This window comes from Fundulus heteroclitus, chromosome 22 (genome assembly GCF_011125445.2).
Source record: "Fundulus heteroclitus isolate FHET01 chromosome 22, MU-UCD_Fhet_4.1, whole genome shotgun sequence".
In the NCBI taxonomy this organism is placed as follows: domain Eukaryota; kingdom Metazoa; phylum Chordata; class Actinopteri; order Cyprinodontiformes; family Fundulidae; genus Fundulus; species Fundulus heteroclitus.
In genome coordinates, this window is record NC_046382.1 from 8,945,928 (window position 1) to 9,017,836 (window position 71,909).

At 40.4% G+C, this 71,909-nt stretch overlaps 3 protein-coding genes across 6 annotated transcripts in view; 2 read left to right on the forward strand and 1 right to left on the reverse strand.

Moving 5' to 3' along the window:
* Window positions 1-6,559: 6,559 nt before the first annotated feature.
* opn3 (opsin 3) lies at window positions 6,560-24,189 on the forward strand. Its single transcript, XM_012862357.3, has 4 exons — window positions 6,560-7,050; window positions 10,419-10,738; window positions 19,941-20,192; window positions 23,222-24,189. Exons 1-4 carry the CDS (start codon window positions 6,627-6,629, stop codon window positions 23,504-23,506), a joined length of 1,281 nt encoding a protein of 426 aa, XP_012717811.2. The 5' UTR covers window positions 6,560-6,626; the 3' UTR covers window positions 23,507-24,189.
* A 4,919-nt stretch (window positions 24,190-29,108) lies between these two features.
* Window positions 29,109-55,842, reverse strand: LOC105926182 (kynurenine 3-monooxygenase). Of its 2 annotated transcripts, none has more exons than XM_021316319.2 (15): window positions 55,620-55,842; window positions 55,265-55,362; window positions 55,067-55,164; window positions 50,829-50,918; window positions 48,110-48,158; window positions 45,353-45,440; window positions 38,624-38,789; window positions 38,376-38,447; window positions 36,941-37,062; window positions 36,321-36,468; window positions 36,174-36,231; window positions 35,997-36,079; window positions 32,902-33,003; window positions 31,712-31,771; window positions 29,109-29,676 (listed from the first exon to the last, which is right to left on the reverse strand). In XM_021316319.2, exons 2-15 carry the CDS (start codon window positions 55,359-55,361, stop codon window positions 29,503-29,505), a joined length of 1,407 nt encoding a protein of 468 aa, XP_021171994.2. In that variant the 5' UTR covers window position 55,362; window positions 55,620-55,842; the 3' UTR covers window positions 29,109-29,502. The 2 variants fall into 2 exon arrangements, with proteins under 2 accessions (XP_021171994.2, XP_012717858.2); XM_012862404.3 differs by having other exon boundaries at window positions 55,265-55,334; window positions 55,620-55,682.
* A 3,632-nt stretch (window positions 55,843-59,474) lies between these two features.
* Window positions 59,475-71,909, forward strand: part of ide (insulin-degrading enzyme) — a 52,891-nt gene continuing 40,456 nt past the window's right edge. For 2 of the 3 annotated variants that reach the window (XM_012862401.3, XM_021316317.2), the window contains exons 1-5: window positions 59,475-59,607; window positions 64,781-64,965; window positions 66,394-66,601; window positions 68,812-68,981; window positions 71,449-71,571. In XM_012862401.3, the coding sequence (XP_012717855.2) occupies window positions 59,522-59,607; window positions 64,781-64,965; window positions 66,394-66,601; window positions 68,812-68,981; window positions 71,449-71,571 (772 nt within the window). In that variant the 5' untranslated portion in view covers window positions 59,475-59,521. Of the gene's footprint in view, window positions 59,608-62,197; window positions 62,229-64,780; window positions 64,966-66,393; window positions 66,602-68,811; window positions 68,982-71,448; window positions 71,572-71,909 lie in introns of all 3 variants that reach the window. The other variant, XM_012862403.3, reaches the window with a different exon arrangement.

Genomic DNA, 71,909 nt, shown 5'->3' on the forward strand with positions numbered 1-71,909 from the left:
ATTGTGATCCAAGCTCTCAGGTAAAAGATAGACCTGTTTTGATAAAACAAAATAAAATAACCATATAACTGATTCAAATTTAAAAAGGTGATAATATATAATCTGAAAACAAAAGCAATTTTCATAGGAAAAGTTCTCCATAATCCATAACATAGGTGTTCAAAGTTAACGGGACAAAATGAGAAATGCTTTTTTCCAAGTTCTGATACTGATGGAGCTCTGAGGGACATAATGACCTGAGAACATGTCTGTGGCTGGACTGTCCAAGTGACACGTAGGAGGATAAATAAGGCAGGAAGAGTCCAAGGATAGCTTTATAGATGAAAATCTCCCAATGCACAAATCTACAGACTGATCATGACGGCCAGCTGACCCGAGAATATAACAACACAGTAATGAGTGATTTATGTCCTGCTATGAAGGGTAATAGACGGCATCTAACATACACAGACAGGTGGCAGATGCATTTATAGAAACATCACAGTAATCTAACAGAGGCAGGAAGGTTATTAAGACAATCTGCTTCCTTGCACTGAAAGAAAAGCAGGATGTATTTCTGAAGAAAAACTGGTTTATTCTTCAACTTTTTTTTACATGTTTATTTGTGATGTAAATAAAAGCTCTCAGACGAAGCAAGTCTGACTGAATAAAGTCAAAATGAGACTTCATACACCCTAGAACAGCAGTTACTGTTTTTGCAGGGCAGTAAACCACTCTGTCATCAGCATAAAAATGTGTACACCATTTTCCCAACACTTTTTACATAAATTAAAAACAGAGTTGGACCTAAAATGGAACCCTGTGGCATAAACGTTTGAGATGTTTAAGTATTCTAGCAACAGACCAATATGTTGTACACGTTGTCTATGAGTCTACAGGTAGTTAGAAAACCAAGATACAGTGTTATCTAATAAAATAACAGACAGCTTTTGACAAAGGATGGTGTAAACTAGCCAGACTGACTTACCCCGTAAACACGACATATCAGTCTCAAAAGCAGCCAGTAGAGCCCGATTTCAAAGGCGGGACTAACAGAGTAGAACCAATCAGAGAACCATGGATGTGATGTGAACAACACACTCTGTTTTAGCTCTCAGAGCAGCTAGTTGTTGAGTTTTTAAAGATATATCCAGCTCATTCAGGGTGTAATAAAGACAATCATTAAAACATTGTTACGGCCTCCATTTTGACTGTTATGATTACAGAAAACCGCTGCTGCATTATGGGTAAAGAGTGACGAATCGTAACCTTCTGCCTCCCTGCGCTATGATTGGTCCAGTAAGTTTTAGACCGGAGAGTCTGAGCCAGTCCAGACCGACAAGCCGTGCATTGAACATACATAGTGTAAGTCAGTCAGTCTGGCCGAGCTGAGACCAGTCTGAGCTTGGATCAGTTAACCAAGCCGAGACGACCGTTTACACACCACACTATCCCGGTTCCTTGGTTGCTCCTCGCCTCCTAGTGACGACCTGCGGTACTACCGCCCTCTTGGATTGAAGGCGGGACCGAGCAAATCAAAAAGGCGGTGCCCGTAACATTCAGGATATTATGGTTAGACAGAGTCGGCTTTTGGGACGAGGAAAAGACAAACAAACGTCTAATAAGGATTTACAGATGCAGGAAACAACAACAGACACCGAGGTTCATCACACTGCTAAGCAGAATCATCTCTGGAAATCCTGTGGCACGGTAAGGAAGCTAGTATTATTATGAATGTCTGAAATTTGTCTGAATGGAGTGTGAATCAGGACGTGCAGCCAGACACGCTGGAAAAAACGCAGGCAGTCAGCTGACTGTAAGGGGATGATGCGGTCTGCTCATGCGCTCTTTGTTATCAGATAACCAGGACAGAAAAAAAAACAGGCCGAGACCTACTCAGGAACTGGTCTGCAGTTAGCGCGGTCCGGTTATGTTTAGCGTGGTCCGGTTCAGTCTGCTGACCGTTTAAACACAAGAGTTATCTCGGTTACTGAGCTCGGACTGGTCTCGGCTCGGTTAAAAAAGTGTAGTGTAAACGGGCCTATAGTGTAAGTCAGTCTGGCTGGCCAGGCTAGGTGTGATCAGCAGTATCAAACGTCTTGGACAAGTCAATAAAAATGGCAGCATAGGAGTTATTGGCATGCAAAGCTTTAACGATGCGACTTTTAAGGTGGCTGTTTCTGGACTGTGCTGTTTCCTGAAACCAGACTGGTAACATGACAAGATGTTGGCTGCAGACAAATATTCCTTAAGTTGATTATTAGCTAGTTTTTAAAATACCTTGGCTTAAATACAAAGTTTTGAAATAGGACGATAATTTCTTTAACACACCGGGATTCGCACATTTATGGTAGGAATGGAACAAAAGCAACCTTCCATGTGTCTGGATAGACGTTAGTTTGCGAGGAGAGACCGGTTCAGCTATAATATTAGCTGCTAAACGTAAAAAGTAAGAATGGATGGACGGACGGCTATGAAAACCGTCATTAGCTATCTGATCCTGCTGTGTTGCTGGTCTAAGCAACTTCACTGTAGATCTGCCGCAGTGCAACCAAAGGTAGGTCAATGTTATTGGAAGAAAGCAATGTGATGCGCGATAATGCATTCCAGGGACAGATACCATCGTCCTGCCGTAGGTAACAGTTCTTGTTCACAATGTCCTTGGTGTAAAAAGGAGTGCGTCAGCTAAAGCTTAAATCCCTGCCAGCTGATTATGCTACGGGAAGCATAACACTTCCTCTATACCTTGAATGAAAAGCCTTTTAACTGTGAAGAGCGGCACACGCGTGAGTCAGTGGGTGAACTGCAGCATAATTAAAACCTCTCTGGAGTCTGTGTCCCACGCTCAATCCCAACGCACCCTCCCTTATGTTTTGCGTGTATGCGTGTAAGAAGATCTGCTATTTCGAACCGACCTGTAGGCACAGAGAGAAACGGGGTCACACGCCAACGAAGTCGCAGTACAAATCAAGCATTTCAACTTGAAGTGACGGAGGCGCTGTGAAGTGTCAGGTAAGGAAGACACAGACAGCAGAAAAAGATGCTGCCATCGCACTGCATCACAGACCAGGTGACACCTCTTATAGCTCTGCAAGGCTTTCCCACAGAGACTCGCAGTCTCCCATCATCCTTCCAGCTTTCCATTAAAAAAGGTTAATTACAGTAATTAAACACCAGAGGAAACACTCTTCCACGTCACAGCCCTAAGCACATGATGAAGCACAGATGACAGGCGTTAAACACACACTTCACACCTGGACTGGATGAAGGAAACGAGTCAAAACATCTGTAACGTGCATTATGATGAAGGAAATTTTAATTGGACCCGGAGTGCCCCTGCCGTTCCTGCAGTTAAACTCGTACATGTGATTAAATGCTTTAAGCCCATCATGGGGTCTGTAATTACTTACTAATGAGAACAAAAGTGGACAAGATTGAGTTATAACCCCGTAATATCTGCCAGCTGCATGAAGATGATTCTGCTGTCTGTTATGATCTGTCATCGTTTCACCGTTAGTCACGTTGAAAAAAAAACAGGAGATTGCCACGACGGCACGGTTTTCAAAATAAAAGTTAGAGATGCTGAGGTACATTCAGCAGTTTGTGTAAACTGATGATGCATGATGTTGTTTGCTTCGCTCTCTGTTTGTCATTATTAACCAATGAATCAGACACATCTGCATGGCAGTCATACACAACGGTGGATGCTCATAATTGCATGAGCTGGATGAGAAAAATGGCCTTTTTAATGGAAGACAATCTTTTTCTTCATTCAGCATTTAAACATTGAAGTTACCCTCTCCGCCATCGGTTCCCTCTGAAATTGTTTTTGGCGTTTGACCGAGCACCAGGCCCAAACGCTTGCCTGTCAGTACAAAGAGCACCCATGCAAACCCGACACATCGTGCACTCCTGAAATCTGTGACTTCAAAGCCTTGTCCAGCTGTTTACTGACGTTTATCAATGGACGGTGCGCCTGTGACGTAGCTACTTAAACAATCCTGCTCCCTTCGCCTCCCTAAAGAGCCTCCCTTCTTTTGTAAATACTTCCATTTTATGGAGAATATTGTATGCTTGATTTTGATTAAAAAAAAATTCAGGGCTGGGGTTTGATAAGTTTTACGTTCAAATACTTTCGGTAACTAGTCAACATACTGTTCAGTCTGTTTTTGCCTGTTATTCATTATTTATTCAATTTGATCATTTAAGCTATCCTCTTTGATTATCTGTGCACAAAATGTAACACAAAAGTTAAATATAACCTACTGCTTTCTTTTCTTTTGCATTTTATTAATAAATTTGTTAAAAAAAATTTATGTGCGTCCCTGCTTGCATGTGTTGTGTCTCAGGCAAGTCCCTCCCCTCCCCAAACATACAAACACAGAAGGCCATTCTGAAAAAAAATTGCTTGATTATGTGATTTTACAGAAACAATAAGAGTTTAACATTTATCTGTTCCATATGATCATAAAAGGAATACATATTCCATTTAAAAGTAACCACAAGAGGGTAGTTTTCTTATTTGTTTGCGTTTTTTTAGTCACACATAAATCTTCAGATAAAGAAAAACTTTACTAACAAACAAAATTACATGAGTAAACGTAAAATACAGATTTTAAAACACTGATATCATTTAATAGGGTAAAAAAAAACACGATCCCAGCCAACTTGGCACTATAAGAAAATATAGTTTCCTCCCTTTTGAAAAATCATGAATTAACTGTGATTATACAATTTGGTCCAACTTCCCTAGCCACATCCAGGTTGGAATGTTACCTGCAGAATCAAGACATAACTTCAATAGAACCTAATAATCAGTTAAAAAACCTCTTTAGAAATTCAAACCACTATTTAACGAAATGAACACAAAACATCTTGACGATCCAAGACTTTTGGGAAAATATTTTGTGAACACGGAGGTTTTGGTGTCAGGATGTGGGTCTGGGGCTGCTTTGTAGATTTACGACCTGGACGACTTGACGAATTATTCGAACCATGAAATCTGCTTTCTCATAGAAAACCCTGGGATGTTAAGCATAACTGTGCTTAAGGGATTTAGTAGGACAATGATCCAATGAAGCAAGCAAAATAAGGGTGTTGGAGTGGCCCAATCAGTGTGTGGACTCAAATCCAATTGAGATGCTAAGGTTTGACCTTAATTGTCCAAAAGAGATTGGGTTGTAATTACTTGAAAGCAAAATTTAAAAAATAGTTGGATGCTCTTTGTATTAGTATTAGATTGTGCTGTATGTTCCTAACAGAGCACTTCGCTCTCAGACTGCAGGTCTGCTGGTGGTTCCTAGAGTCTCTAAAAGTAGAATGGGAGGCAGATCCTTTAGCTATCAGGCTCCTCTCCTGTGGAACCAACTCCCAGTTTTGGTTTGTGAGGCAGACACCGCGTCTACTTTTAGGACTAATCTTAAAACTTTCCTTTTTGACAAAACTTATAGTTAGAGTGGCTCATGTTACCCTGAGCTACCTCTATAGTTTTACTGCTATAGGCTTAGGCTACTGGAGGACATCAGGGTTATTTCTCTCACTCTGCTGAATTCTCCTACTACTCTCCAATTTTGGACTTTTTTGTTATTATTTGAACTTTTAACTTTATTTCTCTCTGTTTTTTCTCTTCATATAATCTACATCTGGCCTTTCTTTCTGTTTAGCTGTGACACCATCCTGGGGGGCAGATTGGCTGAGCTACTGCTATCAACAACTTCGTCTTATATGATCCTGCTGACCCTGTCTCTCTGAGTCTAACCCTGTTTCTCTCCTAGACATAGTTGTTGACTGAGCTTTTACTTCAACTAACTGCTCTGTTTAATTAACTGTTTCTCTCCTAGACATAGGCGCTAGTCTGCCATTACCCTCTCTAACGTAGAAAGTATTCTTGGATAAGTGCTTCTGTGTTCTTTGTGTGTCTCTGCGCTGTGTTCTCAAATCCCCAGTCGGTCGTTGCAGATAGCTGGTCACACTGAGCCTGGTTCTGGTTCTGCTGCAGGTTCCTTCCTGTTAAAGGGGAGTTTTCCTCTCAACTGTCACTACAGCCATGCTCTGCATGAGGAATTGCTGCAAACAAGCCCCTGTCCACCACGGCTACATGATCTTGCAGGAGGAGTGAATGCTGCTAGTCAATGACTTGATGCAATCGGCTGGGTTTCCGTGGATAGAAAACCTTTTGACCAACCTGTCTGTATAATTTGATAGAATGGACTTTGTAAAGTGCATTGAGATGACAGGTGTTGTAAATTGGTGCTATGTAAATAACATTGAATTGAATAGAAGTCGGTACAACAATTGCGCAACCAGTTATTAGGGGCAATTAGCCTACTTTTCACAAAGGATAGCTTTTTGTCTTAATAAATGGCTTCATGAACATAATGGTTTTGGTATTTACTTGGGTTATCTTTGTCCCTTCATAGGATTATTTAACATGTTTAAGTTTACCAATGAGACAAAATCAGTAAAATCTATAAAAAATGAGGCAAATAGTTTGTTTTTTCCTGCCACTGAATGCGTCACGCAGCATGTGGGTCGAACTCCGTTTTAACGTGAAAGGAAACGCGGAGAGGAAGCGCTCACGTCGTGTCTGCCTTGACTTTGGTACATTGACCCAGTTTCAGCGAACAGCGCTCGCGCTGCCGGTTTGAATGAGCGGCGCGCGGGGCTGCTGTCCATCACATCGCCCGCGAGAGGAAGGAGCGCTCCGTCTGTCTCCGCGCGCGCCTCACAATGCTGGAAACCAAGTTTGCGTCCGCGCGATGAATCCGGCCAACGAAACCGACGGAGGCGCGGATAAATACCTCTTCGCAGCCGGGACCTACAAACTTCTGGCGTTCACCATCGGGGCCATCGGGGTGTTCGGGTTCTGTAACAACGTCGTTGTCATTTTGCTCTACTGCAAGTACAAGAGGCTCCGCACCCCCACGAACCTGCTGCTGGTCAACATAAGTTTGAGTGATCTTCTGGTGTCCGTCGTCGGCATAAACTTTACGTTTGCCTCGTGCGTCAAAGGCAGGTGGACGTGGAGCCAGGACACATGCGTCTGGGACGGCTTCAGCAACAGCCTGTTTGGTGAGAGAAATATGACCTTTGTAACTCGTTAAGAAGGCTTATTCAGGGTGTTCCCCCCCCCCCCTCTTTGACTACTGGTATTTTATTAAAATTATCTACAGGCAATTCATCATTTTTAAACCTGACTACACCTGAAAATATGTTAATTTTGCGTGTATGCGCAAAATATTGATAATACAGTAGCTGACGTTCACAACAATGTAATCTGATTTAATATAACAAAATGCGAAGAATGCAGTTTTTTAATTATTATTATTATTATTATTATTATTATTATTATTGATATAAACTGAGCACATAACACCCTGAAGGTCTTCGCGTTCACTTTCACCATAATTATCAGACAAACCAGACTTGTTCTCGTTTTTTATTCTAAGGGTCACATCTCTTTGCTCCACTGGGATGACACAAATGTGCATTTATTATCATAAGCATGCCCGTATTTAATAATGAACTGTGAACAACAAGCTCTAGGGGTAGGGTGGGTTGAGGGAAAGGGGGGGGGGGGGGGGGGGGGTCATTTATTGGCTCCCACATCTGTCCAACCTACAGCTCCAGAGGATAGGTTGGGTGATAATGAGCTCATTAGAACAAGCCTTCTAGCTTTTTTTGGCTGCTTTCTCATCAGAATGAATGCAAAGAAGTGCTGGACAGCTGCCCTCCACTTCTGTCATCCTGCCGTCCTTTAACTGACATTGCTTTATGAGCCTGAAGGAGCCGAGGAGCACGTCTGCCTGCCTCTGTCAGCTGCCAGTACTGCAGCGATGCTTTCTGTGTTTTTGTTTTTTTATGTCTTTCCCTTGTTCGTCACTGGAGAATTACACATCAAACGAATGCAAAGTTGGGGGTTTACGGGGGATGCTTGCTCTGTGCTTTATTGTTTGTTGAAGACGTCTTATTTTTGGCTTACACGTTCAGATGATAGAGCAAACCTGGGAGATAACGAAAGTTTATGCTGCATTCAGTCCGTCTGTGTCTCACGTTATGTGTTCATTCACAAATGAGCACCACAGCTAAAAATGCAGTTTTCTTTTTCCTATTACAGCCCAAGGTCACACAGATGTCCCCATGGCTTCAGCGTGTTAAACTGCTGTTTGTAGCATTTAACACAATAGCAGCAAAGCTCTATTACGTCTGTTTTGATTTTTCCTGACCTTTTTGTACTTTTTTTGAACTCCATCTCTTACAATCCAGCCATCATTCTCTACTAAAAAAAGGGCCGTGAATTATATTGTGTTATAAGAAAATGAAAATCATATTCTTTACAGGTTATTACAGAGTGTTAAATTTCTAAAATCATTACTACCTAGGGAAACGTCAAAATGGACCTGACTCCAGCTGCAGCCCACACCCTGTGACTCTCCCCCTGAACTCCTTGGCTTCACAATCTTCTCAAGCCTGCAGCTATCCCTATTTTATTTGTATTTTATTTGTAGAGTTTCCTACCTAACTTTTCCTTCCACTCAGCTTCCAATAAATTTTCTTGAAGACAGCACTTTAAACAGCGAATTACTCTTCTTGCGGAGGGTGTCAGTGATTGCTGGACAAAGATTAAGCTCATCAGTCTTCACCATGATTGTGTTATACATGTTTAGTTTAGTCATTTATTTCATTGAAAAGTTACTTTAAAAGTCATGCCCCTCCACCCCCCAAATCAATGCATCTTGAAGTGAATGAGCAGAGAAAGGAGCAATTGTATGATATCTGCCCCTTAATTCAAAATGCATGCATCAAAAATACATTTTTCATTGGTCCAATGTAATGTAATTATTTAAGAAACCTAATCAGTCACTGTAAGAATCTGAAATTAATCCCCATAGAAAAATTAGACAAACCTCCAGAATGCAACATGTCTAAAATTTCGAAACTACTCCAATACAATAAAATAAACAATAAATTGACAAAAATATGCTAAAAAAATAAACATCAGTCGCAATGTTGGTGGCGTCCAGTTTGATTCTAAACACAGAAATATTTAGAGTATAAAGTTGATTCTCAATAATTTAGAGTATATTCTGATTTATTGAGAATCAACTTTGCACATTAAAGAAATTGCACAGTATTCTTTGTCTTCATAGTGTTAGTCAGTAGTGCGGAAATCACTGAAGTAAACATAATTTTTCCAGTTGCACGTAGAATCATACATAAATAGACGGCCTATAGTTCTTCCTGTTTCATTCACTACGGCCCGCCTCACCCAGTTCGGAAATTTGGCAGCAAAGGAAGAAAACAACTATCAGAGACAAAACACTTGAAATATCCATATATTTGTTACAATAGCAACCCCAAGGGGAGACACACAGGGTCCCAGGTTTTTTTTATACATTTCGCCAGATGTTTTAAGGACTTAATCGAGATAAACAATAAGAACAATAAAAAAGCTTTCAAACCATAAACCATCTTGAAAGGGCAGCCCATAAAACATCATGTGACTCTTAGTTGCCTGGTATCCCAAAAGACAGTTGAATGAAGTTATTGCCTGTTAGAGACCCTGGAGACTGAATTCAATTCAATTCAATTTTATTTATATAGCTCCAATTCATGAAACATGTCATCTCGAGGCACTTTACAAAGTCAGAATCAATCATATTATACAGATTGGTCAAAAATGTCCTATATAAGGAAACCAGTTGATTGCATCAAAGTCTCTCCAAGCAGCATTCACTCCTGGAGAAGCGTAGAGCCACAGTCACAGTCGTCTGCATTGTCCATGGCTTTGCAGCAATCCCTCATACTGAGCAAGCATGAAGCGACAGCGGGAAGAAAAACCACCCAGGCTGCACACTTTAACCATATTATTTAGAACTTGGGTAACTCTAACTGCTTTAAAAAAGACCAATTATATATTTCCATAACATCTCCCTTCGACCAGTTTAAAGGATTGTCCATTCAGGGGTATCCGCATGTTGAGTTTCAAATAACACACCACCATCTAGTGGCAATGCACGGAAATTAAATCGTTGTTGGGCGTTTCTAATAGATTTGTGTGCACGCAGATCTCAATTTAAAAAGAGCAGAGGCGTAGACAGAAGTGTGACAGCAATCCAGTTTTTAAAAGCAACATTGTCATGTGCGCAGGGACTTTATCAGCTTCCGATGTTTTCCACCTTGACGGGCTTTTAGAAGTTGGGACAAACTGGTTCACACCAGGACGACGAAAAGCTGCTGCGCTGACAGAAGCAAACCCAGACAGCAGACGCAGGTCTTAGAGGCCTCAAAGTGTCGTTGGGTATCCAGTTTACACAGCGTGTGACGAAGCTCAGACCAAAAGAGACGCTGAGTAACCGCTGACCCAGATCTGCTGTGTTACTAAGCAAGCTCCTCTCTCTGATTCTCCCCCCCCCTCCTCCCTCCTCCTCCTCCTCCAGGCATCGTCTCCATCATGACTCTGGCGGCTCTGGCTTATGAGCGCTACATCCGGGTGGTCCATGCCCAGGTGGTGGACTTTCCCTGGGCATGGCGGGCCATCGCCCACATCTGGCTCTACTCGCTGGCCTGGACGGGGGCTCCTCTGCTCGGCTGGAACCGCTACACTTTAGAGATCCACCAGCTGGGCTGCTCCCTGGACTGGGCCTCCAAAGACCCCAACGATGCCTCCTTCATCCTCTTCTTCCTCCTCGCCTGCTTCTTCGTGCCTGTTGGTATCATGATCTACTGCTACGGCAACATCCTCTATACAGTGAGAATGGTAAGGCTGCAGATGTTTTTTTTTTTTTTACGGAGAAGGTGGGGTATTAAAAAGAGGCCAGACTTTTACAAACGCACACACACACCTTCTGCTCTGGAGAAATTTCTTCAAACAAATTCTCACTCCAGGTGACATTTAAACTATATTAAATTTCTAATTTGGAAATGGCAGTCCCACCGTTGGAGATCTAAGGCTGACATTTCAAAGCTTCTCTAGTTTTGTGTCCTAATCCCAACAAATCAACAACAGACTCTGGCTCCTACCTCCCTATAGCTTGTGCTGAAACATGTCGACATCTTGCTGCACTTAAACCACACTGGTAAAATAAGATAAGATAAGATAAGATAGTCTTTATTGATTTCACATTGGAGAAATTCACTTGTCACATCGGCTCAATAGTCGGTCAATAGTCAGGATTAGGAAAGGGTTTTCATCAGTTATATACAGTGTATCTTCCTAAATACCATGGATCAAAAGGAAAATGAGAAAAAAATAAGAATAAAAAAATTCAAAAGATGCTAAAATTGAAACAATAAAATTCTGCAGAAATTTGCATAGATGTTGTTCTGGGTAGATTTTAATCCCTAATTCTGACTAGCAAAGACCCTTAATTGAATTAATAATGACTTTTTTATATAAGTACTTTGTTAAATTGAATGAATAATTAACTTTTTTTAATTGATTAAATTAGTTTTTAACTATTCTGTTTTATAATAAACTTCAGAAACAACAGGGAATATTTAGCAATTTAGGTATTTTTAGTCAAATGGACGAGTAATTGGAGAATGCTTGTTCAAAAGTCAAAAGAGTAGAAATCACACTGTTGCTGCTTCAGGACTGGGTGTCAAATTTTTGCCATGATTTCAATATCACCTTTTTTTTAGATGTAAGGTCCACTGACCTTCTGGGGGAAACATTTCGTTGATCTATTAGAGCCTCCAAGAGGTCTGAAAGGTTCAAGCTGAATTAATATTTCCAGATATTGGCTTTCACTGTGGTTGACCGGAGCCTGAAACCTTGGGAACTACTTTAACTACTTCTAAACTGATCAATTTTTTAATAAACTTGTCTTGTCTAAACATCTCTTCCAGAATTTTTATAGCTGAGACCAGATGTGTTGCTTTTCTGATCGTTTAGCCTACTTCCTGTTGGCAGACAGGTCCTGGTAAAGTTTCCTCTGACTATAATCAGGCCTGTGTGTAGTGGCTAGTGAAATTTAACTAAAAATGTGGCTTATCACAGGTTTTAACAACGTGGGCAAACATATTTTACATATGGGCAGGTTGGTTTAGATAGCTTCTTTCCCCCCAGAGTAAATGACATCATCATTTCAAAGCAGCTTTTTGTATTTATTCGGGTGTCTTTACATCTGTAAGTTACAGTTTGATTGGTAATATTTAATGCCTTTCCAAAATTCTGAATTTCTTTGCATTGTTTCGTTGTAGTTAGACACATTTTGCCACCAGAATGATTCTAAATACCAGTTTTTACACGTTAAAAATGCAGCCATCCTAAAATGATGAGAAGTGGCTGGAACAACTGTGTATTTTCATTCATTACTGAGCTGCAGTTTTTTTTTTAGGTTAAAAGCTGCGATAAGTGTCTCATCATCATAACAATGTGGAAGCAGCTTTGCATTAGTGAGCAGGCATCCTTCTGCCAGGGTTACAGTGTTATCTAATAGTAGGCGACCGAACTGGCAGAGCAGGCAGGAGAGATCCGAACTGAAATAGAAATTATAATCTCAGTGAAGAGACGCAGAAAAAAGCATCCAAACAAACAAAAAATAAAATAAAAAATACAAAACCCAATTGGCTTTTTACCTATTTGGTTACATTCCAACCTTTAATTTCAACTTCAATTTAATTTTAGTGTTTCTTTTAGAACACTTATGCGGACAAAAGGGACAAAATAACAAGTTTTCTGTTATATTGTTCCATTCGTCGTTTGCATGTTACAAGTTGTTTAACCAGCTGTAAATGAGGTGGCGCAATCTCATTTACAGCTGGTTGAATACTTTGGCAAAGCACTCTATATGCAAACATAAACAGCAGGCAGGCTCTACCGTGAATGGCTGGAAAGCAGAGGAGACGTGCCAGAAAGTGTAAAAATAATGTTGAGAAAGGAATAAGTAAAGCTGTGACCGAGCAAAGAATGCCAAGAGACGTCCAACAAGTGTAGTTACATGCAAAGAAATAAACCCAAGAATGCTGTTTAACAATAAACTGCTAATATCAACCACTACAATCCGCATGGTTCTGCTCTCATTCATCTCTGCCAGAAAAAAAAAAGTACCCTTATATGACAAAGCCTGCAACCAACCACAACCAAACAAGGACATGTAAATGCAGCATCAGGGAGCAAATATAGTCTAAAACAATTGTATGGAGTCTTTTTTTAAATCGCCCAGAGTAACAAAGACCATTCTGCCAAAAATAGCTTTTGATTATATAGGCTAGGAGAAACAAACTTTAAGCTGTCGCCGGGACACAGGTGTCCTCATGGAACATGTTTCTCACTTCTGAGCGTCGTAGTTTGTGCTGAAGGATTTGGTTTTAAAGGGTTAAAGAACAGCATCTAATTGACTTTGGGTATTTGCTTCTTTTTTTTTTTTAGGAGTTTTTGGCATTTTTGGGGTGACAGTGAACTAAAAACATAAATTTATATTAAGATAAAGATCAAGCGTCTGTATTTGATTGGTTTATTGTTTAGTGTTTTGAGTTTAGATTAAAAGTTCCTAAATAGGGCTGTCTGACATGGACCAAAAATAATATATTGACATTTTTAGGCTGATTTACAATATTTATCTGGATGTTTTTGTGGATTGAAGCTTTATGCCAAATGTGTCACAGGCACATCTGTCGATAAATATGAGAAGCGGCTGAAAAATAGCCACAGAACACCTCAATATAAACGTATAAAGTCTCATTTTATTTTAAATTTTTTTTTTAACTCGCAATATTTTTAAAATCTCGAGATATTGCTTAAGTTTACAAAATCTCAGTTCAGTATAGATTAATCCACACAAGGTCTGACCTAAATATCGAAACAATTAATAATAAAATAAATAAATATCCTAAATATCTATATTTTGATCTAGAAATAATTAGGGACAGCATAGCCTCTTTGAAAAATACGGAAAATAGCTTTTTAATTAAGTCTGTACGGCAATATTTAATTGTTGTGGTAACACTGGGCATACCACAGGAGGGCACCAACTCTTCTTTGACTAGACATGGAAATAAGCAGTAGAGAGAATAAGATTTAACTGAAATGTGGTTTATTTTTATTTTTACTCCCTTACGGCGCCCTTCATGTTGTTCCCCCCTGGGCAGAGAGCCGTTCTGACCATGGAAAATGATTCCCACTCGCTGTCCGCACTGCAAAAACTGAACTAAAAAATAAGTAAATTTTTTTTGAAATTAGTGTATTTATACTTTATTTGAGCAGGTAAATAAAATAATCTGCCAATGGAATAAGATTTTTGCACTTAAAATAGGAAGAATTCATCTCCATCACCTTATTTCAAGTGCATTATATCTAATTATAAAATACTCATTCCATTGGCAAATAATCTTATTTACCTGCTCAAATCAAGGACAAATGCACTAATTTCGAGAAAATGTTACTTATTTTTAGTTCTGTTTTTGCAGTTTGACAATTTATGTTTATGTCCATTTCCCTTCCAGGTCGGTTTGTCGCACACAGAAAGATAATGTGACCAAAAAATGTGTTGTGCTCATGAGCTGTGGTCAGTTTTTAGGCATCTGAAATACAAATAGCACATCGCATCATTTCATATCTCTCTGATTTGTTTAACGACTTTAAAATTTCAAGTCTTCTAGGTCAGTTCCTCTCATTCAACTCGCTCAAATGGCATTTCCACTCCATTGATTTTATTTCACCACTTCTGCTTTAGGTTCTCCAAACAGTGAACTTAAGTTGACTTTGAGTGAAACAGAGAGTGTTACCCGATAAAACCCCTGTTTAAGCTTTTTCAGTGTCAAGATAATTCATAATTCTTTGATAACGTAGACCTGAGTAAATTATTTTCTAATTTAAATTATGACTTTTTATGCAGAGAAAGTCCTTGACTTTAACTTATCGACTCTTCCGGTATACATTCTTCCAGTTTGGACAATTTTCTGGAGGAGATTTCTTTTGTTACATTAAATATGCATAAAAATGTGTAAGAAAATCCGTAAGTATAAAAAAAAAAACAGCAACTTCATTCAATTCAAGTGACCCACATGTTTTTGTGAATCACAGTTTCCCACTCTTAAATATTCACCACTCTGCTGTAAGTGTGAGCAGCTCCCTCCTCAGAGCCCCTGCGCTCGAGCTGCAGAAAATTCCCAGAACGGCGCCGATGGCTGAGGGGAGTCTCAGCGCACATCACAGCTTTCCGGGAAAATCTTCAAAGGAAAGCGCTCCGAATGCAGCAGAGGTTTTTGCACAAGAGCACTTGGCCTGCTTTGCCAGAAACCGAAACTCTCATCCGACATCTGAAGACCTGCAGAGCGCAGCAGACCATTAATATGGAAATGGATCAGGGCTTCATAAAGAATAGAGGATATTTATTTAAAAAAAAAACAGGTTAAGGAAAACAGTAAGTAATATTTGGGAGCAATGTGACCTCTCGTCACTTTAGCCGAACATATACCTACTCGAGTGTCACCCAGTTTATTGTTGAGTTGTTTCCAGGAGACGTCCATTATAACATCCTGACTCGATAATTTTATTAAATGATAATAAAAGGTCAAACGAAGTTTTGAATCCACTGTTAAAACTTTTGTCTTAGTCATACTAGGGCTGAACGATAATTTAATAACGATATATATTGATCGATAGGCGTTTATCAATGATGGGGAAAAAAAGGTCAATAAAATGTTCAATTCACTAGAATAACAGTTTTCCTTCTTTATGCATTCTAGCCATCTAGGTTAATATTACAGTCATTACATCCTCCCAACCAATCAGAACGCAGACCCAGGAACGCCCTGTCACCAAGCTCCGCCCCCTTCAGAGAAGTCAGAGAGCACATGTTCTTTATTCTTTTTTAAAAACTTGCAGTTTTGGTAAAAAGTTGGTTGAATAAAGGGTTGAGTTTGAAACCAGTGTTTGTGTTCTTTATCTAAAAATAGGTAATTACAACAGCATAAAATGGCCAGGGCTGCACTTAAAATATATGTTTTGAATTTGTTGATGATTATCGATATCAATCAATATGATTTATATTTTATAAATCTCTATTTTTATCTATATTGTCCAGCCCTAAGTTCAGCAGTCCAGCCCTTTTTAATCTTTTATAAAAATATTTAGACTGACCATCTTGCTTTCTGATAATTCTTCACTACTGCTGGTAGATGGCTCAACAACGTTTATGTCTGCTGATCAAAGAAGACGTTAACAGAAGTGAAGCTCTATTCAAGCTCAAAAAAGACTAGGTAAACATTATCAGGACACACGTTTGGTGTATATTGTTTTATCTGAAGACGAATATATTTTTTTGTGTGTTTTCTTTGTATGGTCAAAACGCTTCTTACCATAGCATATCAGCTTTATTCATAGAGTAATTTCAACACCCACAGGACCAAAGTGCTGGAGACAGAGTAATTGAACAGCAGTTATATGATAGCATTAAACCAATAATAAAAATCAATAAGACCTGAATTAATAAAACAGCCCTATACTAAAAAAAATTATTAATCATAGAATCACTAAAACGAAGTAAAATGCAAAGAATTAGTCTATAAGATTGGCAGTAAAACAAATTAAACATTTTTAAAAGTGAACACCTCAGATGGGATCAAAGGCCAAGGAGAAGAGATTGGTTTTAAGTATTTATTGTGACAATGAGAGCGCTTTCACACCGCTGGACCAAATGCAAGTCAAAGATGTCCATTAGGGTGCATAGTTATTTTAATTTGACCTGAAAGCTGAAGTAGAAGTTAATTTAATTGTGGCCATTTAGCAGGTAACATTGTATTTTAATTATATAACCCTACGCTCATAAAAAGCAATGTGGAGGATTATAGAAGTAACAGCTTTCTGGTGTCTCCGACTTTTACCTGAGCTGTTTCTATTTACAGTTCAGAGCAGAGTTATGTAACTTTCAACAAGGAACTCGTACTATCTCTGCAGACACATTGAAAAAAGGGAAAAAAATGCAAGAAAGTATAAATTTTTTTAGCTTCTGTTGAAAAAGATGTCATGGTTTAACAAAGTGAGAAGGCAAGAGAAGAAAGGTGTTGCCACAATTGATGTGCTGCTGTTGTCGAGCTGTTTAACACTGTCTAACACCAACCCTACCCTTGCAATGATGGAAAAAGGGACTGCTTTTGTTCTTGAGAGACGCTCACATCGTTGGTCCAAATCAAGAAAGGGAACCCAGTAATGAGAGGATGGAAACTACTAAAATTGATGTAATAATTTTGCATCGATAAAACTCAGAAGGATGGAGGTCATGAAGCCAGAAATGCATTGATTGTCTTTACCTCCTCACCCTTTCAGGGTTGGCTGGTTGCCGGTCCATCACAGGGCGACACTGAAGCAAACAGGACAACTCAGAAAGCCAATGGACCCAACATGGGTGTGTTCTGTACTGTGGGATAAAGCCCAAGTACTAAGAGAGAACCCACATATCCAGGGACGACTGGTATACGTGGGCTAGTAGGGCTAAGTCCTCCCTGGTGTTTACAATAAAAGTTTTAAAATACCTAATGAACACAAATTAAAAATATAGACTATTACATTTTATCAAATTTACAACAAAACCGGTGTCAAACAGTCTTGGGAAAATCCCAGGGTCTTTCCATAGGGCTAATTTTTCACAGCCCCGCTCATGTAATGTCTTTCTTGGTTCAGAATGATTGACAGACGTCTCGCCCCCATCAGTTTGTGGCTCATTGGGGCTAATTTTGTTCAGCCCAGGTTCACATTTTAGCCAATGAAGGCAGACGTATAATAGCATGCGTCGAGTGGGAGTCTATGTGGGTTTGGTTTGGTGTAGACCGAGCAAGATGAACATAAAACGAGGTGGATTAGGCGCATAGACCAAAGGATATTCAAATCTAGCAAAAGGAAAAGCGGCAAAATCAGAATTTTTTGCTAATGGAAAAATCTTTTCTGCGAATGGAGTGGTTAACGGCAAATGTCGCTAAGAAATCTCTTTTCTGCTTTCCGTGTTTGTTGTTTGGAGGAGACACAGCTTGGACTCGACAAGGAATTATAGATCTAAAACATTTATCGTTGAAACCCCTAATGCAGGCGAATCGGGTTGGACAACTGACAGAAGCTCTGTGTAAGCTTTTTGGGATGTTTTGGTGACTTTTTAGCGGTTGTCTTTGAGCTAAAAAAAAAAAAAGGATATGTCCACTTATAGCAGGTTTTCTTTATTTCAAGTTGCATGCTTCTGTTGTCTGTTTATTACGCATAAATAATTATCTGTTATCCCACCCTACAATTATCACCACTAGTGTCAACTGCACATATCCATGAAGTGAACATGCAAACTCCATGCGGAAAAGGTCCAGACAGGGATTCAAACCGATGACCTTCTTGCTCCCAGGCAACAGTGCTAACAATTATATCACTGTACAGCCCTAAAGCATAAAATCTAACCATTGGTAGAGATCCTTAAAACACTGAAGGACACTTAAGTCTATAAAGTATTAGAGACTAAATAGAAAACGTCCACCTAAATTAAATTAATGAAGATTTTCTGCCGCTGTAGGACTGGGTTTTGGTACCCATAAACTTCTACTCATCACACTTCATGCTGACTCCAAGTTGTTAAATTCAGGAGACGTTGGGGTTATGAAAGAGTGACCAAGGAAGTGTGAAACATCGGTGGCACACTAATGCAACTCCAGATGCAAGTGAATTTACCAAGTGTGTCAAAACCTAAATAAAATATTGGTTTAAGACATTGCAACACTGAGTGTGACCGCACGACTAAACCAGCAAGCTCAAGTAAAAGCAGGAGGGAGAACCCACCTCTCTGCCTTCTGCAGGTGTGTATTAAAACAGCATCGAGGTGCAAATGCATCAGCAATTTTTTTTAAAGAAGCAACTTCTCCAGACCACCAAACAAGGAGAGGTTATAAAGATTTGGCATTATTTACAGAAAATACTGAAGATCGCTCCTAAATTTCCAAGGAGATTCCCAGCAAATTCACCCCAATGTCAGGCTATACATGCTCAGAGAAACTGAGTTGAATGAAAATAAATAAGTAAAGCTTCATGACCACACAATTAGAGAAATACTGGACTAAAACAGAGTCTGTCCATCGACAGGATGGCCTTTCCAAAACTTCGCTACCAATCTGTGGAACAGTAGCTGAAAACGGACAGAGCGACACGGGCAAAAATGAAATGCTGACCGTAAGAGAGCTGTGTGAGAGCTGAAGCGATGATTTGAGAAAAAAAAAGGGCAGACCAAAGTTCCTCCATGAAGAATATGCCGGTGAAAATTCTCAGTCATCCAGGTCATGGTCATTCCAAACAAAGTAAAAAACAAAGCAACTGGACTTGTTTTCCGTAGTTGAAGACGTTTCGCTTCCTCTCCAGGAAGCTTTCTCAATTCAAAAAGTCTGGAGTAATGATGAAATTGGTTGCCATTACAAAGCCTTTGTTTGGGCAGTAGTATAAAGCTTTGTTACTCCACATTACTCCACACTTTTTGAATTGAGAAAGCTTCCTGGAGAGGAAGCGAAACGTCTTCAACTACGGAAAACAAGTCCAGTTGCTTTGTTTTTTACCATTTTTTGGAACTCCATGAAGAAGTCAGCCCGAGCTTGGTTGCTTGGTGCGATCTTAAAGCTTATGCTCTGAAGAGGCCCGGGTTAGCAAAAGTATCACATCTCACATACAAATTGCGAATAGCGTAGCAACAAGCCGAGTTAATACCCCGGTTGCACGTCTCGTCCCTTAAATCTGAGCGTCTTGGCAGATCTATTCCCTCGTGTTTATCCAACGTCGGAAATGTTCCGGTGAAACATCAGCAGATTGCTGTTATCTTTGCAAAATCGAACAGATAAGGACAAGAATGAAGCAGATTCCCTAAACTGGAATTAAAGTCAAGGAAAGCCCAACCTGTACCGGCTGAGTGTCGAGGCTAATCCCTGCAGTGAGATGCAGTGAGATGTTCTGATTAAATAATGAAGGTTTCATTTCCTCTCTCTTACACCCCCCTCTGCAGCTGCGTTCTCTCCAAGAGCTCCAGACGGTTCAGATTATCAAGATCCTGCGCTACGAGAAGAAGGTGGCAGCCATGTTTCTGCTGATGATATCCTGTTTCCTGGTGTGCTGGACGCCCTACGCCGTTGTGTCCATGATGGAGGCCTTCGGCAAGAAGAGCATGGTCTCTCCCACGGTGGCCATCATCCCCTCGTTCTTCGCCAAGTCCAGCACGGCGTACAACCCCCTGATCTACGCCTTCATGAGTAGAAAGGTTCGTAATCACATTCTTCTCCCCGGCGTCAGGAATGGTAACAAAAGTCAGATCTTAATGTGAACGACCAGGATGAACCAGAGCTGATACTTGGCTCATCATTTGTTCGGCTTTAGTTTGAAGTTTAGCCGTTGATCTGTTTGGATGTTTTCCCTGGTTTCATACGCCTTTATTTTTAGGATCTGCTTACAGTGACGGTCCAAGTTTTACAATCATCGTGTTAATTTATGGCATTTACAAACTCTTATCCTTTTCATTCTTGTTTCATGTTGGAACATGAGTGGAAAAAACCTTAATGCTGTGTTTAAATCAGAAATGAAGGGGGCAAGTTCCCATTTGTACCGACTTTTCTAATTTCCATATGTGGATACATGTTTTACACACAGTGACGTTCAAGAGGCTAAAATAAAATGGAAAAGTTCATTTATTTAAGTCAAAACACAGAATGATGTTTTTAAGCCTTTATTTCTGTCACGGTGGTTTTCTGCTACAGCTGACCAAAACAAGACATTTAATATTGGAATATGACGTCGGACCAATAAACAAAAAAACATTTTGTAATACAGAACAAATGTGGGCTTAGTGAAACCTACGTATGTTTAACATCTGGCTTTAAGTCACTGATTGAAAAGCTCAGTTTAAAACATCTACAATACAAATTTTTCATGTTTCTTTTTAATTTAACATGGAAAATACAAATACTTGCTTATCATGAAGCCCTAAAATTCATCATAGGATGTAAAACCCACCATTTAACTTTAAACTCTTGAACTCTTACATTGCCTTTTCTGTAGACAGATAAACTGACATATTTTCATTTATAAATCAGCGAATGGCTTACTACCAGTGCACACTTACTGTCTTTTTAGTTAATTAGTTATATGAACTGTAACGGCCATAGTATGTTTTAACGTCTTGTAGTTTTATATGAATATTTAAAACAGAGTATAACCTGTATCATGTAAGGGGGAAATAAAAAAAATACAAAAGGCTGTTATTTTCAAATGGTAGGCTACTTTTAATCCAACAAAACAAAACAAACAAAAAAAACTAACGGGAACGTAGTTTAAAATTTATTTAACATGTTTGTTTTTCTATTCGCCAAAACTTGATTAAATCTTTCACCAAGTTGCTCAAACACCAGCGTCGCAGAGCTGGTTTTTCATATATACATACATACATACATACATACATACATACATACATACATGATTATGTGTAATTTAAAGAAAATCCACAATTAATAAGAACTTGTTCACAAATTTTTTTGTTCCTAAAAAGGCCTTGCCGTTGTTTACTCATCCCATGATAATGGCATGAGGACGTTTCACTAAGTATCTGTTCTGTCTTAGCCGGGCTTTAAAGGTATACTATGCAACCGGGGTTGATTTTCCAGCGAGGCTCCCCCCAGAGGGCGAAAGTAAAAGTGCACTGTCGTAAAGATGCTCAGCTGTTCTGGTTTCTCCGTCAAGCCAGGCGAGGTTGGTTTGAGCTTAGCAGACAGGCGAACGCAACGAAAAGTGGAAAAAACGGCAGTACAAACAATGACTAACAGTGAAAGTATGAGGCGGCTGCCTCGCCAAACTCACGCTACCGCCTCGCCAACATAAAAAAAAAAAAACATAATAATAATAATAATAATAAAAAAACTCGATATGCTTTGTTGTTGCTTTCGCGCGTGCATATAGTGAATAGCAGGGCAAAAACACATGGAGTTCTCGCCGTAAAGCAAGACTGACTCTCGCGGTCTTGCACGAGACTTCTGAGCCTGTGTGTGCGCGCCGAGGGCTCTTGCAATGCGGTACCGCGCACGTGACGTCACCGTCTCAAGAGCAACGCCCCTTTTGCCGCTTAGGTAGGGCATACAGGAGAGAACGCATACAGGAGAGAACGCACGGATAACAGATATGACCGACTTTACAGCCGTTAAACTTTCCCAAGACGATGTCCCAGGCACACGGTTTACTGGTCGCACTGTCGAAGAACACACCAACCTTCAGCTCAAACGATGGCTTGAGGTTCGAGGGCTTAAAAAGACCGGAAAACTGGCCGAGTTGATGAACGGTAAACTTTGTTTTTTTTTTCCTGCGCGGTGATCATGGCAGCGTCGGCCATTTTTTTTTTTTTTGTTGTTGTTTGCAATCACCGTCCAGGAATGGGTATATGTTTAATGTTTGTCTCATTTGAAATGTTTTTGAGTAAGCTATCCTGGTAGCAGGCTATCATGTTAGCGCCTGCTACCATGATAGCCTATATGCTGTCATGGTAGCAGGCGCTACTTTATTAACATGTCGGCCACCAAAATACTCTTACCTTGACTTGATGTCGCTGGAATTGGGTCAGGATGTTCTTCGGTTGTGCCCTTTCCTCCGACAAAATGCTTGCTACATATGTACTTGAATTTGGTAACTTTTTCCGGGTTGAACTGTTGTGTAGGCCGACCGCCCCGGTGTTCCAAGCGTACACATTTCTCCTTGGCAGTCTTGAAGAAAACATCCTTCATATACGGCCGATCAGCGTAACTCGAGTCGCTGTTGCACGTTCCATAGCAACAATGTTTAAAAACCATGGTCTTAGATTTGGAAAAAGCAGTCGTTTACCGAGTAAAACCTAGGCTAACGCACGTCTCTTACAGCGAAACAACGGCGGCTTTTCCGGAGTTTGCCCCACTGCGTACCACGTGATGTGACGTCATCGTGACGTTGTGTTTCTAAAAATAGCTCGCGCGCGGTACCGCATTGCAAGTACGGTATTTCCCCCACAGACCACCAGGGCGGCAGAGAAAACCTTTGTTCGACCTGAAATGACTAATTTAATCATCAAAAACGGTATGGAACACATTAATTAACTGAAAAATGTTGCATAGTATGCCTTTAATAAGTGCAGAGTGGTAATTATTGTATGTGTAGGAGTGGAACTGTCCCTCTGGTCTTAACCGGCTGCTTAGGTGGGTGATATCTGCTGTGATTGACGGCTAAACGCTGTATCATCATCGCCTCTTATCTGTGTTTCTCCCCCCCCCTCTCCAGTTCCGGCGCTACTTCCTGCAGCTCTTCTGCTCGCGGCTCTTCCACAGGATCTCCTGGCTGCAGCAAAACCTCAAAGAGCGGCCGCTGGCGCCCACCGAGCGCCCCATCCGACCCATCGTCGTGTCCAGCACGTGCGAGAGCAGGGAACGACCCAAGAAGAGGGTCACCTTCAACTCCTCCTCCATCGTCTTCATCATCACCAGCGACAACTTCCAGCAGTTCGACGTCACCTCCAGGGCCGGGGATTCCTCGCGGGTTAACGTCATCCAAGTGAGGCCGTTGTGATCCGCCAGAAGCCGACCTCTCACTCCCGCCTCTCAGTATGCCTTATGACCAAACATGCAGTTCCAAGCCAAACTAACCCCGTCTGACCTCCCTGACTGCTTCTGTCAGACTTTTTACAACCGACTGAACCCAACAATCTACCTACGGCCTCAACAACACCTAAAAGAGTCATAAAAACTGTGACCTCCTCATTAAACATCAGCTGTGGTGGTATTAAGTAGGTAAACGCATAGTGAATTAACTAGTTTTATGTCATACAGCGTATGTGACGCTATCTTGAGTACTTAGAGGACTGGTATGGAGCTAATTTTGGGTCATGTGACATATGGGTGGATTCTGGTTGGTACCCAACTGCGAGTGTGTAAAGATTGTAGAAAATAAAGCTTTAGTTTCTTAATCATAAAGACATTACATGGATTCAAGAGAGAGAGAGACCCTATTTTAAGCTACCGAGTTTGTGTACCTCATCTCATTATTCCATGTGACGAGAGCCGACACTGTGAAATGACATTTGGTGGAAGTCGGTGTCTGAGGATTACAGGAGTGTAATTAGGCAAAAGGAGATGAGATCAGGGTGCGCCGTGTTCTCAAGTGGGACACTGCGCTCATAGCCTCCCATGTGTCAGCTATGAATAGACATAATTAATGGATTTCCATGTCTAATAAAATCCCTTTTCACTGTGGATCTGGAAGAGCGAGTGGCCTCTTTGTTTTTTAATGTTTTGGTAAAAAAAAAAAAAAAAGCTGAACATGTTGGCAAAATGGCACAAAGTAAGACAAAGAAAATTGAGAAAAATATCTTTCTCATCCAAAGTTAAAGGGAATATTTTAGATGTTTATCTACTCAGATGCCGGTCTGAAACCTTTTATCACGTTACACCTGCAAACTTTTATTTCTAGTTTATCTAATAGAAATGTAAACTGTGTCATACACTTGCATTGAACCCCTTTACTGAGGAGGAGGAGGCAACTCCTTGTGACTTAGTTTCATTTGTGAACATAATGGGACAGAATGTGAAAAAGAAGTCAGACTATTTCTGCAAGGCTAAGTCTGTCTTAACGAAAAGAAAGCACAAGGCACCTGAAATTTGCAGAAGAGCGAAGACAACACAGGAGTCCATGCAGAACTGATAAGGATCTCAGTGTTCATTTGCACAACAGACTGGAAACACAGCAGCAATGCTGTCTACAAGAAGGGTAAGAGCAGATTTGTTCTCCAGGAAGCTCAGGACTTTCAGTGTTTGCAGGAAAACGTCTGTGATTTTTAACTCAGTCTGGTCTGCTGTGGCATAAAACAGCTGAACAGGCAGATAAAGAAGGCTGAAAGTGTTCTGGGACCGGTCGTCACATGAACAGCAGCTGGTTCAACCCTGAGCATCCCGGGTGACAACGCGGTAATCAATGGCACAGACATGAGAGTGTCTTCAGTCAGATCTGCGGCAACACAGATCCTTTCTAGCTGCAGCTATTAATTACCGCTTGTAATGAAGCTTTGAAGAAATTTAAATCACCATGAGATCGCCTAAAACATCTAATTTCCCCTTAGCAAACAATAAAATGTTGTAAATTTGAACTTTACAGAAGAAAGCTAACTGAGGCCGATTTGGATTCTAATACATAAACGACATTCAGGTCTTTGGGTTTTAGTTTTCCTTTGTCTTTATGTTTGCAGTTGTATGTTCATTTTAATTTTGCCGTATTTATGCTTTTATATTTATTTTCGTGGTTTAATCCTGTGTTCTGCTCCCGTGCATTCTAGTTTAGTCTCAGAGTAGGGCTAGATCAGAGGTCAGCAACCTTTTCTAAAACCTGCAGAGCCATTTTTGCCCTTGGTCCAGCTCAACAAATTTTGTTTAGAGCCAAAAAAGTTACACATCTCTTTGAAACAAGAGCTTGTTTTTATAGTATACTATAGGAAATTTGTTTACATTTTTACAAGATCAACAGTTATTATTTAACCAACAATATTTTTATGTTTAGGTTAATGCATTTTCTTCAATCTGACATTTGATTTTTATAGCAAATGCCATCAAAATGATGAAAAAGCAAGTCGTTTGCAACCTATTTACAAAACGATACTTCATTTATCCATAGTCAAAAATTCCACACACCATTAGTTTCTTTCTATCTGGAAATGTTATACATATATTGCAGAACTAAATGCACCCTAAAGCTGGCAATTTTAAATTACCTTTACATTAAGAAACATTGACCAACTTTTTCCCTCCGCATTTTTGGTCTAAGCTTTTAAGAGCCAAAACTAAAGGTGTAAAGAGCCACAGGTTGCAGACCCCTGGGCTTAGGAGATATGGCATACAAATGAAATCCCTGATGTTATTATGCCAAATCAAATTAATCGATTTTTTTTTTATTTCAAAAAAAGAAGTTAAAGAAATGATTTTAAAAAAACTTTCTTTTATGTCAAGCATGACGCCTGGGAGTTGACCTGAATTCAAAGTGCAAGTGCAAGCCATTGAAACATGCTTGTAAAACAAGATGGCCGCCCTGATGTCATATATATATATATATATATAATGAAAATGTAAGAAAATGTTTGCTGCTTGTGGTTTTACACAATGAGGTAACTTGTGTAACTTCAAACCACTTTTAAAAAAAAGTAAACGAGTAAATTAAAGTGCCTCATCTTATGATAAAAAGGTATTTCCTCATAAGATAAAATACCTTTAAAGTATAAACATATTTTCCTGAACACATATTCAGCATTGCTGCTGTTCCCTTGATGGAAGCCCAAAGAGTCCATTAGCAAAATAAAATCCCGATTTAAAAAAATTTTGTCTTAAAAGATTGTAATCCTTTCCATTATTCCTTTCGTTTCCCCGCCCATAACCATGGACGGGTGTTCCTGAGTTTTCCACCTGTTCCTCTGTCCATGCTCCACACCCTGGCCTCCTTGTGCAGTAAGTTTTTCTTTTTGATTTAATTAAATCTTTCAATTCACCGCGATCTTCTCCCAAGAGCCACGTCTGCGCCTTAGTCCTGTGTTCAGACCTCATCCTCTGACAGAACATCTGTCTGTAACATGGAGGTATAACATTCAAACTGCTGTTTCTCTATCAGTAATCCAGGCGGATGTTTTTAATGCATTGCTGCAGAGCATAAACGATTAGGACAATTTCCTTTTCCTTTTTTTAGTAATAAAACCACAGAATAGAAATTAAACACTTCCTTTCTTATTGTGAATACCTTGTTTTTTTTTTGTTTCAACAGGACTTAATGGGTGTATCTGTGCATCAGCAGCGGTGAGCCAGCAGGCCCTTTAAGATGGCCAGAGTGGACCCAAAGAAAATAAAAAAATAAAAATAAATAAAGACTGTTTTCTAAAATAAATTAATCCAATCAGAGAGCTGCTTCTCTATTGTGGTTAAAAGTGCTGTGAATTTCTATGATTTTTTTATAGAAAAGGAAAGAAATTTGCCATTTAAAATCTTTTCATCTGGTCTCACTTTCATATTTCTGCATCGTTGTCTGATAACCTCCAGTGCTTTGGTAGAAAGCATCTGGACTTCTTCTCTTGCTTCTTTAAGAATCTTCAAGAACGAAGAGGAGTGCTGTCATCTTCTACCTAAGCATTTAGTGTTGTAATCTTCTGGATGACCTGATACCTTCAGCCCTAAAATTAAAAACTGCGTAGATTCTGATAGACGTTTAGATTGGCAATCGGTGGTCTGCTGGCTCTCATAACAGACCTGAAGGCTTGAAAATACCAATCAGAGGGATACCAAATCCGTTCTGATTGTTATTTTTTCCACTTTTCAAAATCGCCATGGCATGCAAAGATATGTGCTGATTAAAAACATGCATTATACATGAAAGTCTCTAGATCGTGGATTAATTGGCTGTTTTTAGGTTAGCAACAGTATGAACTCTGCTCACAGTTTCAGGTCTACTGCTGAAAGGACAGAGACAGCTGTGTGGTCCCAGAAAGCCTTTGACATTCAACGCTTTTTATTCAATCATTTAGATAAATAAATGAAATAAAACCCAAGTGGTCGGTTTAATGCTGTCAGTTCTTTGGTTCTTTTTATGTTCCTGGGGATTGTGCAGTTCTCTTTGGGTTTGCACCTTTTAGTTTTGTTTACCGTCTGTACATTCCTGCTTCTGTCATTAGTTAGTTTTCTGCTTATCAGGACATTTCTGTTTTATTCCTATTTTCCTTAGCTTAGTTAGGCTATTCTTCCATATCTGCTCAGTCGTGCGTTCCTGTTAGATTCTGCTCTCACCTTGTCTATGTCAGATCGTTGCCTTCTTCCTCGGCATAATCACCTTTACTCTTCTCACCCGTGTTAATTGCTCCACCTGTTATGCCATCCTCTGTTCAGGTTGATCTCCTTGCCGTGCTCCTGATTCCTGTTTGTCTGCCTGTAAGTCCTGTTTTATTCACAATAAATTGTCATCACCCAGTTCAACATGTGGCTCCCAAGCTCTAGCCTGCATTTCGGTTCATCTTCAAACATACACTGCTCTTTACCAAACCTATTTTGCTACAGAGGTGTCTTTTTCTTTGACATGCACTGAGCTGATTATCGGATGCTTATCTTCAGTTTGTCCCTTGTGTTGATTCTTCAGTTTAAATCTATTGACTTGTGTGATGTGGTCAAAAATCTATGATAGTACTTGTATAAATCAAATCAAATCCTGGCGGTCAGCTGGGGGATAATTGTGCTGTGGTTAACATGATTAAAATATCAGCAGCCAGGCTGTGGTTGTGCCGTCAGTATAACACAAATCTGCAGCAAACCAGGTGGTTAAAGGAACTATACCTGATCCTGCACAATTTTAAACCAAGCATGAGGAGGCAAGTTTAGTTTTGAACTGTAAGCCCCGCCCCCTACCCTCCTTCTCTACTTCCTGGTCTCCTCCCAGTTGAAATGCATGACTAAACACGCGCCTCAAACTTGTGCACGATCCAGGAAACAAGGCTTCATCGAGGGACTTTTCTTTGACATAAATGGCTACGTCTCAGGTAAATATATAATCTAAATGGTCAAGACCTACATGTATGCCTTGCTGTTCTAATCTCTTTACATACCCTGTGGTGCTGATTAGCACCTGTGCCGCCCCTCGTTGTGCCATTTGCAGCGAAAACTCGTCCCGGGTTGTCTCCAGTTTCCTGCTTATTCCTACTAAAAAAAAAAAAAAGCCTGGACTTGCTTGATCACACAATCAACTAGTCAATTGTTATTATCAAATTACGTCTTTCATCGCATAATACGTTGTATAAAAAGCATGTTTCTTAACCAGACCAAAATAAATTCAGGTATAGTACCTTTAACTCAAAGGTAAAGATTTTTGCTTAATGTTACAGTCTAAGCTAGGTGGGTTTTATGAGTGTTTGGGTAGAGAAGGCTTGACGGTGAGATGCACAGCAACTTTAAGTGCAATCTGCGCTAGAATCCGGTGCACAAATCAAACGAACACAAAGTGCAAAATGACTAAAAACTAGATGATACTGCAGTGCTTTGTGAATTCTGCCCACTATTTGCTCAGAAGCACCAGTGCAGGAGCAAATCTTCCTCTTGGAGAACTACGCTAAGCTTGGGTTTGCAGCACAGCTGATTGTTTGTAAGACATACAAATCCACCACAACGTACAGCAACTTTATTGTGTAAAATAAAAGCAAATGGTGAGTGATGGCGCTATAAAACCATGAGGTGCAGCGACAATGAGGCGAGCAAACATTCGATTTAATGTGTGAAAACACTACAGACGTACATGCGTGAAATCTCTGCACATCTTTTAACTCAAACTTCTTAATTAATCAGATCTTAAGTCCACCGCCATGCTGCTCCTGTCAAACAACAGCTGCCAGATCGCTGATATAACATAATTTACCCCGGTTCGCATTGAGTCAGCCATTCTGACAGAACACGAACTTCGCTGGCTCAGAACCGGGCGGTTTGATGAACATCTAATTAAATTTGGACGCCCCTCAGTTCATGCCCGTGTTCTGGCGCTCCAGTTGTAGCACCTGTCTGTCAGATCTGAGAGGGGGTGCCAACACTCAGGGGGGTACTGAGAGCTGCAAGCTTGTTCCAGATTTTCTCTGCGGCGACGGCAAGCTTGTTGATATTTGGGGGATTTTTAACGAGCAGATAGGAACCTCCGAAAACAGCTCCCACGGCTCCAGCAAGCAGGCCACGGTTTATCACCTGCGTAGAAAGGAGGACGTTAATTGAGTCTAACTGGCTTGGATTCAGCTCGTTATTTGAGCGTGTATATGCAAACAAATTATGTTTCCAAACAGAGACGTGTCTGGTTTTCAACTGGACATCTGTGGCATTAGCTTTGTGGGGAACGTTTCAGCATTAACTGGGTGCACCACCTGTTCAGTGCATACACATATCAATAATCATATGTGTAGGACATCAGCGTGGTGCCTAGCTACCACACACCAAATTATTGGATGTTGCTTTCTTCTTTGGCTTCAGTTGGAAATGTTAAAGCAAAGACATGCGACTGGTTTCATGGGAAAAATTTGTTACTCCTGACAAAAGAAAAGAGCAACACGACGTTCCCAAGAGCGAAAACGCATCTTTTTTTGTTTTGGCTGATGGGAAACTAATGGCTTTCCCCCTAAATTTAGGCAAAAATTACTTTTTAAAATATTCGTATAGTATTCTAATGCTTATGTCATATGTTAAAGGAAATATAAGCTTAGAGAAATAAGATTTCCTTGATGCGACACTGGGCTGCAACTTATACCTATTTGGGAAATTTGTTAGAAATTCTCCAGAAAATCCTTTCAGGCAACAATTATTTTAACACTTTTCTTTGTTACATAAGTTCATCTAATTTACCAATAACAGAAAGCTGTTGCCACATGATCCATAAAGGGAATGGTGTATTTAGGGTAATCGCCAAAAATAAGAAGTTTTAGTTTGGTTCCCATCTGACCGGAGCACCTTCTTCCACCTTTTCGCTGTCTTGTCTGTTGCTTGCAGTAAACTTTAAGACTTTTCTTCAGTCCTGGGTCTCTTCTAGCAAATCAAATCTGTTTATTTATATAGCACCTATTTACAACACGTGTCATTTTAAGGCATTTTACAAAGTCAATCCCAATCAAATCCTCCAGATTGGTCAGAAAGTTTCCTCTCTAAGGAAACCCAGCAGGTTGCATCAAGTCTCTCCAAGCAGCATTCACTCCTCCTGAAAGAGCGTAGAGCCACAGTGGACAGTCGTCTGCATTGTTGATGGCTTTGCAGCAATCCCTCATACTGAGCATGCATGAAGCGACAGTAGAGAGGAAAACTCCCCTTTAACAGGAAGAAACAAAACAACCCACAATTCTTCCATATAGACCAGATTGGTGGTCCAGTTGACAGATTCTCCCACCTGAGCTATGGATCTCTGCAGCTCTTCCAAAGTTACCAGTCAGAGTCACCGTTCTGATCAATGCTCTCCTTCGCCAGCCTGTCAGTTCTCGGTTGGTGCATCCTCTCTACGTTTTCAGATGACTGATCACAAATTCACATGCTTGTCTAACTTTGACTGCTTTTATGTCAAATAACAAATGTTGAAAACCACGAATCACATTTTCCTCCTCCTACACTAAAATTTCAATGAAACCCCTGTGGTTTGTGGTTTTAGTATGATAAAACGGGGGAAAGGTTCAAGCAGCACAAATCTCTTTGCAAAGCACTCTAAGTGAATTGGTTTTCACTTAGTAACCGTGACTCCCTGGGGCTAACATTACTGTGAACTGACTTTTACCGCCCTAATGTTAAACACATTGACTTTCAATTACTTTCACTTGTGCTCTTTGTCCTTCTTGTTGGATTAGCATCTTCCTAATGCTTAACAAAGACACACAGAGAAGCCCCCCTTGATCTCCAGCTTCCATCACGGTCATGCACCTTCATAGGGCCATCTTGTCTCCCCCTCCATCGCTTTCATTTTTGCCCTGTGCCAACACACTGCTTTGGGTGCGAGAGATCTACCAGGGAGGCTGGGAAATCCCTGATGTCTCTCTGACTATCAGTGCAGAAGCCATTAGCACAAACCAAGGACCTGGTGACTTATCCACAGCCAAGAAAACTGAGAACTTGCTGCTCCACGCAGCAGCGAGGACAAAATCTAACCGTTTTATCAGTGTTTGCTCGGTATTGGTAATGCTGCAGACCAACGTTCAAAGGGAGGACAACAAAAAAATGTATTAAAGGAGAAATGAATAAGGAGGAAACTTACTTTGTCCTGCCAATGCCAGCGCTCCACAGCTACATGGTATCTGGTCCTTGTGAAAGTGACCTGAAAGCAGCGAAAACAGAGGAAAAAAACTCAAATTAGCGGTGGAAAAACGCAAAACTCCTAAAATAAATGTATTTATTTATTGCAGTAGCATAATCTCACTCTGAAAATTGTGGAAATAAATGTATTCAGTGGGTGGAAAAAAGTCTCAGATATACGTTTCTTCCAAAATTACCACTTATTGGTACTTATTGGCATGTCTCTGCTCTATTTATTGTTTTAATATCTTTTTGATGTCTTACTATTATCTCTTTGATTCATCTTATTGTTGGGCAACGTTGCTGTTTCTTGAATGTGCTGCTTTACAGATGTGGCTCATTTCTCTTGGGCACTATTCAAAATGGGAAAGACAACAGAGCACACTACTCAGGTGAGGCTGACGTGTGTCGATCATAAGCCAGAAACGGCTATCGGCCAAAACATACCCATATCTACATTCAGAGCAGTAATCAAAAGATTTAAAACGCTGAAATTGTGATAAAATGGGATGAATGAGGACCAAGGTTTGTCTTGCCACTACATGAAGTTAAGAGGATGGATGGTGATTTAGCAAAGAAAGGCCTCCTGGGATCATACAGTCAATTGACAATTAGACACTAGCTACGTGCTAACTGGTTGTTTGTGGGCTATGACAAGAAAAAAACCCTTTTTTTGTCCTACCATCACAAATGTGAACATGTCAGGTTTGTTAAACTCTACTTTCCCTCTAACTGGAACTTCAGGTTTTGTTCAGATTAGTTAGTGAATGTGTGGAAATGCATCTCCTGCCCATAATTATGTATGGTGGAGCATCTATGATGCTGTGGGCCCATTTCTAGCCCTCTTTCAATCTTTTTCCATGCCCCTTGCAGTCCCCAGATGCAAATCCACTAAAAATAAATTAGGGATGAGCTGAAGAGAGCGTGAGAGACGACCCAGGACTCTGGACAATCTCTAGAGATTGTGCAAAGAGGAATGGACTAAGATCTCTCCAACCCATTTTCCCCCCTACTAAATAACTGCACTTAAACATAAAGGTTAAATACTTTTCTGTGTGAGATTGTGCTTTTACTTTTTACCAGCAGTGCCAATAATTCCTGAGGGTGTTTTTAGTTGTGACAGCTTTGATCGTCCACCGAGGACGTACTCACCATGGTGTAAAGGGGAATTATGGTCTTTGGCATGAGGAGGTGAAGAAGATTATCCACATGTTTCCTGAAAATGAACCATTTGGAGTTGACATGCGCTCGCATCTGGGAAGTAAAACAACAGATGTGCTTGTGAGCAGAATCAGAGGCGCTAAAGCTGCAGTTATACGTCAAAGTCGTCAGAGCTGAAGTTCGGACGGGGGGGCCCAATTAGTGGTCAAAACATCCAGTTAAATTAGATTTCAGTTTAAGCCATCACTGAATCATGAGCCTGTTTCTGCCTCAGTTAATGTAACGCACGCATGCATCATCTGCTGACTGACAACACTGTGCACTTAGTTTGTACCGGGAACTGTGGTTGAGTACACCCGTCTTAAGGTCCCTCTGCTGGATGCCTTTTAGAAACGCCACCTCCTGATTTTTAAAGCAACTTGTATTTTTTTTTTTGCTGAGGAACAATCTGTCTTTCATGCTTCCAGCAGATGAATCACCAACACGTCTAGGCTCCTTTGGCCAGCCTCGGTCAGCTGCTCCAGTGTGCAGGACCGAAAAACCTTTAGTGAGGAGCTTTTAGCATTCGTGTTGCAAGTGTCCCCGAGGAGCTGAGAGCAGCAGTAAGCGTGGAAATCTTTAAACAAAAACCTCTCGAGCTTGGTTTTTTGATTAGGATTGGTTCAGAGGCTTTACTTACATCTTAATCTTTCTTTCATGACATGCTCACCAGCAGTAAAGTACCAAGTAGGACACCTGAAAGCATTAATGCTCTGATTTGGATGTTATTATGGTGCCCACGCAGTCCAGTGATGGGTATGCAAATGATGTAATTTTGTAAGCAGCTGGCAGACCTACAACTAGAGGGCATACGTAAGTGGTGGCAAAAGAAATGGAGCAAATTATGTAAAGAGAAAAAAAAAAAAAGGTCACCAGACACAGAAGATGGCTTGTAAATGACATTAGAAAGCATTAGGGTCAGCTTTTGATGAGGCTTGGAGGGTTTTGCATGAGATGCAAATCCCCCATGAGGACACACTTGTCATTTCTCTTTAATCTAAACACCTGTCACACAAAAAAGATGTGCGCAAAATGCTTTTTCACACTGTTTATGAGCAAATTATAACAGCTAACCAAAAACCTAGCTATGCAAACTCATTCCGCACACAAAAATGTTGTCGGGAAGCCACTCCAGTGTTGCCAGTTATTGTAGGAGAAACAAGCAACCAGCTCAATTACCTCTACATTGTAAACAGTATAGATGAACAAGCCTAAAGTCGCTGATAATAAGCAGACGTGGCAACACTGCTGGAAGCCTGGAACGCAGTGCTGAGCGTTTCTGGAGTTCCTGTTTCCCCTATTATATCATCAATTGTTAAACTTCAAATAAATAATGACTTCCAGGGTTAGTCATTGACGCTACATCTATTATATTATATATTTAATGTGTCGTATTTTAGACTACAAAAGCACAGATAAAGATTGGTTCCATCGTTGCTGTGTAGGAAAAAAACATGTTTTCCTATTTTACACATGATAAATGTCCCTGGAGGATTGCTGAAGGGCAGTAAGCTGTTTGGTGTTTTGTATAGAAGTATTGGAAAAAGAGTCCTTGCTTCAATGATAATGTGGTGAAGAAAAAAGTTAGCCTCTCAATTATCTATTTTCGTATTATGGCAACTGTGCCCACCACTGCTGGTGTTAGCTGAGATTGTGTTGACGCAATCTCTTTTGTATTTTTTGGTATTCTTTTTGATCCATTGTATATATGAAGATTCACTGTATATAACTGAATGCACCTTCCCTACTCTGCACCTTCTTGTATGAGCCGATGTGACGAGCGAATTTCTCCATTGTGAGATCAATAAAGACTATCCTATCTTATCTTATCTGTCACATTTCTTTGGCCCACCGTTGTTTCCATGTTTTCAAATGGTGTTAATCTGGACGTTATCGTTTCCTACCGGTGTAGGATTTGTACTACAGTTGTTGACATGAATCCAACAGAGCCTGTAGATGCAGACAAAAAATAACAAAACTGGGGAAAAAGGACACTTTTAGCGCTGTTGCCATGTAGCAAGAAGGTCCTGGGTTCAAGTCCTACCCTTGCCCTGGGTCTTTCTGCATGGAGTTGGCATGTTCTCCCTGTGCACGCATGGGTTCTCTCTGGGTACTCTAGCTTCCTCCCACAGTCCAAAAACATGTTGACTGGCCTCTCTAAATTCTCTGACTTGTGCACGTGAATGGTTGTTTGTCCTGTCTGTCTCTGTGTTGCCCTGCGATGGACTGCCAACTAGGGCTGAACGATTTTGTAAAATAATCTAATTGCGATTTTTTTTCTTAGTATTGTGATTTAATGCGATTTTTTTTTCCAGTTTAATTTATCATGTGTTTCAAAATATATACAAACAACAAATCTATTTGTTTCCTCGCCATGTGGATTAGTTGCTAAAAGACCCACAGCATCTAAACTCAGAGCAGTAATGATTGCGTTCTGCCTACATTATATTTCAATCAAAATTGCAATTTTGACTTTTCTCTGCATTAACTACAAGCAACAAAAATGGCCACTAAATAAAGACGTTTGTAAACAAGGACTATTTTAAAAATGAACTTCTAATGTTTCTATTAATCAGAATATTATTCAAGAGAACAGCTTTTAATTTAATTGGACATCAATCCTTGTTGAACATAAAGTCCAACCAACAAGCAAGTCTATGTATTAAACTGATTGACCTGTACTTAATGCTATGTATGATTATATAAACTCTAAAACAAGTAATAAAATTAGATTATCTCACTGCTGCAACTGTCTTCCCTTCCATGTGGAGGCAAACCCACTTTAAACATTTTACTGACACCTAATGGACGTGTCTGATTCCCTAATTGTTACATAGCCAAAAATTGCAGACCTCTGCGATTTGGAAATTGCGTTATTTTAAATCACGATTATATTGAAAATGCGATTAATTGTTCAGCCCTACTGCCGACCTGTCCAGGGTGAACCCCGCCTCTCGCCCATTGACAGCAGGAGATAGACACCAGAACCCCCCCACGACCCCACAAGGGATAAGCGTGTTGGGAAAATGGAAGGATGGATGAATTACTTCCACATAGTTGTACATGGCCAGGTCTGCGATGGCGTGGTCGTCTGGAACTCGCACCCGCGTGTACTCAGGCAGCACAGCACCTGTCCGCATGAACAAAACACAGCGGCAGAATGACTCTCCTGCCTACCCCTGGCTCTTTGTGCCTCGTTTGTTTCCACACAACGGAGCACTCACCGAAATCCTCGTTGAACCGATTCATTATTTCGTCGAACACAATGCAGTCCTCGAAGCCCTGCAAAGCATGAGTGAATGAAGGGCGGTGGACGGGTCTACATGCGATTCTTCGCCGTCTTATGGTCCGCTCCGCTCGGTGCTACTCACGGCGTTCATCCCCTGGCCGTAGAAGGGCACCACGGCGTGGGCCGCGTCCCCCATGAGGACGCACTTGTCACCGATGTGATATGGGGAGCACTTAACGGACACCATGGCCTGCGCGGGCAGGCGGAAATAATCCCTCTTGAGGGCATCGCTGCAGAGGACGAATGGGGACAAAACTATTAGAAAATTACTCAGAGCAACTGATATAATCTGACGTTTCTTCCCAAACAATAGAGACTGTTTACTGCTTGCGACAGAAGCATCTGTCACGGCTGCGTCTTTTCAAACTGCATGATCTGTCCGCTTTGGTTTATTAAAAAGGCAAAAAGGAATGAAAGCACACATCCAGCTGTTCATGCCTGACCACTAAGTGAATAAAAGTCTTGATTAAGGCTACCTCTTGCATCCACACAGCTATCCGTCACTGGCTGCAAACTCATACAGCGCACATAAACAAAAAAAAAACAACCTAGCGGCTGAAATCCACGGGAGTGTAAAGGTGCAATTTCACAGTCGGCTGCAGATGTGTGCATTCAGCGGGGTGACAGGAGCTGAAGGTGTTTCTGAGGATGACCAACCAGGCTGGATGCTGAGGATGGGGAGAGAGAAAGGAGGTCGCTTACGCTCCGATTAACGGGATGGCGTCGGGGAAGTATTTCTGGAAGAACTCGATGACTTCGTCTCCTGTGGTGATCTTCTCAAACTCTTCAAAGGGCATGAAAAGGGTGCAAGTAAAAGTCTTGTCCTGAATTGAAAAATAAACAAAGGACACGGTGGTATCAGCCTTAAAGCCCACCAATGACGCGTCTCCTGTCAGATTTCATTCCAGGTGAGCAAACGCCGCCCCACATGATGAAAGCCTTTTTTTTTTCTTTTTTTTTAGCACCAAATCCTCCAGCTTTACCGACCAAATGTGCACAAATATCTAGAACAATGGCAGACGGCTTGAATTACGCAACTCTCGGCTTTTAAACCCTTTAACTCCAAATTTCTGGGACCTCGACCTTTTCGGCAAAGTCAGCTTTTTTCTGAACATACAATATATTTTACGCACCCTATATAAAAATGCGGAAAACATGAGGAAAATTTATTTTTTGGTCCAACGTATCAATTCAAATTTGAAAGCCTGACTTTTTTTTTTTTTAAAGCAACCAAAAAAGAATGTTTTTGTTTTTTTATGTGACGTTTCCTCACAATTACCTGTATCACGCTTTAAAGTGTTAATTTGTGGTTTTAACATAAACGCACAACGTGCAGGAGGATCTCTGTATTTTAGAATATCAGGGAACAGTTTATTTCAGTATCTCTATAAAAAAAATAATAATAATAAAGTCAAATATCAGATAGGCACACTGTACAGAGTGATGGGTTAAATGCTGTTAATTTTGATGATTGTGGCTTACCGCTAATGAAAACCCAGGATTTGGCTTCTCTGAAAATGTATGTATCACGTAAGGCAAACGAGGCAAAAGGATTTTTAAGAATGAGTCGTGTGTTTATTGAAAAGTACGTTTCTGCTTAGTCATGCCTTCTTTTGTGTGAACACTGCAGCGATCAGCCTCTGGCTCTGCAGATGGGTTTATAAAGTCCAAGTCGCTTCCTCTGTGCAATACTTCATAGGTCCTCTGTGAGGTTTATACTTTATACTCAGACTTTTTCTCATGGACGTGCAGCTTTTTTAATCTCATTGTTCGTTTGTATAAAGACAACAGAGGCATTCATTTCTATTCTTAACTTCTTTTGTTGAATCTACAAAGGATTGGTACACAGTATCTTTAAAACCAACAAAGGGATGTGATTAGAAACCCATGAAAACAATAGATAGATTAACTCGGGGACCATTTATTTAGTCATTAATTTTTTTGTTTGTGCTAATCTTTTATCTGTTGTAGGCTACCAAAGCTTAATAAATTAAAAAAAAAAGGCAATAAAAAATGTTCTGTAGGCACCCCCTGCCTTTTACGTCTATGCTGGCTGTTTTTTTTTTCTGTAGATAATACATAAAAAAATACAGAAATGAAAAAAAAAAAAAATCACAGGAATATACTCCACACTCACCAGGTTGGGGAGAGCGATCATCATGAAAGTGTTTCTTGGCCAGATGTGCAGATAATTTGGCTTCATAGCAAACTGGGGTTAATGATAAAAAATATAAACAGCATACATGACAGTGACTAATTAATGTTGAGGAAAATGATGCAAATCAACGAAAGCTGACACCGATTGTGCTGTAAAATAAAATTTAAAAAAATGAATGCACCCTGGATGCTTCCGAATGTCGCCACGATCCCAAACAAACGACTGACCTCTCCGTGTTTGGGCGGCATGGTGAGCTCCATGTATCCGTGAGGAATGTACGTCTGGCTGTAGTTGAAGCGGCTGCGGCGCAGGAACTGCTTGCGAACGGCGGAGAACGCTCCGTCACAGCCGACGATCAGATCAGCTCGAACCTGGGTCTTGGATCCATCCGGCCTGAGAATCGGAAAATCGGAAAAGGGCTCGCCTAATTTAAACTGAAGCAACCCGGCCATCCACTGCATCCACCACTCTCACTCAGACTCCTACTCTGGATTGTAGAAAGTCTGTTTTTGAATCCTTATTTGCTGCAGAGTAGTGACTCGTGGATGCATAATAATAGCAATCATGATTATTGGGGTTCAGCGTCTTGCTCAGGGACCCATAGTGACGGTCTGCAGGGTTCAAACCAGGTACTTGCACCCTTTCTAAGAGGATTACAGTTCTGTAAAAAGGTCACGCTTCAACCATAAGTTTTAATATATTCTGTCGGGATGTTATGTGACCTACACAATGCAAAATATATACAATCATGGAATAAGAAGAAGATATGTTTTTTTTATGTTTATCAAATTAAAATCAGAAATGTTGTGCATGCATTTCTTGTTATGTGTTCATTGGTAGAACCACTTTTCCCTCCAATCACAGCCGTGCCTCGACCAGCTTTGTACATCTGGAGACTACATTCTTTTTATCAGCATTAAATCAGAGGCAACTGGATTTTCGTTCAGATCTTTCCGAAAATGTTTCGACCCACAGTCACTGTCCTGGGTTGTTAGAAGTTATTTCTTGGGTGTGAGTGGAGTAATTGGTCACCTAAATCATGATGAGATGCTGATGTAATCTCTTCGGCCTGTGTTGGAGGACCGAGCTGTAAACTTTGGGGAGTTGGAAGCTCAATCCTCCTCCTCTGTTTAGTGATGGCTTCTCTCTTTGGACCACGATGGCTTCTTTCACCCCTCTTTCAAACCCTCTGTTCTCTTTGTACAAAATCTGGACATCATTGTTGTCAAAATAGTGCCCTTTGTTCATGAGGTGCAAGTGGACCTTGCTTGCACCGCCTATACTCATCTCTAAGGGTTTTGCATTAGTAATGGTTACTTGGTACCTTTTTTTTCAGTACCTGCTTGACAGGGCTTCCAAGCAAGCTGAGTCGGGCTGAAAAACCTCAAAAAAATTATTCAAAGAGTCGCCCCCGAGCTGATGTGCCGCTCACGTCTGGCAGGCCGCAACAAAGCAATGCTTAAAAAGTAGAAAAGTGATAACCTGACCTTATTGTGAGAGTTTTGTGACTTTAAGCGTCTTTTTTCCCCATCAGCGGTAAGCTTACTTTGAACAAACATAAAAAGATGATGCCGTTGTCTCCTGCATAGAGAGACAATAATGTAGTAAGTTGGTTAGCATCGATGCTAACTCTCAGCTCCGTTTGTACTTTTTACACAGTGTCTCATACATATGCTGAAATAAGGGGTTGTGCGTGTACTTAGGTTGTGTCTTTTAATAATTTGGATCTTCCAAGCTGTCCTGCCTCTGACCCTTGCAAACAACCACAACCACAGCCAGCAAAGCGACCTTACCATGGGGGCGAAGCTAACAGAGATGTAACAGAAATGCTGATTGTAACAAAGAAAAATGCGTGAACTTATATGGCAAGACTATAGTGAACAGAACAAAACTAGTAAACACTGACAACAGAAACGAAAAGCAAACACCTGGCAGCCATTGACAACCTAATGGCGTTCAGTTTTTTTTTTGCCTATCTAAATAAATTCACACAAAGAGAACATCTCCCTCTTTTCACGCTCCATTTTTTCAGCAAACTCTTTCGTTGTCACTCACTTTCATTCATGTCCATTACTGTCATTGTACGTGTGCACAACAAAAAACAATTCGTTTCCTGTAGCGCACTCAAAAGCATTACGCATGAGATGAAAATAAAATAAGAGCAAGCTAAAAAAAGGTTAAACCAGTTCACATGAAACCTCTTTTGGTTCCTACAGAATTGTATAAAAGAGTAAAACCCTCTCCAGCAGCCAAAGCTTCAACCGCAAACTTTCTTTCTTATGAGAAATCTGAAACAAATCATAGTTTTTCTCGTCTTTTTCTTTTAATTGCTTCGCCATGAGAGATAAACTCTCTCCGCTAACTGCAGCCTGTCGAGTCTGAAACGAATTACCGGGCCTTGTTTCCTGAGCCCCGTGTGGTCGAACCACAGCAGGAAGGAACTCTGGAAACGGTCTTTGAACGGGTCTGACTTACTCCATTCTCTCTCCCTGTTGCATGGTGGACTCCAGCTTCTTTTGAAATTGTCAATTTAACAGCTTCAGCTTTGTTAGGCAGTACACAGAGGCAATGGCCACACTGTGAAACAACAGCAGCCGGGCTGTTGAATATTCTGCGTATTCGTGGGTACAGGTAAATAATTCTGCTTTACCCAAGACCGCAGAATCAATTTGTAAGTCCAATGGTGTTTAAAGAGTATTCCCCCTTCCCTTTTCTGCATTTTTGGTCATGCTTTAATGTCTGAAATTTGACAAAGACATTTTAACATCAGACGTTTACATGAATAGCTGCAAAAATCTGTTTTAAAATCAAGATTTCTATTATTTATTGAAGAAAAGGTATTCAAAACAACCTGAAACATGTAAATACATAACTGTTAATTAACCCTTAAAACCCTTGGCAGCAAGGGTTTATTTTTTATTTTTTTAAATAAAACGTCTTTAAAATCTGTCTAGAGAAATTTTGGACTACTCTTCCCTTTGGAGGGTTTTTCAAGCATGAACTTGATCCAAAGATTATTAAAATATTTGACCGTGGGTATAAAAACAGAAGAATATAAACAGACAGCAACTCAGCAGTTCTCTGTCAACTTTGGTATTTTACGTTGTTGCTCAGAAAAAAATATCAAGGCCTTTTGTTATTTCTGGGTAAACCTTAGGGTGCACTCATGCACACAAACACATTTCGGCATTTTGACATTTTGCATTCGGGTTCTGTGTGACTTTCACCCTATCTATTTTTAAGACTAATGTTAAAACTTTCCTTTTTGACAAAGCTTATAGTTAGAGTGGCTCATACCCTGAGCTATCTCTATAGTTATGCTGCTATAGACTTAGGCTGCTGGAGGACATCAGGGTCTAATTTTCTCACTCTACTGATTTCTACTGTTCTTCAGTCTACTGTTCTCCAGTTTTGCATTGTATTACATTGAAATGACTGTCGTCATTTCTGCTTTAACTTTCTGTTCTCTCTCTTTTCTCTTCATAGTAGGTACGCCTGGTCTGGCGTTCTGTTAACTGTGACATCATCCAGAGAAGACGGCTCACCCGCTACTACCATCTATTGTAGAACAGATTACTGGATCAATGTGTGCTTCTGTGCTTTTTGTCTCTCTTGTTGTGTCTCTGTTCTGTCTTCTGTAACCCCAGTCGGTCGAGGCAGATGACCGTTCATACTGAGCCCGGTTCTGCCGGAGGTTTTCCTTCCCGTTAATGGGTGGTTTTTCTTCCCACTGTCGCTTATTGCTTGCTCAGTATGAGGGATTGCAGCAAAGCCATGTACAATGCAGATGACTCTCCCTGTGGCTCTACGGTTCCCCAGGAGTGAATGCTGCTTGGAGAGACTTTGATGCAATCAACTGGTTTCCTTATATAGGACATTTTTGACCAATCTGTATAATATGACCCAATCTGTATAATATGATTGAACTTGACTTTGTAAAATGCCTTGAGATGACATGTTTCATGATTTGGCGCTATATAAATAAAATTGAATTGAAATTGAATTGAATTGAAACGCAGCTTCGCGTTCGGCGCTGGGGCTCTTCAGCCGAGAGCCGGCGCCCGTGACGTCACTCTGCAGCGGGTTAGAAGTGAGTTAAAGGGATTTCCTGACTCCACTGATCAGGCCTGCATATCAAAAGATACCGTGATTCATAGTTCATTCATGATTTAACACAGAGAGGGGGCTTAATTAGATGTTCACACAATTCTAGGTAGGTTTGGATAGCTTTGCTCCGTTAGTAAACCATCATTTGAAAAATTACATCTTGTATTTTGAGGATAAAATCTAAGATTAGACGTATTAATGCTAAAACAACAGTTCAGCGAGTTTATCTTGCAGTGAAATGCAAACAGAACACTGAGTATGTGATTATAACTTGTTATGTGTTTGATATATTCCTGTTTTTCCTGGAATCTGCAGTCATATCCTTTGTTTTAATTCCTGTTCTCAGCTTCTTCTCTGGTGTGTCTGATACGCGCCATAACTGCAGAGTCGTCTGAGGTTTTCTTCAGATAACAGGTTTAGATAGACCAACTGACCTATCAACACTCATGCATGGATGTACAGGTAACCCAGCACCTTCCTGCTGCAAGGCAACAGCTCCCCCCAGAAAATTGATCTAAATCAATCTTCTTTATTTTTAAAAGCACAAGTTAAAAGCCGACTTTTTTTTTTTTTTTTGCTCTTTTTCTTCCTTGTCAATACCAACAAGTAAACTACATGACAGGAGTGGAGTGGCTCAAGGTGCGCCATAACCTAAATAAAGGAGTAAATCTGGTAGCATCTGGTTTCCAAACTAAAATGTCATCTAGTGCATTTGGTGATGATAATCTCAGATTTGCTTATCAACATCTTAGATCTAGGATGTTAAATTAGATTAGCGTGTAAGTATAGCTCAAAGAATAGGAGAAATGTAATTTCTCCCCACACAGATGGCTATCTGAAGGAAATGCGAAAGGTATTAAAAAGGCTAAATGCAACGAAAGCTACACAAAGAATCAGAGCAGGTTCTGTTCTCCAGTCGACTGGCGTTAGTATCGACACGCTAACTGTGTTTCAGTTCTAACCCAGCATAAAATCAGAGACAATTGGTCGTTACTTGCTGCTGTGACGTGTTTGTGAACAAACCCGGCTCCAACACAAAGAAAAGATTAAACTATGCTAACAAAAAAAAAATCTAATAATGAATATAATTATTTGCACTTCTGCAAATTTGCCAATCCCTTCAAATCTTGAATTGAATTCACAACTATTCAGTATCTTTCATTTCATCCCTGCCGGTATTCTCATTCTCAACAAAAAAAATTAAATAAATATTGATGTATAATAATAATAGATTTTATTTATAATGCACTTCATTGCATTTCAAATAAAATCTCAAAGTGCTACAATAGCAGGGGGTTAAAAACAGTTCCCTAAGTATGATAAAAACAAAAACACAATAAAGCACCATAAAAGCAAAATTCAAATTATGAGTATTAAAAGGCCGTTTGAAATAGGAATGTCTTTAGGTTCTTTCTGAACATCTCCAAAGTTTGTGGGGCCCTCGGGGTCTTTTAACGTTTGGTTAAAATTACAGAGTTTATGGCCAGTCCCTGATTGTCTGGGGGTCCTAAACTGCTGATTAGTTTGCTTAAGCCTTGGGCCGGCTCTGGGTAGCTATTTACACTCCTTTAACCTTTTTACATTTTGTCAGATTGGAACGACAAACTTGTATTTCTCTTGTTACATGAAACTACAATGATATGTGGCTTTCTCTTTTACATGTGTAGGCGTGTATGCGTCTTCGCCCTCCTTAAATACGGTCCAAATAAGGAGCAAAGTGTAACTTTTCTAACCTAGATGTACCGTGTGCGATGGAAACAAACGCCACCGTCCCCACCGTGAAACACGGCGGGGGCACCGTCATGCTCTGGGGATACTTTCCCTCAGCTGCGATTAGGAAGCTGGCCAGAATTAATGAGCAAGTGGATGGAGCTGAATCCTGGAAGAAAAACCCGTACAGGCTGTGAAAGAGACGAGGCTGGAGGCTCACCAAGCAGGACAGCAGCCAAAGCTGCAATGGACAGAGCAACTCGTGTGTTAAAACGGCCTAGTCAAAGTCCATATAGTGTGGCGTGCAGCATTTTCCCTCCACTTCTCAAATATGGACCAATTTATGTTGGCCAATCGCATAAAGACCCAATAAGTACAGTATTAGGGGGTGTGCCGACAAATTTTTTATAAAACTTGGAATCACATTCTTACCTTAATTGTTTCAGTTCCCTCGTTAGATGATTAAAGTAGATCGTTCTAATTAAGATACACTGACGTTTAATTGAATCACTCCTATTTTTTCTTTTCCAGTCAGGATTTTGAGAGAGGCCAGTGGTTGGTTTGATGATTTGGTGGTTAAACTTCAAGCACAACATGTAAAAATTGTTATAGTTACACTTTTGATTTTGTTTTCCAAGCGTTTCAGAAATGTATCCTCACGAAAAGACATGTACTGTATCCTTATAACCCAATAAAAAATATGGAATGGAAAAAAACAACGACACAATACTATGGATGAAATGGGGAAAGAGTTATACAAGGAGCTGCAGGCCTGAAAATTAATCAGCAATGGCATCAATTGGATATTTTTTCACACTTAAGCTTAAGATTGTGTTCGTTCTCAGAAATTCAAGCCATGTAAACGCGTTTGTGCTTCTGTCGGCCGTTTTAATTACGAAGCCGTGTGGAAACGATAATCCCTGCACCCAGAAAGAGCTGGAGGTGGCTCCGTGTTAATTGGATTGGAAAGTGTGCGACGCGTTTACCTCGGGACAATCAATTACTAAAGTTCCTAAAAAAATTAAAAAAAATTAATTACTCACAGCAGTTAATGACGCAACAGGTTTATCGCCTCTCCAGCCCTCGGTAGTCGCCACGCTCCCCTGCTCTCAGCTAACCCGGCGTGTGTCAATATTTACCTGGCGAAGGTCATTAGTCCCGTTTCAGCACTCCAGTCCTGCAGCTTGTGGTCAAAGTTCAGCTTTGTGTTTGGATACGTTTCTGCCTCTGCGAGAGTTACAGGAAAAAAAACAGCTTTTAATGCAACTACGGCATTACAGAAACATACATACAGAAAACCTTTACACTGCTAATGAAACGGGGGGACAGTCCTGTGTGGACCCTAATGAACCTCTGGAACGACAGAGCGCGGCTGCCGGTGCATCTGGGATTGGGTTTGTGCAAGACAGATGTTTTTCGGGATGTCACACTGCAAAATCTCTTTATCTCAGAGTTCACTGGAGGAGCCTGAATCAGCGCATCCAGGCAATCTAATTAAAGACAGAGCCAAGCTGTCACACTTTATCTCCCACAGGCTCCTCATTAAATATTAGGCAAAAAAAAAAAAGAAATCCTTCCGGCTTAAAAAGAAAGAAGGGAATAAGAAGGTCCAACCTCATCCCCTGACGTCTCCCGATGCACGGGGGCGTTTTAAAGAATGCCAAGAAGCTAACGCACAGAGAGAGAGAGAGAGAGGAGAGGTTGAAGGGCAGCCTAAACCAGGACAAATAATGCAGCGGAAAGAAGAGCATGCGCTTCAAGAAGGATGTTTTCTGCAGGCGCACAAATCAGAAACAGGGTGGGAACGAGTAACAGTAACAACAATTTTAATACAATCAAAGGAGGTCCTAAACTCCCATCTCAGACAGCAAATAAAATACCAAAAACTTAAAATCAGTGCTAAGAAGAGGGAGGTTTTATCAGTCAGCAGGAGTTTCATAACAAGAGGCTTTAATGTCTAAACCAGCTGGAAACTGGTTGATGTTAAAAATGCACGATGAGCCATGATATGCGTTCCATTAAATACAGCTTTATGTTGGTTGACATCAACTCACTCAGTTCCGCTCAATTCAGTTCAGTTTATAAGAGTTCAATAAATCAGTCTGATTTAAACGATTCAGTTCATTTTAAATAAATTCAGTTAAGTCAGAATTCAGAGTTCAAGTTCAAGTTTCCAGTTCAGTTCAGCTCAAAACAAAATAGATTGGTTTAGTTCACCTTAGTTCGGCTCAATTATTTTCAGTTCTGTTCAGCAAATCAGTTCAGTTTAGATTAAGCAACTCGGTTTGAAGTTGAAGTTTACGGGTTGAAAAAAAAATCACTCCTGTTCAACTCAGATGTAGTACAAATTAAAATACTTGAGTTCAGTTAATTTCAATTCAGTTCAGTCTGATTCGGTTCAATTTACTTCAGTTTGTTTTAGTTCAGTTCAAAAAAATTCACTTCAATTTAAAATAATCCCTGCTGTTCATCTCAGACTGTCCAGTTTAGTTTAGTACAAATTAAAATAATTCAGTTCAGTTCAATTCAAACTGATTCAGTTCAGTTTATTACAGTTTGTTTTAGTACACATTTAAAAATTCAGCTCAATTATTTTCAGTTCTGTTTAATTAGTTCAGCAAATCAGTTCAGTTTAGATTAAACAACTAGGTTTCGTTTCAAATAAATTCAGTTCAATTGAAAAAAAAAATTGCTGCTGTTCAACTCAGACTATCCAGTTCAATGTAGTACAAATTAAAATAGTTCAGTTCATTTCAGTTCAGTTCAGTCTGATTCGGTTCAATTTACTTCAGTTTGTTTTAGTTCAGTTCAAATAAATTCACTTCAATTTAAAATAATCCCTGCTGTTCATCTCAGACTGTCCAGTTTAGTTAAGTACAAATTAAAATAATTCAGTTCAGTTCAATTCAAACTGATTCAGTTCAGTTTATTACAGTTTGTTTTAGATCAGTTCAAATAAATTCACTTGAATTTTAAAATAATCACTGCTGTTCAACTGAGACTATCCAGTTCAATTTAGTACACATTTAAAAGATCAGCTCAGTTCAGTGCAGTTCAAACTGATTCAGTTCAGTTTACTTAAGTTTGTTTTATTTCAGTTCAAACAAGTTCAGTTCCAAAGTTTTAAATACAGTTCAGTTTAACTCGGTTTATTTCAGTTCAGTTCAGTTCAAACTGATTCAGTTTAGATTACTTCAGTTTGTTTTATTTCAGTTCAAATAAAATCAGTTCCAAAGATTTTAATTCAGTTCAGTTTCACTCAGTTCAATTCAGTTTGAAATTATTTTCAAGTCTGTGTGTTCCTACACAACCAATTGAATAAAAAAGTCTTCTCAAAGACAAACAGGTCTGACTGAAGCCCAGTTATGTCTAGCTCACTCCAACTTTGTTACTTTAATATTACCTCATTCCAGTCCAGTCAAAAACAGATGGATTCAGATCCAAATCCAGATACAAACAGCTCAATCCCATCCAGTTATAATACAACACCGTCAGATGGAGCAACGCTAGAAAGAAACCGAGCTCTGGACATTAGATTTCATGCCGGTGTCGATGTCTTTCTACCACGAACCACCAGGTCCAACCAAGCAGATATGGAAAATATGTGTTTTTAAAATAAAATACTCAGTAAACGTAAAAAGAACTGGCCTCGTTGGGCCTTCTAACCAGAACTGTGCTGACTTGTGCTATAACTGGGAGGAGCGTGCCCAAAACTGTAATTTAATTATTTACCACTTCTCTGACGTCCGGCTACATTAAAGAAAGGTTTTGTCTATTAAAATGTGCATAATTATGTGTGAAGCATTTAAACTCCAACTGATGGGGTCCTGCTCATAAATCACAACCAATAAAATATAATGTAAAATCTTACTTTTTGCACCAAGTGATGCTCTTACCTGTTAGCAGCTCTTTGTTCAGGTTGGCCCGGTCAACAGACAGGATGTACTGAAAAGGAGAACAATCTGTGATGTAATCCAACCACATACAGCTTCACAAACAGGAGTCTGTGTGCGTGTTCCTTTAAAACGGGAACAGGACCGTTTATTTACTTCCGTTTCCTAAATGGTATTTTGAATATTTCTGTTTTATTCAATCACCCAGGTCCCGTGACGGGATTATGAGCCTCTGCCAAACTGGCAGCGTTGGAAATCACATATCTATTCTCAGACAAGGCTCACGAATGTCTGAGAGATATTTTCTACTGTCATTAACGTTTCCTTTTAGTGGAAATGTGTGTGCAGACGGTCGTGGTAAAAAGAAAGCGCACTTTTTTCTGTGTTGTGAGGTATTACAGTTCCTTTTATCTAAATTTTCCCATCATCAGTGCAGCCGCCTCCAAGAAAAGGAAACGTTTTAACACGAAGCGAAAAACGGAAAGACATCGTCAGTAACCTTAAAGACGCATCTGTAGGTTTGATGTCAGACACCTTCAGCAGGTGTAGGCCAAGTGGGCTTTGCATGATATGTCCGCTTTAACAGCAAGCAGAGATGAAGTGAGGCTTCATCTGGGTCAGCGTGCAGGCCTTGATTTGTACGGTGAGTTTAACAGCAGAGGACTCCTTGTGAACAAAGTCTGGAGATCTGCTCTCACATAACAGAACATGCTCAGTTTTAAAACTCAACCATCTGCTGACACGGACGTGAGGTGAGACCAACTCACTGACCTGATATGGGAAAAGATTTTTGCCCAACATGATATGATCACATATGTGATCACATGCCTATGTCAATATGTGATCACATGATATGATCACATATTGACATAGACCAGGGATCTGCAACCTGTGGCTCTTTGGACCTTCCACGGTGGCTCTTAATAACTTTGGCTATAAATTATCTCTTTATTATGGTATTTAAATGTAATAATGTAGTAATAGTAAATGCAGGTTTTAGCCGTTTTCTTCTTGTAATAATTGCTTTTAATGTATCAAAACAGAATGATGTTAAAAATGCCAGTAATATTTAATTTTAAATCAGTATTTTTTTCATTATGGTGGAAACTATGATTTATTATCCACAAATAACAGGATGCTCTTTTTCTAAACCTAAAAATAGACATAAAAGGGCGACTGATCTACAACAGAATAACAGAAAATAACCCAGGTCCAGCCCTGGACCTGATTGGAGGCCTGTGCTGCCTGGGACCCTGAGAGGGCGGGGCAGAAGGAAATATCTGAAAGAAAAGGAGCGACATTTACAAAAACTGAACTAAAAATAAGTAATATTTTCTTAAAATTAGTATATTTGTCCTTGATTTGAGCAGATAAATAAGATGATGTGCCAATGGAATAAGAATTTTGCACTTATGATAGGAACAAATCATCTCCATCATCTTATTTCAAGTGCAGGATGTCTAACTATCTTATTTTAGGGGTCAGAATACTCATTCCATTGGCAGATAATATTATTTAATTGCCCAAATCTAGGACAGAAACACAAATTTTAGGTAAATTTTACTTTTTTTGCAGTTTGGATTGCCCTGTATTTACCTCCATTCCTCTTACCCTCTATCTGACCAATCTGCCCCTGCTGAAGACAAGTATCCTTTATTTAAACTTTATTTAAAAGAGTGTGTAGCTACTTGAAATTAACATAATAAATCAAGGATGAGGACTGGGAACGGACATTACGGACGGGACATAAGATAACAGAAAGCCCGACTGTAAGAGAATTTGAACGGAAAACTGAAATTAGATACCTTAGAATTTCAGACCAACGGTGGAGGGGCTCTGGTTTGAAGTGGGGTGGGGGGGCACACACTTATTTTGGGATTGTCCTCAATTGACAAATTACCGTAAGAACATGCAAAGTGAAATTAGGAATTGTTTGAATGTTGAGGTTCCACCTGAGCCAAAATGAATTATACTAGGAATAATCCCCAACGATTTAAGATCTAACTGTAACACCTTTCTGCTAAAAATGCTGCTTTTATTTGCAGTATTGCTCACTGGAAAAATAAATTAAAAGAAGCATGGAGCGGATAAGAGCAAAATTACAAATGGAAACAGACCTATTCAATGATAAGTGGGCCTTAATTCACAGCTATTTTTCAAAGTAGAGGGAACAAAAAGTAGAGGAGGCGAAAGAAGAGGAATGTAATGTACACTTTGTTTTTCACTCTAGGAGAACCATAGGCTTTCTCCTGCGTATTGATGGATCGCTGAAGCTGTGTACGGCGTCACATGCAGTGCAACATTTGAGGAAAATAAACCATGACGATGCTCAACGCTGTTGTGAATCCTTTTTTTTTTTATGCTGTCGTACTTTAAAGCTAGTCCAAACGCATCCACTGCCTCTCAAGTAGAGTAATGAATACTTTATCTAAAGGCTAGATTTGTACACATGAGGCAATCCTTACGAAGCCTTTCCCAACCAGATGCTGGTTGAGCAGCACTAGAGAAATGTTTGGGGTTTATTTTTCAACAGTTTTGAACATTAAATAAGTGAATATTTTTTTTTTTTTTTGCATTCATTATTTACAGAGAAAGCAGATTTCGCAGCATTGCAGCAGGAACATTTCAGATTTCACACACAAAAAACCCCAAAAATCTAGCCAAGCTTGGAAGCAACGGCCGTTCTCCAGGGAGATTAATAAATAAAAAGCAGCGGGCTCACCTGGCCTTTCTTCCCGTACGGGATCGGAGACTGTTTGCCACTCAGCGCGTGGATCATCCTCGCGTTCATCGGGATTCCCTTGGAAACAATCTGGGAGACAGACGTTGTAGAGGATGTTAATAAAACAGTGGGGTAAATAATATTTGGTGAAAGGCTTGATCTTGACTTGGTCTGCGTGACGGTAGACGGCGTGTTGTCTGTTAAAGTGTCGGTTAAAAGCCATCTTCATTTATCCGGCCAAAAGAAAATTTCATTAATTTAAAATTTAATTTAAATTAACGAGCTCAGAGGAGCAAAGACAGAAGACACCAGGCTAACCCACTATATTCGTTAATATTAAAAAAAAAGGCTCAATTTAAAGTTAAGCTGTACAGCAGAAGAGAAAGCTTTAGTGCAATTATTAAAAGATAATAAGGCACGTTCAGGTAAATATGAAATGTTCAAGTTAGAAACAAGAAAAAACAGCAATCAATTACGGAACGGTGTAAAAAAAAAAATTACAAACAAACACTCCCAGAGAAGCTAAAAAGTGTGCGAGCAGACACAAGCATCTGAGAGACAGTGCATTAATTCCTGATCAGATCAAGAACCCGTGGAACCACACTGCAAAAAGGGAACTAAAAGTGAGTGAAATGTTCTTGAAATTAGTGTATTTTTCTTTGATTTGAGCAGGTAAATAAGATTATCTGCCATAAAATAAGATTTTTGCACTCAAAATGGGAACAATTCTTCTCCATCATCTTATTTCTAGTGCAGGGTATCTAATTATCTTATTTTTAGGGGTAAAAACACTAATTCCATTGGCAAATAGTCTTATTTAACTGCTCAAATCAAGGAAAAATATACTAATTTCAAGAAAATTTCAGTTACTTTTAGTTCCCTTTTTGATCGCTATCGTTATGATCGCTGCAGCTTGTTGGGAGCTGCAGCGATCATAACGTTGAACAGCAGCTTAGAAATACAAGTTAACAGGGCTTTCGGCACTGTGGCGGGAATCTACATGTTTAACATTCCATTCTTAGATTTATTTTCATTACATGGAACAAAACTGCCTTATATTGCGCTCCCAGAAATAAAACGTCCTCCAAACTCATCGACTCCCGTGGTGAAAATCCTCAAAATAAGATCCTTTTTTTTTAATTGAAGTACACTGCAAATATGTATCAAAAGCTTTGACGTGTGTACATTCATTGAGTGGAGGGATGACTCCCGGGTAATAACTGTTTTTGACCAGAGGGCGGCGCTCACGCTGCACTACCCACATTTTCCAAGTTTGCAGCACGCAGACAGAGGGATCTTTGACCTCTGCTTGCACAATCTCTCTCCAGATCACCCAGAGCCGACAGAGCCGCCTCGCACTCTGTCTTCTACTCACTCCAAAGATTCACGACAGGAAGTGGATCCCAATGGAAGAAGGCTGTTTTCGTATCAGGTGTATCCATACATAATCTTAAGTTCTGGATCAACACACATTGTTGAAGGATCCAGCAACAACCAATTTGTTGTTTTCAGACGGAGGGCACCGGCTCTTTATTTAAAATCTGGTATATATAAGAGTTGATTAGACCGTGCAGTCTGACAGGAGCCCACAGCATCACAGCCTCTCCACCCTACATATGAGTGGTGCTTTTCCTCCTATCCACCCATCTGTAAACTTGCCGGGTGTGTTTGCTGCTAAAAACCTTCCGATCTTAAGCCCCTGTAGTAATTAGCATCCCAAATTTGTGATGCCAATGCTTCCCAAACGTTTTTGGAGACTTGGTGACCCCCAAGGTGCCACTCTTTGCTGCAGTGCTCCAGCAGTGGGTTTCGGAGGTATCATTTCCCTCCCTTACGCTATCACACTGCAAAAAACGGATAAAAAAATATATGTATAAAAATGTGTGTTTTTGTTCTAGATTTGAGCAGTTAAATAAGTATTTTGACCCCTAAAATAGGATAATTAGACATCCTGCACTTGAAGTAAGATGATGGACATGAATTGTTCCTATTGTAGGTAAAATAAAATCTTATTCCATTGGCAGATCATCTAGTCAAGGACAAATATACTCATTTTAAGAAAACTTTACTTATTTTTAGTTCAGTTTTTGCAGTGCAAGATGAACTTGGTCCAGCCCTGTTTGTCACAGTTCAGTTGCTTTAAACTTTATCCATTTCTCTGAAAAAAGAAGTGTTTACTTGTCACCGTTGACTTGGAGAGATCGACACACACACACCTCTACATCACTTGAACGACATGTTCACTTGTCTTTGTGATTTTGAGGAGCGACACAGAGAAATGGACCTCTCTTCCATCAGTTTTATACCAGTGAAACTTCTCCTCTCGTCGACTAAAGATACCAATTTTAAAAGTGCTAATATTTCTCTTTTAGGACCTGTTGGTCGCACAGTTAACTGTGTCATCCGCTGATGCTGTCAGACACATCTTACAACACACCTGACAAGATTTAATAAATGCACTCAAAGGAAAACTTTCAATGAGGGATTATGATTGATTAATTATAATTCTAGTGCAACAGAAGCTGGATTTATTATTATGAAGACTTTTCTTTATGTAGTTCTTTATCGGCAGGGTGCCAAAAATGTTTTCTTGTTTTATGGCTCTAGTCAGCTGACAGGAAATGGGGTTGAGAGAGAGAGAACTGACTGACATCCTCTCAATATAAAAAAGAATATATAAAAAATGTCCATGTCTGTTGTGTCTGCCTGTACATATTGTTTTATGGGCATCCTGAGGCGGGGTCTATCTGACAATAAAAGATCCTTGAGCACATTTCCCCTCCGTGGTTTTGAATATTGTTTTTGTCAAACTTCCCAACGACTTTATCTCTGACCCATCTGCCGTGTGCCTCGGTCTCCGTTGAGGTCTGAGTTAACACCAGGATTAAGTTACACGCAGGTGGACTCTTTTAGCTGATCTAGGTTTAAGGATCAGGTTTAAGGTTGTTTTTGTTCCACTTCTCAATTATGCTCCACTTTGCGTTGGACGACCACCAAAGGAATCCCAATAAAACTCACAGCGGTCGCAGCAAAGATCAAGTGGTGACATGGTATTTGCAGCGCCCCTGACTGGAAGAATGTGAGGAGAGTGGTGAGGACAGAAGAGAGGATCATCGGGGCTCCTCTTCCTCCCATTAAGGACATTTCATCCCAGCGATGTGTGTCCCGAGCCCGTAACATCATCAGAGACCCCTCACCCCCCCCCCACCATGGACTGCTCTCCCTGCTGCCCTCTGGGAAGAGGCTTCCAGCATCTGCTGCAGGTCCACCAGGTTCTGCAAACGCCGCTGCCATCAGACTGTTGAACTGTAAACTGGACTCTGCATCACACTTGCATAATTTTGTGCACTACCAACGTTGCCAAACTTTTTATATTCCACTCAAATGGTACAAAACTGAACGATTACTGTGTTTTTGCACTATATTATTTTGCATTGCACCGAACTTTTTCATATTAATGCCTTTTGCATCTTTATTTTTGCACCATAAACATGGTTGAACCTTCTTCTGCACACTGTTTTTCTCCTGCATTGTTACATTCTGATCACTGATGCACTTTATATTGTAACGTTGCCTTATGTTGACTGATATCAATAATTGCTCAAAACATATATATTAAGTGCAGCCCTGGTCATTTTATGCTGTTGCTTAGCGACCTGTTTTTAAATAAAGTACCAACAAACACTGAATTCAAGCTCTATCCTCTATTCAACCGACTTTTTACCAAAACTGCACGTTTTTAAAAAGAAAAAAGAAAGCTTGCTCTCTGAACTCTATGAAGGGGGCGGAGCTTGGTTCCTGGGTCTGTGTTGTGATTGGTTGGGAGGATGTAATGATGTAATATTAACCTACATGATAGGCTAGAATGCAGAAGGAAGGAAAACTTTTATTCTATTGAACTTTTTATTGACCTTTTTGTTATGATCATCAATATACGTCCATCGATCGATAAATATTGTTATTGGATTATCGTCCACCCATCCATTTCTTTAGGAAAATAGGAAATAATTGCCACCATCGCCTGCCTATCCTTGCGGGGTCAAGAGGGCAGCCTGAACAGAGGGCAACACAGAGACGCACAGGACAAACAAGCATGAACACAGACGCTCAGGCTACTCTCATGTTTTCAGACTATGGACGGGGATGGGGGAATAATAAAGATTCAAACCCAGGACCTTGTTGCTGCAACTTAACGCCTCTCCCCTGCTTTCATGAGTAACTTCACTCCATCAGCGTACCTTCTCCTCCATCCCCACGTGCTTCAGGGCCTGCCGGCCTCTGTGGGACAAGGCCAGGTTGATGCTTCTGCCTCGCACCACGTCGGCACACCGGATATCTGACCAGAAACACACAGGAAACAGTTCAGCCTCCAGCTTTTTTTTTTTTTTTTTTTAACGCGCTGCGCGGCAGGCAGAAGAGACAAACGTGGACGCTACCTTCTCTCGTTTCGTAGACCTCCACCTGAAAGCCTCTCTTGGCGAAGAAGCAGGCGTTCAGGGCCCCCACCTCAAAGACGAAAAGACTGGTGACCATGCTGAGGGGGAAACAAATCCCTGCTTCACAAACAACTGCACGGTGTCTGGGGCCAGCCCCAAGAGCACTTTCCCTGACTTGTTGCTTTATATTTACAGTTTTAAGTGCAAATTTGTGGCATGGCAGAAGGGTGTTGCTTCTTAGAGCCACACATCTAAAAAGAAGCAAGTAGCCGTGGCCCCGTTTGCTGTCAGAAGGGTTAAAAATAATACAATACGGACGCTGAACTCATAAATAACTTTCATTTTCCCTTCTTACCAAACCACCGCCCACCACTGCCACCACTTTCTTCTCTCCTGGTCTGGGGGCTGAATCCTCCATGTCGCTCTGCAGAGTCCTCTGTACGGTGTGACCCGGTTCACTCACTGCACGGTTCGGCGAGGTGTACAGGAATGCTGGGTTAGGATTTAAAAGAGGAGGGGCGCCGGGTATCCCACTGGAGTCTGATGAATGTCTCCCTCAGACAATCAGTTCCTCTTTCAGTGCAAACAGGAACAGGAGATAACGCCGAGCTCTCTCTCTCTCTGCGCAGTCTGACGACCTGTTTCAGCGTCAGAAGCCTGAAACCGTGAAGAACTGGGATTCATCGGACGCTGCGTTTAAAATCTGAGAACATGTCAACCTGCCTTTCTTACGCCGGAGCACGCAGAGACCTTCCAAAGGTTGTTTTTTTTCTGCAGTAGATCACACTCAGCACCTGTATTAAAGCATGTTAAATAAAACGGTGACAGCAGAGGTTCTCTGGGTCTCGTGGAAACAAACAGCTTGCGTAACAGAGTGCAGGTCACGGCTTGTACAAAAGGTCAAATTGTAAAAAGAAATGATTTTTTTTTTTTTAAATGAACATTTATTTGAATTTGTCGCCCTCTAGTGGACATTACTAGAGCATGCAACCAACCTCTGCAGCCACATTCAGTTTCTCAGCCCATAACACAAAACTCAGTCATTGCTAAATCTGCTATTGGTAATAAATTCAGTTCAATCCAATTAAAAAATATTTGAATGCTCCCAAAACGGATGGATTAAACGTTGTAACTCATATTATATGCAGGTTTCTTCAAACAGGTGTAGATGCTGATATAAGCTTCAGCAGAAAGCATCATCCGCAAGCATCTCTCTTACAGACTGAATATCCGTTTTTATTACAATAGAAAATAAAGATAATAATAAAGCTCAACTTTCTAGGAATAATTTTATCCATTAAAGGGGGAAAACTATTCAAATTAACCAGGAAACCTGTAAGAAAGTATTTAATCCCTAAACCTAATAACTGTATTACTGCAATAGAGGCATAAAGCTTCTACAACCACAAACTTCAACGTATTTTATTGTGATTTTAGATGATAGTCCAGCCTGAAGCTGTGCATAATTAAAGTGAAGGGAGACCCCCTACACTCCGATACCCTACACAGATCAATTTCCTTCAGAGGCCACCTAATTAGGAAATGGAGTCCAAGCGTGAATATTTAATCTCTGAACAAATCCAGCTCTTCTGTGAAAGCATTGGATGTTTATTAATGAACATTAGGGACGAGGCAGCAGCACAAAGACCCAGGAACAAAGCAGACGGGTCAGGGAGAAAGAGGTCAAAAGTGGGGTTGGGATACAACATCCCAGGCTTATCCCAAGATTATTTAGCTCAAAAACTCTTCAAGGACAAGAAGATAAATGTTCCCTTCTCGTATTTGTGATTCTGCATAATTTAATGTTCAGATCCTCTGTTGGTGTGAGTGAGTCTATTTATAGTTCACACTGGAACAAACTGAGGTTTTACATGTTAAGGACCCAAATCAAGCCTATAGGACACATCCTTACTGAGGTGTTCAGAGCTAAATAACAAACGTTGTCATATTAAAAGCCGGGTTAGATGAATGCATAATGGAAAATCTTGGATGACCAAGAGTTTATAAATTTAATTCAATTAAGTTTTATCTATATAGTGCCAGTTCATGACACATGTCATCTCAAGGCACTTTCCAAAGTCAAATTTAATCAGATTGTACAGATTGGTCAAAAGAATGTCCTATCTAAGGAAAAATGTGTGTAAAAAATATTAACTTTTTATATTAGAAATGTTTACAATTAACTAGTGAACGTGAGAACAAGCACTACAGTTTGTTTGCGTCTGTTACGTTAACTTGGAAAGTAATCAATCCTATTATTAGAAAATTAGTCTAGCAAGTTAGAATATCCACCCTATTTAAAATAAAATGGTACTTAGGATTCAGGGGATGGTTTAAAACACATTACTGAAGAGTTTGATGATTATTTTTAGGGGTTGGATGTAACTGGGCCAGTAAAACAAAAATATCTGATGGCAATTTCAATATGTTTGATTATTTAATTAAAAATAACAATAATAGTATGTTCCTTCAGGATATTAATGACAGTGACTAATTAACGTTGTAAAAAAAATCCTATCTAAAACTGCCGACATGATTAATATGAGAATCATTAAATAAGTCATTGGTCAAATTGTAAGCCCTCTGATTTATTTATGCGACCCGTCTTTCTATAAATGTGCATATACAGCAAAGATTACAGCAGTATTTAAACCTGGAGATGAACATTGCACTGAAAACTATCAGTTTCTCTTTTATCACAATCTTTAAAAACATTAGAGTAACTACTGGTCAAATAACTGAATTTATTTATTGAAAAATATGAAATATTAAATGAAGACCACTTGTGGCCTCAGGAGGAATAGAACTACTACCTATGCAGCGATGGAGATGATGGAGCAAATATAAAAGGCAGATGATAAACGGGATTTTCTCTGTTTTCCTGTTGGCATGTATATTGATCTAAAAAAACTAAAAAATTGAAACTATAGATTACAGTGAATTATTGAGAAAAATGGAGAGGTATTGGAGTTGGAAAATAGACTTGAGAATTAACACAATTCAGAAGAGTCACATGGAGAACCCCAGAGATCTGTGATTGGCACAAAACTATTTCTGCTTTATGTCAATGATATACTGTATGTGAATGCCACTAACTTATTAAGATTTTTAATGTTTGCACATATTACAATAATCTTATCTGATGATCATTAGATGCTATGGTACACTTTTACTCCCAGATACACTTCGCATATTTTCTCACGTCGTTCTGTAAATAGGCTGGTGGGTTTCCACTGCTTACCTTCAATATTTCCTCTTTTTCACCTATGCCGTATTATAAATAACAGTGCAATGCTTGCTCTGGTATCTATTATTTTTTTTTATTTTTTTTTTTTACTTTTTAATCAAATGGTTTCTTCCTTAAATGGAATAATAAAGCAGCTCACATATGAAAAGAGGCCGAAAGATGTAGGTGGGTTTTCACTCCCAAATTTGGGCACCTATCATTGGGCTGCAAATCTTAATGCAGTATCTCTGTGGTTGAAAGACTGAAATGTCCCTGCAGGGCTCCAGATCGAAAAAGTCACAAGCAGCCCACAGTCGCTCCCTGCCTTGCTTTGTGCACCCTTACCATCAACTGTGTATCTGATTTTCCACTTTCTCTTTCCACTCAGCCATAAAGGCTCGGATTCAACACTCTGTAAAGAGCCGTGTCTATTAATAGCTAATGATATCCTTTCATGGCTCATCCTCCTTGTAGAGGTTGCACGGGTTGACCGCTGTGTCACATGGGTATAAACATAACATTTCTGTATTTAATAATTGTTATTCGTTTTATTTAAATGTTCTGACAGACACGTTTTTTCGTTAGTTGTTCCATAATCATAAAAACTAAACAAAATAAAGATTTTGATTTATTTACTATTTATAATATAGGAACAAAATAATAAAAAAAATACATGAATGAATGAAGACTGCTTTTCGATTTTATAAATTAAATTTAGTTTCCATACATTGCTTGCGACTTGACGTAAAAAAGACAGGAAACCTCCTTGCAGACTGTTTAATCAAGTTCAGAATCAATGACGCAACACGATATATAGATAAACTCCAGATCATTTACACCCTGACAAATGTTTTACTGCTAATGGTTGTGGTTATTTGAGCTCTGTTGATATGTCCGAGGACAACATTTTAAATTTTTTTCGCTCAAGTGAACAGTTACGACACCAAAATCCCCGAGTTCGGCGCTCGACTAGCCGTGCCTGTTTAAAGATGGCGCCGCTAAGCCCATGATTTGTTTTCAGAGTACAAAGTATGTTTAAGTGCATTAACCGAACAGCCTACATCACCAGATATCTCAAGTCAACAGGAAGCGGCGTCTGTGTTACCCAAGGTTTTAGGTAAGAGTCGTCGGTTCAAATGCTTGACGCCTAAAGATAAAAAGAAACTAATGCGGAAAGAAGAAAAAAAAAACATGAGATGCTAAGCTACCGGAATAAGGTTAGCTAGCTGAGCACGTCCATCCGATTCGGCGATTTAGCTAACTCGTTAGCCGCGTTGCTTTATTGAGATACAGCTTTGACAATTAGAGCGTTTTAATAAAATTATTAAATAACAACATTAACTCAATCATTAAATGGTCCTTCTAAGCCAGGCTGCTAAAGTTGGTGTTGTTGTTTTTTTTTTTGCTTGCCGTTGCTAACTTTTTAGCCACAGTTGCAACATATCCAACAAGCTAATGCTAGCTTTCCTATTGTGAGTCAGAGGGATTAAACACGTCCTTCGGCTTTTTCGTGTCTCCGCGTGGAACAATTTCAATCAGTTTCGTGTATATGTTAACCCTTAGCAATATACATTTTTACATCTTTTTTTCCAATTTATTTTTTAACTTTAGCTTTGAACGCTACCCGCTTAGACGCTTTAAAGCGAGGACTGTTTTCAAACTGCATTAAATGAGTTCTGCCAACATTAGTTAATGACTCTTTTCAGCCCCCCGGGGCTTACATTATGTCCGTCATCATAAAGGTTGACAGGAGACGCGTCGCTTTTAAAGGAGCTTTAATTAACAGTTTAAATGACACCGATGATGCTTTACAGCAACCGGTGTTCGAATCCCGGTCAGTCCCAACAGCTGCCAGACCGGCTTGCGTCGTCAGACGTGTGACTCCCTGATTTGTGCAATTACCCGTCGGACCAGACGTTCATATACTTCTTACCAGGATATAGATTAAAAAAAATGTTGGAAAAACATCTTTCAACATTCAGAACCAGCTCTGCAAACAAACCTGACTCACATGCGGGTTTCCTGTCATCACCCGAAAGAAGGTGCAATGGTTTTGCTTGCAGCAGCAAAAGATGCCTTCTTTAAATTTCATTGACAACCCTTTATTTTATTATGGCATTGGTAAAATAAAAAAAATGTTTAGAGCTGTACATACTTGGTCAGTGAATCATTTCTGCGTATAATAAAACATGACAAATACACCTGACGCAAGTTTTAACGTCCAAATGATCTGGGTGGTACGTCTCCAGTTAAAGTCGGAGAGCTTAGAGCGCTCAGGCACCGTGCAAAAAAAATAATAATAATAATTTAAAAAAGCAGATAATAGACTTGGTCACAAATAGCACAATCTTTACTGTAAACCAACAGCTTTTACAACTACAATGTTGAGATATAGAACAGCGTATATATTATGCATTAACTAGATGGAGTACAGTAGCGACTACCCACAAGAACTATGAAAAAAAACCTAGTATAGATTAAACTTTGTGCACTTAAAGACTCCAACAAAGTGCACTGCAAGCCATGAAGCCATAAATGTCATAAACTTACCTTTTTCATCTTCTGGATTAGGGCAACACAGCATTAGGAAAAGTTGCGATTTTTGATAAAATTAATAAAAGTTGCAATTAGGGCTGAATGATTTTTGCCTAAAACCAAAGCTGCGATATAATTTTGACTTTTCTCTGCATTAACCACAAGCAACAAAATAGCCTGTTAATAGAGTTGGACATCAATCCTTGTTGAACATAAAGTGCAACCAACAAATCAGTCTATGTATTAAACAGTCTGACCGCTACTTAATGCTATGGTGAGATTCCTGAAAGTTTCTGGTAAAAAAAAAAAAGTATGATTTTATATAAACTCTAAAACAAGTAATCAAATTAGATTATCTCACTGCAGCAGCTCTCTTCCCTTCCAGGTGAAGGTAAACCCACTTTAAATATTTTACCGACACCTAAAGGAGGCGTCTGATCCACTAATTGTTACACAGCCAAAAATTAGACCTCTGCGATTTGGAAATTGCTTCCTTTTTTTTTTTTTTTGCGATTTATATTGCAGATGTGATTAATAGCGCAGCTCTCATTACCATAAAGATATAGCTTGCAATAGTTACAGAAAAAAATAAAGTGTTCGTGTCTGTCTGCTTTAGGATGATAGATTTCAGATAACTAGTTTCCATCCAGCTACTAATAAAACAGAAACATTCGTCATGTCCTTCTCAAACACCAGGTTTTAATGAAAAGGTTGCTTCTGTCCGATTTGTGATGTTTTGGCAAGGAAACAACTTGGCTGTAGTTTCATATCAACTTTACCATCTCAAACTTTTCATGTTGCATCACACATCTAATGTCACCAATCATTTTAGGGGCTCTGAGAGCCTGAATGCGGGGCGCTTAAACAATTAGCCAACACTTTGGCAATATGCAGAGTGTGATGCAGGATATTGCAGTGATAGTTTTTGCAATACTGGACTGGATGGATGATACCGACATGTTTGTAGAATGATTACAGCAATAAAAATCAGAAAAAGACCCTCAATTTAAGTGTGATCAAAACACAATGTTTATTAATAAAAATATTTGTATGATATTGAGAATATATTTCTAAAAAATCTCTCATGTTTAAAAAGGAACTAACAGCAAATGTTCTTTTAATGAATGTGAAAATAAAGGTTAATTAACTTGGTAATTATTTCTTGTTCACAGCTAACATCAAACTTTCAGCAAATACTCCTTGGTGAGTGCTCGCTTTACCATTTTCTGCCTTCTTTTATCACTAAAAGCACAGCAAAACAACACAAACAGTCCACATCATGCCTGGTTTCTGATCACGTCTGCAGGTGAAAAATAAGTCGGATGCAGCATTTTAAAAAGCTGAATTCAGGGGTCACGTATGTTTCCCAATTCTTTAACATAAAAAAACAAAACAAATCACTTCTTTACATCTTTTAAGTTGATCCTGAAACAATTGTACCATTTTTATGACTTGTGATGAACATTAGTTCAGCCTGAAGGTCATTTCTGTATGGCAGAGCCGCTACATGGGAAATTAGTGATCCACAGCAGAGCATTCGTTAAGTAATTGCCCCCTACAAAAAACGAAGAAAAAAAACACAATTTCTATTAAAAGATGAAAAAGCAACTTTAGTTTTGACACTTGAGTGAAGTTCAAAAAGCAGATTGTACTTTTATATAGGGCTGCAACTAACGACTATTTTGATAGTCGACTAGTCAGCGACTATTGAAACGATTAGTCGACTAATCGGATAATTATTACTTTTTTCTTAAATTCAGCATGAAGTTGATTTATGTGGCACATGATAATGAACACAAAAAAGATGGTTACAATGAAAAAAACTTATTTTATTGCACATACTGTGGATTTGTACAAAAATTTAATAAAAATGTCCTAACTTTAATTAGGCACAGTGCTCAGTCAACAGAGACTTAAAATTTATAAATAAATAAACCTCTGTCCATTTTTTAGGGACAGGCAAATAAATGATTAATAAATTAAAATCAAATAAAAAAATGTTCCCCTGTAAACCAAGAACAGGCTCATTAGCAGCAGCAGAACATTAAATAAAACAAAGATGTGCATTTTGTGAAGTACATTCAGTGGTCAACTGTCTGTTGCAAAAGAACTTTACAATTCTCAACAGTCTGAAATCTAACGGTATTAACAACTAACATTAGTAGATACAGCTGAAAATAAGCATTCAGAGCTGTCTTTACTCAAGTTGTAAACATGGGCTGTGTGATATAACTTGGACACAAACTTGTCATGGTGGACAGACCAGGTTTAAAATCAAGATGAGGCTCAGGATATGTTGTTCAATTTATTTATACTAAGAAAAGTCAGCATATCAACATGGTCTCGTGTGAGACTTGCTCTCTTCTGCGAGCAGATATGTCCTGCTGCTGAGAAGATTCGCTCTGCTGGGGTGGATGTTGCAGGAATGCACAAAAGGGATCTTGGTAAATTGGACAGTGTGGGAAAACGCCCCACATTTTCTCTCCACCAGCTGAGCGGATCATCCTTTTTGCCTATTGGTGCCTCTGTGAGAACAGCTGAACTTCCCTCCTCACCATTTGGAGGGGGGGTGGGGGGATATGTGGAGATACAAGTTCTGCGCGGACCGACTCGCGGAGCGGGGGGTGGGGGGGGGGGGGGGGGGGGTTTGAGGAGGAGCGGACCGACTCGCGGAACCGGGGGGGGGGGTGGGGGGGGTGAGCGGACCGACTCGCGGAGCGGGGGCGAGGAGACGACAAGTTTTGCGCGTGCGGGGGGGTATCCATGTGTTTTTTCCCTGCAATTCACACACGCGCAAAAGCAACAACAAAAAAACCCGTGTTAACGTCACATGAACATGCAAGCATGAGTTCGTTTTTTTTTTTTTTGGAATGTTGGCGAGGCGGTAGCCTGAGTTTGGCGAGGCGGCCGCTTTGCTTTGCAAACCTTGCAAGTATTCTTTTTATTCGCCGTATCCAGGCTAAAATGCTCCCTGATATTGATGCCGCCATATTTGTATGTTACCGCTCAGAGACAGAGACACTACTGCGCATGAGCGACTCTCGGCAGAGATCATAATCAAGTGAGATGCCTCACTCTGTTTGAAAAACGCGTCTGACGACAATAGTCGACAATGGAATTCATTGTCGACAATTTGTATCATCGATTTTTGTCGACAACGTCGACTAATCGTTGCAGCCCTACTTTTATAGGTATTTTTTTTTAAAACATATTTTTCTACTGATATGAAATTGCCACTCTTATCTCTAATGTCATATTTTTACCCTTAAAAAACAGAATACAAAATCTTCTGCTGTGAAGCAAAAACTAAACTCAAATTTGAATGAATAAATACCCAGATTTATTGTTTATTCGCACCACGTTTTGCTTTGGCTCACATTGCAAATCAGCAAGTAGTTCAAAAAAAGCTTCTCTTTTAGTCAACAAACAACTTGGTTGGTTAAATTAATTCTCCCCCATCGCCCGCTGGAATAAAAAAAGACTATAAGGAATAGTTGACGGGGATCCTGATAACTCAAAGGCTCTGTAGTGATTAAAAAGCTAGTTGGCGGGGCTGGAGAAGCCAGCCGCAGACTCATCGACTCTAACGTCCTCTTAAAGGCGGTAGTTCTGCTGAGCTGACCAGACGGGAGGCTAATAGCCAATCAGCAAATGACCGTAGGACATCCTGGGTCGTAGCTCATTGTCGGGGCAGCATGCACAGCTATAAGGGGGGGCAGAACCACTGAACCCCCGGATGATTTGCTTCCCTGCAGGCTGGTATCGTCCGTCCCGTTCAGAATGACCGAACCGGCTGTGAGGAGGCTGGTCACCGAGATCGTCCGCTCCCCGGAGGACAAACGGGACTACAGGGGCCTGGAGTTCAGCAACGGACTGAAGGCCATGCTCATCAGTGACCCAACGACAGACAAGTCCTCTGCTGCCTTGGACGTCCACATAGGTAAGGGGTCTGCTGTGCTGACGAAGCGCGACATGAATGTTCGCCTCACAGGAAACCGGCCCACGGTTGGCGTTGTTCTACGGAGGAACTGGGGCCGCCTCCGGTTCCTAAAGCTAAAACTAATCATCCTCAGACATGCAGTAGCCGACTGCAGAGGTGGTGACGTAGGTCAACCTGTTTTCATTTTGATGTGTTTCGGTTGCTTAATTTATGGAATACAGGCATGTATAAAATATTTACCTGAAGCCGGGCATACACTGTACGAAAATATAAATTAAAGGATATCAGTTATAACAGATGTTATAACAGATTACCTGCTGGATGCTACTCGACACTAACCTGACACAAGCCAGATGCATGTCTCGCTCCGCCTAGCTCCACTCACATACATCTGGGACACCGCTCATTCAAATTGATTTCCCCAACCAAATTTATGGTCTGGCCAATCAGGACGCAGGGCGGGTGTTTCCTGGATGTGACGTAGCGGAGAAGCGACAGTGAGATTCCAACAACAATGGCGGCTCGCATCGAGGAAGCAAGCGTTAGCATTGATGCTGCTATTTCTTCCGTGTTGTCCAATCTACCTAATATTGTTTCATTAAAAGAACATCAGAGAACGTCTCTTAAGGCTTTTGTTGGTGGAAACCATGTTTTCGCCCTTCTCCTGACCGGATTTGGCAAGCGGTTAGCCGCTAACGAGCGGTTAGCCGCTAACGGTTAGCCGCTAACGGTTAGCCGCTAACGAGCGGTGAGCCGCTAACCGTTAGCAGTTAGCCGCTAACAGTTAGCAGTCAGCGCAAACCATGTTAGGAGGCCTTTAGTCCTCAACGCGGTCGGCCCGGGATCGACTCCGACCCGCGGCGCTTTGCCACCTGTCCCCCCCCCCCCCCACCCCCCCCCACCCCCCCCCCCCCCCCCCCTCTTCCTGTCAGCTCACTGTCAATAACACGCGTGCCACCAGAGCCGCAAACACATAAAAAAAAAAGTTGTTTTTTTTTTCCCTGCGTCGCTCTCGTCAGCGTCATGGGTTAGCTTCGGTGTGACTGGTTGAAATAGAACGTCGATAAAGATGACACACAAGTGGCTTATCCAATCATATGCAAGGAGTTTTGATAAGGCCCAGCCTTCAGTAAAGGCAATTCCTATGGATCTGTTCCAGATGGATGTGAGTGGAGCTAGGCGGAGCGAGACATGCATCTGGGTGTTGTCAGGTTAACGCAACACAGGATTCAGCTGAAACTCGCCCCCGATACAAGAAATTCTCACACAACTGAAGAATCGGCCCAAAAAGGGGGGAAAACGTACAGTGTACGCCCGGCTCAACTGAATCGGTGATTAGGACACGTTCTAACTCAGCAGCGGGGATTGTGCCGACGAGCCCATGTCCCGCTAAGCGAAGGAACGGACTCACTGGTTCTGCTTTCGCAGGTTCCCTGTCAGACCCAGAGAACATCTCAGGCCTGGCGCACTTCTGCGAGCACATGCTGTTCCTGGGAACCGAGAAGTACCCCAAGGAGAACGAGTACAGCCAGTTCCTCAGCGAGCACGCGGGCAGCTCCAACGCCTTCACCAGCGGCGAGCACACCAACTACTACTTCGACGTGTCCCATGAGCACTTGCAGGGAGCTCTGGACAGGTACCTGCTGTTGTCTTTGTTCCATCAGCGTTAAATCTACACCACAGATCTCTGTCTGAGCTGCAGACACCTCTGCTTGGCTCGGCAGACCTGAGAGAGTCTGGTTTCAGTTTTCCACGACTGGAGGAAAACGGACAAAAAGTATATTTTAGATCTTCTGTCCTTTCCTCCTGCCTAGTGTCCGTCCTTCCTTCCTTTGTCTTATCCTTCTCCCTCTTTCATTATTCACTGCAAAAACGGATAGAAAAATAAGTAAAATGTTCTTAAAATTAGTGTATCTGTCCTTGATTTGAGCAATTAAATAAGATCTGCCAATGGAATGAGTACTTTTTACCCCTAAATAAGATAATTAGACATCCTGCACTTGAAATAAGTTGATAGAGACGAGATGTTCCTATTTTAAGTAAAAAAAAAAAAAAAATCGTATTGCATTGGCAGATCATCTTATTTAGCTGCTCAGATCAAAGACAGATACTCATTTTAGGAACATTTTACTTATTTTTGGTTCGGTTTTTGCAGTGTTTCCTTTTTATCTTTTTTTTCTCACTCTTTTCTTCCTGTTGCAACCCTTAAATTCATACATTCCTTATGTCCCTCCTTCATTTCCTTTCTTTTTGCCTCTTTCTCTCTCCTCTCTTCATTCCCTTGCTTTTTTGTCTTCTTTCATTGTCCTTTTCCTCTTTCTTTCCTCCCGTGTACCCCTACGTTGCTTCATTGTCCTCTTTTTTTGTGTCCTACTGTCCTTCTTTCCCTTCTTCCAGTTTTGTCCAACTTCTTTCCAGTTTTCCCGCTGTAAACATATCTGCCATAAAATCCTGCTGAGCTTTAATATTTGATCATTTTAAAAAGAACTTAAAGGACTGAGATCTCTATGAAAAATAGATTTGTTCTCCTCCCAGACTGGGACTGATGCTCTGTGCGGACGGCCGCTGTGTTTGTGTGGCGATGACTGAACCCACAGGGATCAGCTTACCTCGTTAGAGAGGGAGGACGGTGCAGAGAGCACCTGTCGCTGACACACGATGCTGAATTATGAAGACCATCTGGACTCTGCTGCTATAGGGACAGGACAGTCTGGTCATTTATGTTTTACGCTTTAATGGTTCTTTTTCACCGGACTTTGTCTTTAAATGCCGTTTTTGTGTTAAATGCTGAGGTTTATCCAAGATTAAAGAGCCCGTCCGGTTACGCTCAGACTTTTTCAACTTGTCTGTGTTTGATAGGAAATGACGGACGTCTCTCTGCAGATAATAAGATGGACAAAATAAACAAGCGTGTTTTTTATTTTAATTTTGTGGGGGAAAAAAAGTGTTGTGGTAAAAGTTTAGGTTGTTCTCAATAATTAATGAATTATCTGACGCCGTTTTGTGTTTCTACCAACATTTTTTACGATCTATTTTTGCCGATGAGCTGCAAGTCTTTGAGGTTGGAGCGCCTCCTTGCCATCACCCTAATCAGCATTCAGAGCGTTAATGTTCCTCCATGCAAAAACAGATCTAAAAACAAGTTAAAATGTTCTTAAAGTTAGTCTATTCGTCCTTGATTTGAACCAGTAAATAAGATTATCTGCCAATGAAATGAGCATCTTTGCCCCTAAAATAAGATAATTAGACATTTTGCACTTGAAATAAGATGATGGAGATGAATTGTTGCTATTTTAAGTGGAAAAATCTTATTTCATTGGCAAATCATCTTATTTACCTGCTCAAATCAAGGACAAATACACTAATTTTAAGAAAATTTGACTTATTTTTAGTTCTGTTTTTGCAGTGCTCCCGGTCAGATGCAACATGTTTGTAGAGCTTGGCTGGCTTCAGATCTAAAGCTGCAATGAGGGATTTTTTTATTTATTTAAATGTTTAGTTAGTTGAGTAGATTTTACTGCAGCTTTTCCTTATAAACACTACGGTGGCTGGGTGACTTAAATAATCACCTTTGGTATTGTCTACTCCCTCGTTTGCATGGCAGTTGCTCTCACCTTGCGCTCATGGAAATGATTTATCGTGACTTTGTATATCCAGGTGGGCCCCCCCCCCCCCGCTTCACTAATAGATGTCAGCTGGTGTGGATGTCCCCTGCTTTGTTTGCTCCCAACGTAGAAAATGGAAAGCAGCGTCTGCTGGTGCTGTCCCCCTGCGAGGAAATGCTCTAAACTCTGTGTGAACTTTCTCTTTTGTTTTTGTTTTCTTTCTGCTCTGCCGTCTGCGTAGGTTTGCCCAGTTCTTCCTGTGCCCCCTGTTTGACGAGAGCTGTAAGGACCGGGAGGTGAACGCCGTGGACTCGGAGCACGAGAAGAACCTGATGAACGATTCCTGGAGGCTGTTTCAGCTGGAGAAGGCCACGGGCAACCCGAACCACCCCTTCAGTAAATTTGGAACAGGTAGACGGCCGCGTGGGCTGCACGCCTGAACCCGCCTGACAAAACATCGCCAAAGGGTCCGGTTCAGTCTGGGTTGTGGCAGTTAAATCTGCCGCTATAATGACAAGCGAGGAGCATTCTGTGCTTCACTGCAAAAGAAATAAAACCATCTCAATATATTAGAATATAGGTCTGTGCATAAAAATCTATACAGAGATTAGTGTTGATGTTTTTAAAAACGATTTAATATCGAAATTCTGGCTTTTAATATCAATATACCTCCCAACCCCTAGGGGGCGATATTACAGCATGACATAATTGTTCAGTCCAGGAAGAGCAAGTGAGATAATATCTGGCTGGTTTTGGTGATTAAATGACTTTGGGCATTAATTTGAATGTAATAAATATCGATATTGAAGTCAAATCAAGCTGAGATATATTGAGAATCGTATTGAATCGGCTCATCCTAGATGATACCCAGCCCTATTAGAATATAACAAAAAGGTACATTTATTTTACTCATTCAGCTTGAAAAAGGGAACCTCTTGTATCTTCTATTTACTCTGCAGGAAATATTTCAAGTTTCATGTCATATTTTTTTCCCTGGGTTTATAGAAGATCAATAAAAAGGATTTTAACTCTGAAGTAGCTTCTTATGGCCCCTTACAGCTGGAGCCAGAGCTTCAGGGGTCAATGCACGAATTTAAATTATAATTTATTTAACACAAAATATTACCTCTCACATTTAACAATGAACACATTATTCATACAATTATTTCATTTTATGATTAATATAAGTAATAATTTATCATGACCTACAGACTAATAACAGGAGGGGAATTGCAGGTCCAGACGAGCTGTGCTCACGAGTAAACGAGTACGCCTCTGTTAGAGATACTCCCCAAGTCTGTACTTCCTGTGTTCTTGCCAAGAACGGACTTGACGAGAACTAGAGGCCGTACTGGCCTTCTCGTTAATTGAGAAACGGCCCAAGTTCTGGTCAGAACACATTGATGGTGTTTATTTAGCCCTTTTTCAGCTTGAAGATGACGTTTGCACTCTTTATGAATCTTGAAGATCTTCTCAAGTTCTCCCTGTTGTGGCAGAACCGTTTCCTACCTCACGTTTTCCTTCCACTTAACTTTCCAGGAATGTGCCCCAGGGTTTTCCCCCAGAAAACGGGGCGGTCCTTTTGTGGCGGGCTTTGAGCGTTGCGTGATGCGGCTGGAATGACGGGCGCAGCCCATTAACCGGGTACCGCTAAAAACAGCTAGCACGTTAGCTTAAGTCCACCGGGAAGTTTTCTCCCAGACGGGAACTTTTTCTGTGGCTCCCTCAAACCTGGCGGCCCACCAGGCTTATATTACAGTGGGGGAAAGCCTGTTCCTGGATTCAGCCCTCTGAATGAGACATTAATTCAGCAGCAGCGTTTTGTAGCTTCCCCTCCTGGTGGAGGGTGTGAGCGACTCTCTTCTGGACGTCGATCCAGTCGGCGGTCTTCCCCAGGATTGGGTCGCCCGCTGACACGGAGTGAGAGACCGTTTAGAGGCTCAGGAAACCTTTGCAGGCGGTTTAAGCTGATAAGCTGTTTAGTTTAGAATATTTACCGCTTCTGAGAGGCTGAATTTTGGGTGTTCATTACAGCAATGATCCTCAAAATGACAAGAAGTAAAAGCTTGAAATGATTTTCTCTGAAAGATGAATCTATATAGGGGTTTATTTTCTGAAATGAGGGACAAACGATATTAAACTTTTTCACCGTGTTCTGATATTTTGAGATGCTCCTGTAGTCGAAACCCAGCACTGCAAAAACAGAATGAAATTAATTTGAGCAGGTAAACAAGATGATCTGCCAATGGAATAAGATTTTTGCACTTAAAATAGGATAAAACTCATCTCCATCTTATTCTAAGTGAAGAATATCTAATTATCTTATTTTACGGGATAATAATCTTATTCCATTGGCAGATGATTTTATTCACCTGCTCAAATCAAGGGCCAAAACATTAATTTTTGGGAAAACGTTCCTTATTTTTAGTGCCGTTTTTTTGGTGGGACCTTAAACAGTTGTAATGTAAACTACAAAAACGGATCTAAAAATAAGTAAAATGTTCTTTAAAATTAGTGTTTTTGTCCTAGATTTGAGCAGGTAAATAAGATTATCTGCCAATGGAATGAGTATTTTTACCCCTAAAATAAGATAATTAGACATCCTGCACTTGAAATATGATGGCGGAGATGAATTCATCCTATTTTAAGTGCAAAAATCTTATTCCATTGGCAGATCATCCTATTTACCTGCTCAAATCAAGGAAAAATCCACTTATTTTAAGAACATTTTACTTATTTTTAGTTCTGTTTTTGCAGTGTAAATATCAGCATCAAGCTGCTGGACCGGATCCTTTTTGTGGCGGACATTATCAAATTCTGCATTTTTCTTCCCTGAAGTCAGATTGATTAATTCTTGTGCTGCTTTGTTGTTTTGCAGGTAACAAATTGACCCTTGAAACCAGACCGTGCAAAGAAGGAATTGATATCCGCCAGGAGCTGCTGAAGTTTCACTCTACGTATTACTCCGCTAATCTGATGGGACTCTGCGTGTTAGGAAGAGGTGAGGAAGAACCCAGAGGTGCCACGAGTCCCCGTGCTGGAGATAACCGATCAACAGAGAAATGTGTTCGTTTGTCAGCATTTTCTTCTCTACAATCGCACCTTCAGGTTGTGAAACTGTTGGTTAACGAAGGAAGCCACAAAATGCAGGTTTTCGCCACGCTGGGTCTCGATGTCGTTACTGACGCAGAAAGGGGAACAAATACGAACTTGACGGTTGCTAACGTGAAATTGAACTACAAAAAAAGAAAGATTGACACAATGATGATGGTAGTTGTCCTTTTTACTGCCGTACAGCAGTAGTTCCCAACCCTGGTTCCCTAGTAGCCCCATTTTACG

Excerpts from the sequence above, each read along its gene's own strand:
- LOC105926182 (XM_012862404.3), bottom strand. The coding sequence starts at position 55,682 with ATGGAGGATTCAGCCCCCAGACCAGGAGAGAAGAAAGTGGTGGCAGTG. Across the intron at positions 55,165-55,264 it reads GGTCTACGAAACGAGAGAAG|ATATCCGGTGTGCCGACGTG; the intron begins GTAGCGTCCACG and ends GTTTCTGGTCAG. Across the intron at positions 50,919-55,066 it reads ACGTGGGGATGGAGGAGAAG|ATTGTTTCCAAGGGAATCCC; the intron begins GTACGCTGATGG and ends TCTGTCTCCCAG.
- opn3 (XM_012862357.3), top strand. The coding sequence starts at position 6,627 with ATGAGCGGCGCGCGGGGCTGCTGTCCATCACATCGCCCGCGAGAGGAA. Across the intron at positions 7,051-10,418 it reads CTTCAGCAACAGCCTGTTTG|GCATCGTCTCCATCATGACT; the intron begins GTGAGAGAAATA and ends CTCCTCCTCCAG. Across the intron at positions 20,193-23,221 it reads ACGCCTTCATGAGTAGAAAG|TTCCGGCGCTACTTCCTGCA; the intron begins GTTCGTAATCAC and ends CCCCCTCTCCAG.